At 52.1% G+C, this 68245-nt stretch overlaps 7 protein-coding genes across 7 annotated transcripts; 4 read left to right on the top strand and 3 right to left on the bottom strand.

Moving 5' to 3' along the window:
* Positions 1-11025: 11025 nt before the first annotated feature.
* Positions 11026-12888, bottom strand: MSRB1 (methionine sulfoxide reductase B1). Its single transcript, XM_080617952.1, has 4 exons — positions 12833-12888; positions 12286-12428; positions 11847-11961; positions 11026-11253 (listed from the first exon to the last, which is right to left on the bottom strand). Exons 1-4 carry the CDS (start codon positions 12885-12887, stop codon positions 11222-11224), a joined length of 345 nt encoding a protein of 114 aa, XP_080474078.1. The 5' UTR covers position 12888; the 3' UTR covers positions 11026-11221.
* LOC308222291 (testis-expressed protein 2-like) lies at positions 12886-20545 on the top strand (the record flags this gene model as incomplete). Its single annotated transcript, XM_080620163.1, has 13 exons — positions 12886-12982; positions 13059-13751; positions 15937-16808; positions 16911-17111; positions 17202-17511; positions 17773-17984; positions 18175-18321; positions 18426-18525; positions 18666-18798; positions 18900-19037; positions 19231-19443; positions 19746-19866; positions 20372-20545. 13 exons carry the CDS (start codon positions 12886-12888, stop codon positions 20543-20545), a joined length of 3411 nt encoding a protein of 1136 aa, XP_080476289.1.
* Positions 20546-20591: 46 nt separating this feature from the next.
* On the bottom strand, positions 20592-29908 carry RPL3L (ribosomal protein L3 like; the record flags this gene model as incomplete). Its single annotated transcript, XM_080620162.1, has 16 exons — positions 20592-20624; positions 20749-20872; positions 20939-21049; positions 21466-21518; positions 22674-22793; positions 23224-23319; positions 23958-24059; positions 24298-24458; positions 24969-25155; positions 26236-26371; positions 27188-27356; positions 27935-28127; positions 28476-28540; positions 28884-28966; positions 29082-29200; positions 29846-29908. The coding sequence occupies 16 exons, from the start codon at positions 29906-29908 to the stop codon at positions 20592-20594; spliced, it is 1815 nt and encodes a 604-aa protein (XP_080476288.1).
* On the top strand, positions 29892-31624 carry NDUFB10 (NADH:ubiquinone oxidoreductase subunit B10). Its single transcript, XM_080618410.1, has 4 exons — positions 29892-30077; positions 30720-30858; positions 31144-31283; positions 31407-31624. Exons 1-4 carry the CDS (start codon positions 29930-29932, stop codon positions 31505-31507), a joined length of 528 nt encoding a protein of 175 aa, XP_080474536.1. The 5' UTR covers positions 29892-29929; the 3' UTR covers positions 31508-31624.
* Positions 31625-32023: 399 nt separating this feature from the next.
* Positions 32024-35157, bottom strand: RPS2 (ribosomal protein S2). Its single transcript, XM_080618409.1, has 8 exons — positions 35015-35157; positions 34698-34856; positions 34468-34557; positions 33942-34049; positions 33198-33371; positions 32963-33122; positions 32420-32511; positions 32024-32147 (listed from the first exon to the last, which is right to left on the bottom strand). Exons 2-8 carry the CDS (start codon positions 34851-34853, stop codon positions 32067-32069), a joined length of 861 nt encoding a protein of 286 aa, XP_080474535.1. The 5' UTR covers positions 34854-34856; positions 35015-35157; the 3' UTR covers positions 32024-32066.
* Positions 35158-36158: 1001 nt separating this feature from the next.
* TBL3 (transducin beta like 3) lies at positions 36159-44797 on the top strand (the record flags this gene model as incomplete). The annotated part of the gene is made up of 22 exons (XM_080617949.1): positions 36159-36199; positions 36346-36397; positions 36481-36573; positions 36833-36880; positions 37156-37297; positions 37812-37896; positions 38345-38512; positions 38807-38882; positions 39321-39417; positions 39830-40026; positions 40168-40309; positions 40743-40801; positions 41285-41388; positions 41501-41651; positions 41790-42020; positions 42307-42377; positions 42758-42914; positions 43323-43381; positions 43863-43966; positions 44183-44254; positions 44400-44558; positions 44685-44797. 22 exons carry the CDS (start codon positions 36159-36161, stop codon positions 44795-44797), a joined length of 2421 nt encoding a protein of 806 aa, XP_080474075.1.
* A 14658-nt stretch (positions 44798-59455) lies between these two features.
* GFER (growth factor, augmenter of liver regeneration) lies at positions 59456-64134 on the top strand (the record flags this gene model as incomplete). The annotated part of the gene is made up of 3 exons (XM_080618887.1): positions 59456-59662; positions 59938-60149; positions 60911-64134. The coding sequence occupies 3 exons, from the start codon at positions 59456-59458 to the stop codon at positions 61071-61073; spliced, it is 582 nt and encodes a 193-aa protein (XP_080475013.1). The 3' UTR covers positions 61074-64134.
* Positions 64135-68245: the final 4111 nt, after the last annotated feature.

The raw sequence follows: 68245 nt of genomic DNA, 5'->3' as shown, positions 1-68245 counted from the left end.
CTTCTCCTCCTTCCCAGCCTGGCAATGGCTGTGCCACCATTGGCTTCATCTGGATGCTGCTTATCACAGCTTGGCTTACGGGAACATCTCAAAAAGACCATAGTAAATTATCCTACACAAGAGCAATTGCCCACAGCACCTTCAGAGGGGAAAAGAAGCATCATTTCCTGACTCTTTCTATGGAGCCAGGCTGAGAGAGCTGGACTGGGTCAGCCTGGAGAAGAGAAGGTTCCTGAAGGGGAGACCTTGGAGCAGCTCCAGTGCCTAAAGGGGCTGCAGGAAACCTGGAGAGGGGCTTTGGACAAGGGCCTGTAGGGACAGGCCAAGGGGAATGGCTTTAACCTGCCCGAGGGGAGACTGAGATGAGCTCTTAGGCAGAAGCTCTTCCCTGTGAGGGTGCTGAGGCGCTGGCACAGGGTGCCCAGAGAAGCTGTGGCTGCCCCATCCCTGGCAGTGTTCAAGGCCAGGTTGGACACAGGGGCTTGGAGCAAGCTGCTCCAGTGGAAGGTGTCCCTGCCCGTGGCAGGGGTTGGAGCTGGAGGAGCTTTAAGGTCCCTTCCAACCCAAACCCTTCCATGGTTCTATGATCCCAGGTGAAAGCAGCTGGGTGCAGCAGTGATTTTCTCCCAGGAGAAGGTCTGCTCTCGCAGCGCACACGGAGCAGAGCCCAGGTGGATCACACCACAACCTGTTTGCAGCTCCAGCTCTGCAGCCAAACGCTGCTATTTACCCACTGACTCTACACAAAGGAGCAATTATGCTCCATTTCTCCCCGTTAACACGTTGAGTTTGCTTCAGGAGGAGCAAACAAGCGGTTGCATCAGAAATACTTGAGGTGCTGAAGTCAGCACGCAGGTGTTGGGGCTGATGCAGCGCCAGGCAGAGCGCCAGCGCCAGCACAAGCGAAAGCTCCTAATCCCAGAGATGACAACCCATAAACATGGGGATGGGGCTCGCACCCCGGGAAGCACCAGCCACTGCTGCTGGTGGGTTTGGCTTTGCCCCAGAACCTCTCCTGGAGCTGGTAGTTAAGGGAGAGATTAATTCTTGCCACGCGTCTCGCTTTGTTCCTGGTGCTTCACCAGGGGCTATAGGATGGAAACAGGGATCTCCTCAGAGAAAGCCCCCAAGACCTCCTGGCTCATCACTGTGGGAGTGGTGATGGTCCTGGCTGCTGCAGGGGCATCGTCCCCACTTGGCATCATCCTCAGGGCAGAGGTGCTGGTGTCCCCATGGTGCAGGAAGATGCTCATCCAGCCCCATGCCCAGCACAGAGCTGCAGCAGGGATGAGGGGCTGCTGTGGAGGCAGACACCGAGCAGCAGAAAGAAACTGGGTTTCTTTCTTCCCTCTAACCCATCTGTCCTTAATTTCTTTGGGGGTTTCACTCCAAATTCCTCAGATTCTATGGCAAATGCTTTGCAGTCCTCGGCTCCGCTGCCTCAGCAGCTGCCCAGCCCAGGGCAAAGGGAAAACACCAACCCCAGAATTCACCAGCAAATGACCCGTGTCCAACCAGCATCACCAGCAGCAACACAGAAGCAGCATGAGCCCTTACTGGGGGCTGTACCAGCCCATCCCGCAGTGCAGCAGCAGCGGACAACAGGTCTTATGGCAGGGGATACCAGACTGCACATAGCCCCGGTTCCAGCCTGCATCCATCCATCACTATGTGCTGTGATCCACACACGGTGCAGGGTCCAGAGCTCCGGACCCTTTTTCCCAACACCCGGACCAAGTGGTGCCAATCACACAGCCACATTCTCACCGCACATCCTTTCCCCTCCTGCAGACCAGGAGGCAGATGTCCTCCCTGCCAGAGCTCTGCTGGGGGGTGTTTCCATTTGCTTTTATCATTTCTAGCAACAAATCGCTTGTTTTGTCTTAATTTTGCAATGACAAGATGGTAGCTGTGGGCTAAAAGCAATGCAAATGTCTCAGGAGCAAACCCATGTCACACACGCTCCCATCCCTGCAGGAGCAGCAGCGTGCCATGATGTACATCACAGCACTGCTAATTACCCACTAATTTTACAGGCTCCTTTATGGTTTGCAGTGATTTAACCTCTCTCGTGGGCTGGAGCCCTCCAGGCAGAGCTCTCCTGGTAGGCACCAGGATGGCTCTGCAGTGGTTCCCTGGGGAGAGCAGGATCCTGGCACCAGGATGCTGGGGACAGCACGGGAAGCATCAGGGAGCACTCACAGCCTGGCTGAGACCAAGCTTAGGGTGGTCACAGCTCCCCTTGGACACCAGGATCCAGAACATCCCCCCTGCTCTTATGCAAAGCAGAAAATCAGATCCTGCACAACACTGGGTAAAAGCCATCCTTGCCCATACATAGCTCCAATTTAGGCCCAGTTTTGAAGGCTTAAGCCGTGCCTTGGGTTGACACAAGCTGTCGACAAGAGCAACGTTTCCTCCCCAGAGCCTGCATCCAAAGCCAGGGGTCTGATAAGCATCAGGATCCTGCGCCAGCCTCCGATGGAGAAATTAAAGGGATGCCTTGCATATTTTGGCGACTCGTGCACATGAGCAGCTGTAATGGAAGGCACGATCCATCTCGCCCTTCCGCACGTATTGGCACACAACGCAGCCCGGCGTTAGCTCCCCCCAGTTTAAACCCGGCTCCCAGTGCATCCTTCAGAAACAAGAAGTGCTCCAGGCTTATCCTCACCAATCCTGCACACACCCATGTGGATAAAACCCAATGCACATCAGTGACTGCCCTGCTTCAGCCCGGTGCAGTGGAGGCTGCAGCAGACAGTGATGCTCACAGAGCCCAGGTACACAGGAATAAGAAGCCGCAGGGTTTTTCTTCCCCCCTTACAAGCACTGCACCCCCAGGCTAAATGGAACAAGGCAAACAGCAGAAAACACCCCAAAATCACTGCAAACAGCAGCTCCATCCTGGCCACGCAGCACAGGGACACCAGCAGCGATACAGCTTTGTAAGGAGCCTCCTTTAACTCCAAGAGCCCAAGGATGTGTCCCATGGGCAAGCTGGGCTGCAGCAGCCAGCCTCCTCTGAAGGGAGATCCACATCACTGGGAGCCTGAGGGACCACAGCAGCCTCCACCTCGTGGGAAGCCTGGCTAAGAACTGCATCCCGTGCTTCCAAACCCCCATCTCTCCATCACCATCCTTGTGGATCCCACCAGGGATGGACACAAGCTCCAGTAATGAACTCCCCAGCAAAGACCTGCTCGGGCTCACAGCTCTCTGGAGGAGCTGTGCACCCACAAAGCAGGGTGGTTATTGGGGCTGCAGGTGTATTCAGGGCAGGGGCTGCTGTAGGTGTGTTCAGGGCAGTGGGTGCAGGAGCCCCATTGAGGACCACCCCCATAATCCACCGCCCAAACTGGGGGCTCCCACCCCACAGCAACCCTTCACCCTCCTGTTTGCCAGCATTTATGTGACATCTATTGTTCAGTTTCTAAAACACACAGTTAAAGGCAACGAAATACAATGTCCATGGGGACAGGGACACAGCTCAGAGCTGGTCCGAGGGATTTGCTGTGTTCAGCCAAAGCATCCACTCACCAAACAAGGGTTTGCTCCTGCTGACTCCAGCACTCTCTATCTGGAGGGTTTTGGGGTCTCAGCATTGACAGAGGTCCCCAAGCAACCTCTACCCCAAACTGCTGCTGACCTCATCCTGACAGGGACCAGGACTGGCTGCTCCCTCCTTTAAATCCTGCTCTGGGTGATGCCTGACCAGGTGGAGCAACTCAGCCCCATCAGTATCCCCACTGCACCACCTGCTTTGCCTAGGCAGGATCAGGCCAGTGGTGGCCCACTTCTGCAAGGTTCCCAGCAGCAGAGACCCCTCAGGCTCCATGCACCAGTGATCTGGGTATGTCCTTGACTGACACATCCAGCTCTGTAAAGCAATAGGACAAGCAGGAACAAGCTCTTTGTGCCCGTCACCAGTGCTTCTGGGCTGGGAAAGGACATATTTGCCCATTGCTCAAGTTCATTTTTGGCAGGTCACTAATTACAATGAGCTCTAAAGAGCTGGGGAGGGGATGCAGCCGGTCCCACTGAGGGCCTCGTGAACCCTGAGAAGTGGATAAAGAGCTGCTTGGCAATACAGTAAAGGAGGGTGCTCCATACCTCAAAGGTGCACTGGGAAGCCTGGCCTGGCTGAACACCAGCAGAGCCTCCAACTCCCATCCCGCAGCACCATGGGGCAATGGGACAGCATGAACATCATCATCTACTGGTCTCTACCTCACTTCATGGATGAGCTGGGGCACAGGGAGTCCCAGATCCCCAGTACCAGACAACCCAGGGGCTCAAAACCTCTTTGGGTACCAAACGTGCGATCCCTCCGTGCCTGTTCCCATCCAAGCTCCAATCCAGAGCAGCACAGGCAGCCAGTCCTGCCGGTCTTCCCTGCATCCCACCAGAGTGGCCGTGCTCGGTTGTTGCCACCCTGCTGCAGTGCACGGGCTGGACAGGGAAATGAGACAATCTCCAGTACTGCATCTTAGACACCATCAGTGAAATGAGCTATTTCAATTCAGTGCAATCTAAGTTATGTGGCAATGTCAGGATTGATGATGGAACACACTCCCCTCAGCATCGCCAGTGCAGGAGGATGTATTTCATGAGCTTCATTTCATGATCCATCACTGACCTCACCACACGCACACACTTGCACCCACAAACTCTGCTCCCTTGAGCTGGACTTCCCAGGAAAAGAGCATCCCTCCCCATTCCTGTCTCACCATCTGGGATGGGTGGATAGAAAGCACTGCAGTTGGGGTTACAGATGGCAGGGAGCTGCGCTGTGCAGTGTGCCATGCCCCAACGCATGGATGGATGGATGGATATGGGATGTGGCTGGGAGAAGCAGCACCTCCTGCCTGCATTACATCCCTATCAGAGCCTCAATGCTTTACCCACCGGAGCCAGCAGTTTAAATTAGTCCTAGATTAACAGGTTTGATCTCTTACTTTGAGTTTTATGCCTTTGAGGCTGCTTTTAAAGCTCAGAGGAGTCAATTTCCAGCAGAGCTGCCGTGCTGCTGGCAGGCCCAGCCGTGGCCATGAAATACCAGCCCCGACTCAAGACGTCAGAGGGGAACAAAGATAGACTGTGATGCAGGGAAGATGCACGCGTTCCACATCATGTCCCAGGAATGCAGCACAGCCCTGAAGACACATGGCTCCAGCCTCTCTGCCAAGCTGATCTTGTCCTCTTTACATAGACTCTTTAAATAGTCACCCTTCTGGGGGCTTCCCAGTCTTTTCTATGGCACCTAATAACAGTTCACAACCATCGTATCCTCCTGGATGCTCCGGGAAGCTCCTCACTGGGTGCTGCTCACCAAGCACCCGGATCTCATGGTCTCAGGGTTTGCAGGACCTCTTGGCAGCGCTCCCACAGCTTCCCTGCTCCCGAAGTGAAAGGCTCGAGCCACAGCAACCTCTCCATCTAAATTAAAACGGGCTCTATTTACCGCTCTTGCTAATTGAGTTACATTAACTCCGAGCTGGATGAGAAGCAGAGCCGGCCCTTACAGTTCCTGGTCTTAATATGTTTAGTGTTCAGAGGAGCGCACGCCAGTGTGTCATCGTGTTCAAAGCGGAGGAATTTGGTCCTGGGCTATTTTCATCCTGCCCTGACAAGGCTGGCTGGGAACGTAATGGGATTTTTGAGACTGTGGTGCAGAAGTGCTGTGAGTTCAGTGCAAAAACACTGGGCTTCTTCCACTGGTGCTGAGGAGCAGAAACCCCACTGCGGTGGCATGAATGGTGCTGGATGGTGACAGCGCACCGAGATGGGCTCAGGGTGATGCCACTGCTGCATAGGCAATGAGCAGAGGGTGCTACCAGGGACAGGAGCAGCTTCTCACCCTGGTCCATGTCCTCTCATCTCCGCAGGAATACCAGGATCCAGCCACATCCCCTGGCAGGATCTGGTCCCCAAGGCACCATCCTCACTGTCCCCATCCAGATGAGTGCCCATCCACATGGCACAACCTGCAGTACCCGCTTAAAAGCTGGGGCACAGCACAGGGCAGAGGTATCAGTGCAGAAGGAAGGATGTGCCATCAGCCCTGACACCATCAAGATGAGCCTCATTCAGAAAGCTCAAGCAGGAGGCTTCAATAAGACCAGAGGATGCTGCCAAGAGTCACACTTCCTATACTGAAGTGCATAAAAGCTGGACATGTAAGACATGAAGAAAGCACTGTCAGGGTAGGCCAGTGCCAGCCAGCAAATATATAACAGTGAGAACATGAAATATTAATCACTGGTGCATAAAACAATAGGAAAAACCTGCCTTTTGAGGCAGCCATCAATCCTCACTCAGCAGGGAACATCAAGAGACGCTAATACCATACAGGTTCTGCTTAAATATTTGCCTTCCTTAATGCTCACGCAAGAAGCATTTACTTTGAAGTTGAAAATAGACTGTAAATGTCTTTTGTGTGAGATGAAACATGATAAGACATGAAACCAGGAGGCTAAACTGTAGTTAATCACGGTGGTTTTACAAGCAACAAATCATTACAGCAAACAGTGAAGTGCATCTCTTAAAAGCGCACACCATGAGGATCACAGGGAGGAGAGCCCTGGCTGGACATCACCCTCCACCAGTGGGGTTTGGGTTGTGAGCCAATGGGGTGGCCATGGGAGCAGCCGTGGTGCTGGACCAATGCTGGTGCAGGGCTGGATCCATGCTCACAGCATTGGACTGACTCTTGCAGGGCTGGATTGATGCTTGCAGGGCTGAACTGATGCTCCCAGGGCTGGACCGATGCTCTCAGGTGATGCTCTCAGGGCTGGACCAGTGCTCACGGGCCTGGACCAATACTTGCAGGGCTGGACTGATGCTCACAAGGCTGGACCAGTGCTCGCAGGGCTGGAATGATGCTGGTGTGGCCCAAAGCAGCTTTCCCTGGTGAGGCCTTTCCTGCAGGGCATGGGGTGATGTGTTTTGGGAATGGTTCATCCAGTCCCAACACCACAGCACGGAGAGGGCAGGAGTGCTGTGGGCACCCCTGTGTGGCATCACCATCCCAAGAAGGCGGCACCGGCTCTGCATGCACCCACTCATAGGCTAGGGGTGATTATCCCACCTTGGACAGACCCTGGGAGATCCATGCACCCCAAAAAGGTGGGATGTGCTTGGGCTGGGGATGGGGCACATGGTGGGTACAGCAGGGGAAGGGCAGCATCACCATCATCGCACATCACATTCTGATGCATCCAGGAGCCATTCCTGAATGCAGGCTTTTGCCTGCACCACGGCACGCACAGCCAGCCCAGGACAGGAATATCCCACATCAGAAGTGAAGCTCATGATTAGAAGCGATGTGCACTTGAGAGCATGAGATGAGACCCCAAAGCAAGCATCGAAGTGTGACTGATTAACAAATAACCCCTCACTAATTGCCTTAAGAAGTCGGATCTCAACAGCCAGGGAAGGAAAAAAACCCCAAGATTAACATTTTCCTGGGGCTAAACATTTTTCTGGCCTGCCCAGACCCGCTCCCGGTGATTCCAGCCATGATCTCCCAGATCAGCACACGCCACAAACGGAAAACTCATTTCTCCACCTTGTGGCTTTGGGAGGATTCATCAGACCTCAGGAGGAGCACCCGGCCAGCAAGAGGAAGCCCGGAATAGGGAGAGATGAAGTTACTGCTGGTGAATGAAGTGGAATGAGCCTCTAGTTTTCTCCAGCTATTGCTGGATGTGCTGAGGGACAGATGAGCAATCTGGGATGGAGTGAGCACCTCGCCTCCTGCAGCATCCCAGGGACACCACAGAGTAGTTCGGTGTTAGGAATTCCAATGATCCCTTTAAGCAAACTGATGCTCCAGAGCCCACCACGGGGATGGGACCCCAGCATGGCTCAGGGATGCGGCTGGGGTTGAAGCACCCATTTGCCAGGATGGGGCTGTACAAGAACACCCCAAATCAGGCTGCGCTGCCTGCCCTAAGGGATGCCCCAGTGAATAAAACCCCAAAAGTGCCCCAAAAGGGACAGGCCAAGGGGAATGGCTTTAACCTGCCAGAGGGGAGACTGAGATGAGCTCTTAGGCAGAAGCTCTTCCCTGTGAGGGTGCTGAGGCGCTGGCACAGGGTGCCCAGAGAAGCTGTGGCTGCCCCATCCCTGGCAGTGTTCAAGGCCAGGTTGGACACAGGGGCTTGGAGCAAGCTGCTCCAGTGGAAGGTGTCCCTGCCTGTGGCAGGGGTTGGAGCTGGATGAGCTTTAAGGTCCCTTCCAACACGAATCATTCCATGATCCCAGGTGGAAGCAGCCTCTGCAGCACTGCCGGCTCACTCCTGCTGCGCTGGCTCCAAGGAATCACAGCAATCAGAGCTTCCCGATGCCTCCAGGTCCTTTCCTCTTTCCTTGCATAACGTCATTTCTCTGGGGCTTGTCATCTTTATTAGGGGAATTAATCTCAGCCCCCCTGTGCTCTGCTGCCGCCGGAGCCATCCCGAGGAGGGTCAAAGAGGCAGCTCCTCTCCATGGCATGCGGATAAGAAAATTAAGGAATTAAAAGGGGAGGTCAGCTGGAGGCTATGGCGCAGGAAATGAATGATCTTCTGAACGAGCAGAGAAGTGTGTGTCGGCCTGGGGGCATAATCCAATCTCTGCCATTAAACCCACAGCGCTGCTATGCGGCTGCTGTTGCCCAACTAAGCAAAGTCCTCTGATTCAACCCAAATTAGGGTAATGATTAAATGAGGATGAATGGTGGAGGGGAAGGACCGGCCATAGACTGGTGGAGGTGATGGGGATGCCCAGTGCTGCAGTCGTCCAGAAAGGATGAAGGAGCAGATGATGCTGGAGATGGTGGAGTTGGGAAGGGATGGGATCTGCTCTGCAAGGCCACATCCTGCATCCTCAGCACCAGGCACGGCCCAGAACCTCCAGCCTGAAGTCTTTAACACGAAATCCTGGATGGATTTCCAGGTAAATGCCCCATCCCTATTTAAACCATCCTGAGTTTCCTCTCCTCGTTGTTCCAAGGATGCGGTACCCACACCAGCAGCATCCCTCCCTCCCTGTAGCGCCTGGGGAAGGGTTAGGAAAAGCACTTGCACCCTCCCGTGCCTGCGGCCACGAACTGCAAGGCAGCGTGGAAACCCGCTGTGTTCCCGTGGGACTCGGTGCTGGGAAGCCATGGGTAGCAGGAATCACCACTGCTCCTCCCAAGTGGTGATTCCCAACCTGTGGTTTCCTTCTACTGCAGCATCCCAAGGGAAACCACCCCAAAAATGCCTCCATTCCCAGCGATGCAGGCGAGGACAGGATTCAAAGGGATGGATGGATGGATCCACAGTGGTCCCCAGTGGGAAACCAAGGGGCAGCTCCTGCCCCAGGGGACTTGTGTGGAGGTCACCAGAGCAGGGACAAAGCAACACTTAACAGGATTAATGGGTTGAAAAGCAGCTTGAAGCAACCTTCAGACTGGACCTTGATTAGCAATTACAGCTAAATGTGGATGGGGAAGGTGTTGAGGGTGATGCCATGGGGCACAAGCCAGCGGTGGGACAGGAGGGAGACATGGAGCTGGCTCCTCTGCTCCAGAGCAGACTTTACCCCTTGGAACTGGGGCCCAGCAAAGCCCAGCTCAGGTCTCCAGCCTCCATAAACCCAGTACCCAGCTCTGATGGGGTGAAGGGATCTTTGCAGGAGGTTGCAGCTTCCAGTCTTTGTGTGAGGAAACCACCACGAGGCACTGCTGAAACTCAGAGCCCTTCTGCCCAGCAGGTACCACAACACACTGTGAAAAACAAGCTGAAAACAGCTTCAGGTGGGCAAAACCGAGAAGTGGAGCAGAAAGGAAACCTTCCCCAGTGAAGGTTTTGACCCTGGGATTGCCCTAAGGCCTCCAATGCATCCCCCTTTTATATGGTAAACCCTGGGGTTATGGTAACAGAGACAGGATTAAACCACACACACTGACTTCAAGCTAACCCTGCAGGCTGGAGACTCCAGATGAAACCTGCCCAGGGCTTTGTGCCTGCATCTGTGCCTGCCTCACACGCATCCCACCACTGGTGCAGCCTCCCCATCACTGCAACTAACACCAGCAAACCGAGCAGCGAAGGTAACCCCTGGCAGGTGCTCCACGGTGCCATCACTTGAACAGAAGAGGTTATTTCTCCAACACAGTGACTCAGTGCTTTATTTTCAGTATAGAAAGAGGTACCAGACCAGCAGTGAGCTCCAGGCAGTGAACTGGTGCATTGCACTTTGCAAGGGTGCCCTCCTAACGCCAGAATTGAGGGAAAACCCATACAGAGGAAAGCTGAGCACAGCAGCACCATAAGAGCAGTGAGGCCTCCCCAAAGCACCCATGTGTTGCACTGGAGCTGCACCACCAGACCCTGGGTGAGCAAAGGGGTTTGCCATCTTCAGAACTCCTTGTGTGTAATTATAGAGGAGGATTTGGTTTGGGGACAGGCAGGGAAGGGCACGATGCTGTTAAGGAGCCATCAGTGTCCCTCCTAAAGCCTGAGCTGTGCAAAGTGCAGCTCGCGAGCCCCATTCTGCCCTCCCTGGCACTGAGGAACCATTGGTGCCACTGGAGTTCATAGCACAGTGATAAATCTGGTGTAAGGCCAAGTGAGAACAGAGCCCAGAGGACGTGGGAGATCGAGACCTGTGTGCAAGATAAGGGGTAAAATACCTGGCTGCTGTCTAGTGGGATCATAAACCCATCCTCACCCTAGCACCCTGGCAGGGTTTACATAGGGCAGTTCATACCAAGATCCCAGCCTAGAATAGCACCAGAGATTAACCCAGGCTTTGATCTCAGCTAATCCAGAGTCATTCCCTGGAAACGCCAGAGGAGCAGCTCTGGGTTGCATCAGTGCCACGTCAGGCACATGAGCTGCTCCCATGGACTCTGCTACAGGCAGAGGGATGCTGGGGAGAACAGGGGGTAAGGGTGGGTACAATGAAGAGCCGGAGCCTTTGCGTCACCCCGAGTCGTGTGAAACACCCTTGGGTGCAGCTCACAACCCACGCAGCAAGCACAGAGCTCCAGCACCCCCATTTTCCCCTTACCCCCCATGCTCCTCCCAGCACCCCGAATCAGAGCAGCACAGAGAAGGAACCGGCCCGGGGACACCAGGAGCTTCTCTGGGGTTTCTCTTGCTGGAGGTGCCCCCCTGACTGGATGGAGCACCCCAAGGGGAACGCAGGATGAGCCCAAGAGCAGTGCACAGGTAGAGCAGGATTGTGCTTACTTCTCCTTCAGGTCCTTGTCTGCTTTGCCTGAAAGGAGGAGAGGAAAAATCCAGGCTCGTGTTTCTCACCCCAGAGCCACCAGCCCTTTTTACATGGTTATTAACCTACACCCGGCCAGCATCTCACATCCCACAAGTGGGAAGAAAGCCATGACCAAGGGGCTGCCCTGAATTTGCCTCCCAAAGCCTTTTCTGACCCAGGGGGAGCAAAGAGCAGGGTAACCACAGCAGCAAATACCCCTTCCCACCGAGCAATAGTCAGAGCTCCCACTCCACTTCCCCAAGGAATTCTCCCAGCCCCATTTAAGCCACCACAGGAGCTCCCTGCCCTTGCCCTGCATCACAATCAGAAACCCCCAGTGCTGAGCTGCCCCTTGGACACAGGCAGACCCACAGCCCCATCCAGGAGGTCCCACACACTCCCTATTTCACCATGGGGGCCCAGCTGAGCAGAGCAAAGCACGCGGGATTTACATAGGATGGAAGTGGCTGCTTGGCTTATCTGAACAAGCAGCTACACCCGGCCGCAAGCAGTGCAGTGCACACCGTGTGCGGCTATCAGCAGTGCCCCCGAACGAACCGCATGCGGTGGAAGAGCTCCCAAACCACAGCCAAAGGTACCTTTGGGGATGAACTTCAGCGAGCTGCTGAATATTCAGAAGCGGGACTGGCCCCTCTTCGGCCCGTCATTGAGGAACTCATGGCCCAGCCCGTTGCCACACTTGCCACAGGACACCTACAAATGATAGAATCATGGAATGGTTTGGGTTGAAGGGCCCTTAAAGCTCACCCAGCTCCAACCCCTGCCACGGGCAGGGACACCTTCCACTGGAGCAGCTTGCTCCAAGCCCCTGTGTCCAACCTGGCCTTGAACACTGCCAGGGATGGGGCAGCCACAGCTTCTCTGGGCACCCTGTGCCAGCGCCTCAGCACCCTCACAGGGAAGAGCTTCTTCCCCACCTCCAACCAGAACTTCCCCTATTTCAGTTTAAACCCATTTCCCCTTGTCCTGTCGCTACAGTCCCATGGGGTTGCTTTGCTACCCCCAAGGTGTTGGCACCTTTAAAGCCCCCGGCCGCTCCAGGCGCTTGGCCACGCTGTCCTCATGGATGGTCTCGGTGAACGCTGGCCACGGGGACGAGTGCTCGTACTTTGATCGGCTGGAGAACAGCTCATGGCCACACTTGGCACAGACGTAGATGCCTGGGGTGGGTGGTGGGAGAGGGGTCAGTGATGGCGGCAGCACCCGAATGGCTCCCAAGGGATTGGGATGGGGACATGGGATACCCACACTGGACTTTATGGCCACAACCCACATCCCCTATAAGGGCTCCTCTACAGCAGGACAGGACCCCCCCAAAGGGCCCCTATAGGAACTCCCCTCAACCCCACCTTTGCAGTCCGGGTCGTGTCCCCCCCTCCACGGGGGCATCCCCCAATAGACGGGACCCCCAGCCCGGTTCCCAGGGTGGAGGATGCCCACAGGAAGAACACCGCATCCCACCCCCCACCGCCGGGATTCCAGCCCTTACAGGAGGGTCCCCAAACCCCGCGGGGCCCCCAGAGCCCCCCGAGAGCCCCCGCCCGGTGCCGCCGGCCCCGCTCACCCGGTTGGAAGTGGTCCTTGAACACCTCTTCCCCCACGAAGGAGCAGAAGGACATGGCTGCGCCCGCCGCACCGGGACCCGTCCGCTCCGCCCCGGCTCCGCCCCGGCACTGCCGCGCCGCGCCCGCAAGAGGGCGCCGAAGGGGAGGCGGTACCGGAGGAAGGGGGGGTCCCGGTACCGGGTGCGGGGGTCCTGTTATCGGGACCGCTCCGCCGCGTTCCCCCAGTGGGAAACCGCGGTCCGGGCCCCGCTGCCCCGGTGAAGGGCTCCCGGGTGGGGGGAAGCCTCGGGGGGGGCGCGGGGACCCGGCACGATCCTGCGGATGCTCCGGCTCCGCCGGCTGGAGCGGGGCACCCGCACCCGAGCGGGACCGCGATCAGGGCGGATGCTCCGCCTCCAGCAGCGGCTCCTCGCACCGGCACCGGCATCAGTGCCTGGATCCCGGCATCATCAGGACGGGCCGGCCTCCTGCGGCTCCGGCACTGCTGCTTCTGCCCCGGCACAGGGTCCGGTCCCCCCCCCTGCACCGGGGCTGAGCCTCCCCCCCGGCACCAGCACCGGTTCTGCGCCTGCACCGGGACTGCTCGTCCTCCTCAGGCCCTTCCCCATCTGCCTCAGGTACCGGCACTGCGGGAGCGGGGCCCGGCAGGGAAGGAACCGGGACCGGGACTGGGGCCGGGTGGTGGTGGTTGGGCAGCTCTTGGGGTGACCTGGGGGCTCCCCCCATCCCGGCGGTCTCAGTGGATGAGATGCAGGCCCATGGTCAGTGGGGACCCCCATCCCATCACAGGGCTGGGGGTCACCCTTGGGAGCCCGCTGGAGACTACAGTGGGAGGTGATGTGGGGCTGAGCCATGGGGTGTGTGGGGCTCCCAAGGGAAGGAGGAGGCAGGAGCCTCGCATGGGCAAGGTAAGCCTTGGTAAGCCTTCAGACCTGGCTTTGAAGGTGAACCTTGGCAGGCTCCAGGAGAAGCATCCAGCTGGAGGGAAGCATCCTTCATGTCACCACGAGTCTCCTCTTCCCTGGTTTTATCTGAGGACCCTTGGATGAGTCCTCATCCAGTGGGCTCCCATGGAAATTCCACCTTCCTTGGGCTGAGAGCAAAAACGCTGATGCCCTTCGGACAGAAGCTGGGGACTGTCCCAGGGAACCAGCCCTGCTGCTGGATAGAGCCTGGCAGCAAAGCACTCGGATGGGCCCCTGCTCCCTAATGCTAATGGACATCTCCATCACCCCATAGAGACCTCGGTGTGGGGCCAGCTCTGGTGATGCTCCTGCCCGCTGGGTGCTGCCACCTTCAATTAGCTCAGGCTCTCCTCTGGGCAGGCTGAGCTCCCTGCTCCCGCCCTTGGGATTCCTGTGGTCCAGCCATGCACCCATCCGGGTCCATCCCATTGCTCCCACCCTCCCAGGCACCCAGGGGTGGCTGCGTTTCAGCAGCACATCTACAGCCTCCCCTGCACTTGCGGTCCCTGACAGATGAAGACTCCCATACAGTCCCAGGCTATTATTATCCCTGTCTCCCACTGTGCTAATGGTCTCTCAGGAAACAGTCTTTTTCTGTGTTTTTTAGCTTTTAAAACCCACGGATACCAGAGCGGTTGTAAGGAAAAGGCAGACACGGAGCAGAGCACAAGCACAGGGGAGCTGATGTCCCCCTAACCCAGTGGAGAAAGTGACCTGGCAGGACCAGCCCAGGATCAGCCCCAGGGCTTTCTGGTAGGCACAGCCAAGGGCTGGGAAGGGTGATGGGTGGTACTGGGGATGCTGGGGGTGAATGTGGCCTGGTGCTATTGAGAAACCTGCATGATGAGGGGTAAGTGGGGCCTTCAGGTCCCCCTCAATTGCTATGCTTGGGCGGGAGGTGTTGGAGAAGCGGTCCCTTCTAAAGCCCAGCTCTAGGGATCATTCTCCTCCCCTCACTCCCCATTTTGCTGTTTCAGTGCTTTGGCTGGTGCTGGTGGTGCCGACAGTGCCGGCGCCACAGGCAGGTTTCTGCTGGGTATCACCCATGGTTCATTTGGGATTCACAAGTAGCTCCTGTAAACCAGAAGCAAAGCAAAAGCCACAAAACGTGGTGTTATATAAACAGGGCTGGAGGCAGCCACAGCAGAGCCTGGCATTGACTCACGGCACTGAAGTGCTTTGAGGATCCAGGGCAAGGAGGATGCGGGTGTGAGGCAGCCCCAGGGCAGCACCCTGCTCAGTCCTGCTCAGCCCCAGCTCCCTGGGATGATGTCCTGGTTCCTGCTGCAGGGATGCTGTGAGGGGAACCCACTGGGTGCTGGGCTCAGCCCTGCAATGGTCGCTCTGAGCCAGTCCTCCAGCCCCCATCCCTCCCAAAATCAGGGGCACAGCTTTGGAGTGGGCTCAGCTCCATGGCTTTGGCAGGAATGGAGCTATAGAGGGATGACAGTGGCTGTTGGGAATGGGACAAAGCTTTGCCATGGCCAGGAGCACCCTCAGGGATACAGAAACTTTATATGTTAGGAAAAGTTTTGTGCCTCTTAAGTAAACACAGGGAGTGCCAACCCCCTGAATCCAGAGCATCCTCATGCTGAACCGGGGTCACGGCTCGGGCTTGCTTCATTTCAAGTCCTTGCAATGGATTAAGCAAGGGCCAAACCATTTGAGCATTAAGGAAGGAACATTTAGAGGAGTCAGAGTCCTGGTGGCTGGCATTGCATCCCTGCTCACAGCCCCTGCACTTTCACCAGCACCAGTGGAATGTGCTGGTGCAGGAAAATCCCACTTGTTCTACTGCAGACCTGGCTCATGGCTCCAGGCTTGCAGAGGCCCCGTTGCTAATTCCCTGCTGAGGTTTATCCTCCTTATACAAGTGGTTCCCCTTGTCATTGTCATCTTACCATGGTATCTTCTCCATCCCATCCCTGCTGCGATGCACAGGGAAAGCCACAAGCCTCCCATCCGCTGGCAGCTCCATGGCCCCAAGGGCACCCCGAAATAGGCTGGAAAGTGATGGGATCCCCTGGGACACTCTGCTCCTGTTCGATGGCTCATGGCAATGCTGATGGGGAGTGACAGGGATGTGCTGTGTCTCAAGGTGGCACAGACCTGAGCTGCTTCCCTCCATCCCCTGGCAGTACCAGCGATGCGAGCGATGTCAGACCAGGCTGCGGCAGCAGCGGCCGCCTCTCCGACCCTGGCACCATCCCCGGGCTCCCCTCGGCATGGGGACACCGATGGGATAACGCCGCATCCCACCGGCACGCGGGAGGACGGCGGAGGCCAGGATGGCTGCGGGCTTTTCCCATTGGAGGGGGACATGAAGCCTCCTCCTGCATCCCAGTCCAGCGGGATGCTCCTGGCTGACCTCCCGGGGGCCCCGCAGCCCCGGCTCAACCCGGCCAGGTCCCGCACGGCCCCGTCTTCCCCCAGCGTCTCCCCATCGGAGAGCCGCGCCGCGCTGCTCCGGCTGCGGGAGGCGCGGCTGGAGGACACCAGGAGGCGGCTGTCGGAGGCGGTGCAGGAGCCGCTCAGCCGGCTCAGCCGCCTCATGGCCGAGGAGAGCGGCCCCGTGCCCCGGCCGAAGCCGGCAGCCGGGGGGCAGGATGCCGGGGGCCGCAGGGGACAGCGGGTGCGGGACTGGAGCCCCTGGGAGCCCACCCTGAACTGCCGCTACGAGATCTGCTCCTACGGGGACGTGATCCAGGTGGTGGAGGTGGCGCAGCGGAACGCGGAGCCCCGGCTGCCGCCCCCCGAGGAGCCACCGCTGGCGAGGCCCGGGGGCTCGGTGCCGGGCAGAGCCCTCGCCTCCATCGCCCTCCTCGCCTACGGCTACTTCGTGCTGCCGCTGCCGCCCTACGCCGCCGGCCTCTGCCTGGGGCTCGTCTGCGGGCTGATGCTCGGCTTCCTCGCCGTCCTCCTCCTCGCACCGAGGGCTCCGCCGGTGACACGGGGCTGCCTGCGCCCCAAGCTGCTGCCGGGGGAGCCGCGGGAAGCACAGCGGCTGCAGGTAGGGATGGAGCACGGGGTGGGGGTGCTGGGTGCCACCAGCTTGTGCTGCTGCCCCATACGGCACAGTGGGAAGCAGCCGGCTCCATCTCCCATCACCCAGGGCTGGATGAACCAACTGCACGTCTACGACCCAGAGCTTTTCCACCCCTCGCTCACGCACTCGGTGCTCGCGGTGCTGGAAGGAGCCACCCTCAAGCTCTCCTACCCCAAGAGCAACATCCCTCGCAGAGCCGCCTTCGAGGAGGAGATCCTGGATGCTGTGTTCATCAGCCACCGCTCCTATGACCTGACCGACGCCAAGGTGAGACTGGTGGTGCCCAGGGCCCTCCAATGGAGACCTTCAATACCCCAATGCCCTGGCCTGGCCTCACCGCCCCTCTCGGTGTTGCAGGTCTTCCTCTGCCCCCCCAGCCTGGCACGAAAGAGGACGTGGAACAAGAAATACCCCATCTGTGTCCTCCTCCCCGAGCCGGCCGAGGGGGAGCGCAGGAGCAGCGAGGAGCACGACGAGGAGCTGCAGAGGGACGAGGGGACAAAGAAGGTGCCGGTGCCAGGGCAGGACATCCCAGGGGACACCAGGGAGAGGTGCCTGTACCTGTTCGGGCGGACAGGGAGAGAGAAGGAGGAGTGGTACCAGCACCTCGTGCGAGCCTCCCGCGGGACACCCAGCAGCAGCCATGGTGAAGGTGAGAAGCAGGCTCGTGTCCGATGCTGTGTGCTGGGGATGGTCCAGGGTGGGAGCTGCCTGAGTGCAAAAAGCCCTTGATAGGCAGCAGCGAGTATATGGGGACGGGAAGAAGCTCAAAGCACAGCCAGGAGTCTAGAGGACCCCCCTTAGAAGCATAGGGTGGGTGGCATGTCACCAGCATCATGGCCAGGCAGCACATCACCACACGGGCATCATGGCACATCCAATATGAATCATAGCCAGGATGTCACCTCTCGTGTCCCCATGTCCACAGGCATGGGCCCAGCTCCACAGAGCAGCGGTAGCAGCAGCGGGGGGAGCTCTGAGGACATCCCCTCCGCTCTCCCGCCCAAGGAGCTGGCTGGGAGCATCCAGCAGGAGATTTTCCTGGATTACAGCACCTACATGGCCCGATTCGTGCCAGCGCAGGCCGGGGGCAGCCCGGAGCAGAGCCCCTCTCATGGAGCACTGAGCAGCCCCACAAAGGTGAGTGGGATGAGTCCCGCACTGGGAGCGGGACACGGGCAGAGGCTGACGGATCCTGTGTGCAGCCACTTCCAGTCCTGTGGCTCATCTCCCAGCCGAGCCATGGTGCTGGGGAGCACCCAACCAGTGGGGTCCCCAGGCTCATGGGGCCACCCCGCTCCAAGAGCTGGTGACTCCTGTCCCCCCACAGCTCGGTGAGGACGCAGCGGGGCACAGTGAGCCCTGCATGGCCTGGATGAACGCGCTGGTGGGACGCATCTTCTGGGACTTCCTCCGGGAGCGGTACTGGGCTGAGCAAGTGTCCAACAAGATCCAGAAGAAGCTGAGCAAGATCAAGGTGAGAGGCAGGAGCATCGCAGCACCTGCGGAAGCTCCATCCTTGAGGCTCTGCAGCAGGTGCCAGGCTGTGGTGACCATCCCCGTGTGGTTTCCCTCCATCAGCTCCCCTATTTCATGAACGAGCTGACACTGACAGAGCTGGACATGGGCACATCCGTCCCCTCGGTCCTCAGCGCCTCCAGCCCCACCATGAATGACCGAGGTAAGAGCCCCGCAGGGACGCTGGCCTGGCTCCATGGCAGGGGTTATTGAGGTGCCAGCCTTATCCCTGAAGCAGGGAGGCTTCGGCAGGCTCAGCCCCTGCAGAGCTGACAGGGGCTCACCCCATCCCTCTCCTGGCAGGGCTCTGGGTGGACATGGAGGTCACCTACAGCGGCTCATTGCAGATGACACTGGAGACAAAGATGAACCTCTGCAAGCTGGGGAAGGAGAGCGCTGCAGAGGAGAGCGGCCCAGCAGAGGCAGGAGGAGAGGGGTAAGGAGCCCATGCATGGCTGGGGTTCACCCTCCGCTTGCCTGCTGAGGTGAGAGGGTGCTGGGCCCAGGGCACCCGGTGATGCTGCTCGGGGCTCGCAGGGCCAGGCCGCGGCTGATCCTGCTGGCAGACAGCGATGCGGAGTCATCCAGCGCCGGATCCTCCGATGAGGAAGACGTTGCTGCTGCAGAGCCCATGGGGGTCCTGGGGGAGCGGGTGCCACTGCCCGGCACTGAGGGGTAAGGGGTGAATGGGGTCTGTGCCATGGGAGGCATGGGGCTGCTCCAGCACAGGGGCTCGGGGCTGGGTTCCCTGCAAGGCACACACAGGCACATCGTGCCAGCCCTTCCCTGGGGACTCCTGTCCCTGTGGGTGCTGTGAGTGATGGCTGAGGGATGCTGGAAGCCGGCACGGGTCTGGGTCTCACTGCAGCCACGTCAGCGGCAACAGCACGAGCCGGAAGATCCTGCGCTTCGTGGATAAGATCGCCAAGTCCAAGTACTTCCAAAGGGCCACCGAAAACGAGTTCATCAAGAAGAAGATCGAGGAGGTTTCCAACACACCGCTGCTGCTGACGGTGGAGGTGCAGGAGCTGGCGGGAACCTTGGCTGTGAACATCCCACCGCCACCGACGGACCGTGTCTGGTACCTGCTCCCCTTACCTCCCATGCAGGGACATGCACGCGTCCTCCTCCCAGCTCCCCATGGCTCACCCAGGGACCCAGGGCTTTTGGGTTCATCCAGGGTGCCAGCAAGCACCCAAAGGGCCTCACAGACCTCACCCTCATTAACCCCAGTCTCCACCTAGGATGTGGGGACTCAGAGCTCCCACTGCAACCCAGCACCTCCTCCCAGGAGGCAGGTCCCTGAAGCCCAGCGGTGGGGCCCCATGGGCTGTACCACAGTCAGGTCGTGATGCTTTCTGCCTCTTCCCTTTCCCCGCGCAGGTACAGCTTCCGAGTGCCGCCGCAGCTGGAGCTGAAGGTGCGCCCGAAGCTGGGCGAGCGGGAGGTGACGTTCCTCCATGTCACCGAGTGGATCGAGAGGAAGCTGCAGCACGAGTTTCAGGTGCCTGGTCTGTCACAGGGCTCAGCAAAGCCAGCCGAAGCATCAGTGCTGCCATCAGGGACAAGGAGACCTCAGTGCGGGACAGGGTTATCTAAACAGAGCACCAGCATCTGATCTGGTCTGTCCAGCTTTGGGCAGTCAAGAAACACAACCTAAGGGCCCAGGTCCAAGAGCTGGTGCTCTGAGCATTGAAGTGCTTGAGGAAAAGTGGTTTCCTCCCAGCACATGCAGCCCTGCCCCAAGCAGGGGGATTTAGAAGTGTCAGCAACAGGCAGACACCCTCAGAAGAGCTGAATTCCCCCATCCACTCTGGGTTTAGGATGCTCCCCCACAAGATACCTGCACCTCTAAGAACAGAAATGTCCCCACGGGCATTTAGGTACCCAAATCCCCCCAGAGAGCTGCTCATTAGAATGGCTTCAAAGTGCTGGTCCCTGCCCTCTGCCCTGACCACTCTTGAAGTGTTCAAACCCACTGACTTGTTGTTCTGGCTTCCTCTTTGCAGAAAATCTTGGTGATGCCAAACATGGACGATCTCATCATTCCCATCATGAGCTCTGGCCTGGATCCTCAGCCACCCATGGGGGCACTGCTCAGGGACCCACGGGCAGGGCAGAGCCACTGCACAGAGCTCAGGGACCTCGCTGGGACACGGGGCCAACCAGGACCTGGCCACTGACTGCAGCCGGTGCCGTGGGGTCAGAGCTTCTCGGTTCATCTCATCCTCAGCACTTCTGTAGATGAGCCTCCTCCTTATACTGCAAGCACACATTCAGAGCAGAACCAGACACAGGGCAAGGGGTTTGCTGGAGACACAAGAACTTCATGCACTTCCTACCAGGTTCTCCCAGCTCTGGAGCAGAGGAGGGCTGAGCTTTCCACTGTCTGGTTCCCAAAGAGGGTGCAGGACGCCCAGAGCGGTTCTGCACTGAAGGAGTTGGGATCAGCGCTGATCCAAGCCATCACAGCTCCACAGCACATCCCACCCTCCCCGCAGGCAGCTGGACTGCAAGGAAAAGAGGGGTGAGAAATGAGTCCAAAGCTGAATAAATCCATCACTGCCCAGTCTTACCTAGCAGCATCTTGTTGTACACGAGTGCCCACAGCTGCTGAAGATGGATTTGGGATCGTGGGGCTTTCTGCAGGAGAGGAGTCCATGGGTGATGCTTCAGCAAAAGGAGTGCTGGGGGGGTGCATGTGAGAGGTGGAGAGGGGAGAGATGGTCAGTAAGAGGCAGGTCATGGCAAGGCCCTGTATTCCCAGTGCAAACCGGAGCAGGAGTGCCAGTACTTGTGCCCTGCTCTCCTCTGGAAGGGGAGTTCACTGTGGTTTGGATGAATTCAGGCAGGGGGGAAAGAATTCCCTGGGCGAAGGAAAGGGAGGATCCAGAGGACAGAGCAGACACTTGCCTGTCCCAGTTAGTCCCTGTCTATATGGGCCAGTCCCAAGTGCTACTTTGTCCCAGGAGCCTTGAGGACACGCTCAGCACTGAATACAGGCAAGACACCCCTCCAGAAGGAAGCCAGGGAGCAGACATGGCTTGAAGTTTCTTTATTGAAGTGCCCCAAGTTAGGCTGCCTTGTGCATCTCCATCCTTACACCTCTTCCTGCCCACTTGGCTTTGCCTTCACCAAGTGTTTCTTCTGAGGGCCCTGGAAGAGAGCAGAGAGGAGAGCTCTGGGTGTTAGTGGCAGACAAACCTGGCCTGTGAGGCTGCATCTGAGCTGTGGGGAGCAGAAATGCAGCTCTGGCCCCTTTCTGCTGCTCCTGGTCCTCTGCTCCCCACTGGAAGCTCTGTGCCTCCATTCCCCAGCCATCCCCAGGGCCTCCCTATCCCTGCAGGAATGGGGAGCATTCCTCTACTTCCAATCAAATGTAAAGCTTTACCACAGTATCCATGGGGGAAACTTGTCTCACAGTAGAAACCAGCAAAGAAACCATCTGCAACCGGGTAGAACCAGCTCCTGTCACTAAGATCTATGTCACAGCTACTCAGGACTTGCAGTGACAGCAAAAGCAGAACACGGAACAAGCTCCTAACACCGGGATAAAGGAAATCAGCTTAACCTCTAAAGAGCTCTGCAAAGGCACTGCGGAGCCAACCCCCTTCCCAGGGCTAAGCAGGCTTAGGCAGTTGCACATGGGATTTCTAGCTGGAAGGCCACATCCAGAAACTGTTCCTGGCTGTGTGGTACCCAGGCAGTTGTTTCTGCTTAGCTGAAGGCCTGGCTTACTTAACGCTTCCTCAATGTCACATACAGGCTTAGGCATCAGCCCGGGGTAGGTTGCAAAGCTGTTCAAGTAACTCTGCTTGGTTTGGAATTACTTAGATGGGGTTTTTGTTCTCTGGATTTAAGAAAAATACCCTGCTTGGCCTTCTTAAAAGCTTCCTGACAAAGAATCACTAATTGGTGTCTGAATCTGACCCTCTTAAGAGCATGAACATCATAAATCATCCCAAACAAATCAAAGACACGCACAATTGTGGGTGAAAGGGACCATATGTCCAGTGTGGTGCTGCCAAGTTAACTGCTTGTTTAAAACATCCCATGGTGAATGGGAACTGCGTGGCCATATGGTGTATTATTTGCTGGTTGGGTTATCTTGGACCACTCACACAAGCATCATGTTCTTCCTTAGCATCATATCTGCTGTGTGAATTGAATTCTTTCCCCGCTTTAATGCAAGATGATCCTGGTCACTCGTTTGGCTGTTGTTATATGGAGACAAAGCTGCCTGGTTGGGGTCCATCAGTTGCTTTAACCCAGCTGCAAGCAGGGCCTAGGAGCTGGAGCAGTGTTACTCACCATGAAAGCCCGTTTCTCCTGAGCTGTCTGGAAGCGCCCGTGGCCAAACTTGGAAGTGGTATCAATGAATTTGAGTTCAACGGCTTCCTGAGAGCGGCGGCTTGTGTGCACCAGAAGGGACTGGAAAAGAAGAGTCACAGCGCATCAGGATGACTGTCACAGACAATCTGGACATCTGCTCTGATGGAGGCAGGGTTGAGTCCTAGGTGCATCCATCAGACAGGTACCTCCATGAAAACCTGCCTTCTCAGAGACACCCCTGGTGCTCAGGTGATGCCTTGGATTGCAGAGCAGCTCTCAGTGTGCTTAACACCAAGGTTTCCATTGCTGGGCCCTGCATCCTGACCCTCAGATGCTTGCAGCTTCTGTCTCCAGAGAGAGTGCCTCCCTCTAGCTGCGAATGGTCTCACTGAGCACCACATCATGTGCCAAATGCCCTCAGCAGCACAGAGCCAAGGACCTCACCAGTCTTCTCTGGCATTCTCCACATGGTGAGTCAGTTCATGGAGAGCTATAGACTGTCCCCCCCCTAGCACAGCAGCACTCTCACCTTACGGAGGGTGAGCACACGCTTCTTCGTGCCCATGACGCAGCCCTTCAGCATGAGGAAGTCGTTGTTGACCTCTCCGTAGTGAGGAAAACCACCCTGTGGGGAGAGGCAGAGGGAAAGTTGGGAGGCAGGAGAGCTGGGTATGGGAGACATGCCCAAGGGTGGCATTTTCTAGGGAAGAAGGCAGTGACTGACAGTCCTTCCAGCTAATGACACTGTGCACCCATCAGCCTGCCTGCTTAGGACCACCAGAGCATGTCACACTGACTGCAGGATCCCAGCTAAGGGGCACCCCATAAGAGCTGGGGAGGCAGTAACCCTGCTTCCTTCCCTGGAGGATGGGGGTGAACAGAGAGCAGAGCTGGCTGGACTCCCAAGCTAACAGCTTTAATAAGCCAAAGTGAACTTGCAAACCAAGTTACAAACGTTTATCTGTTAAGTATCAGATTTTTAATGTCTTTTATGCTTCTTTTTGTATTTAAACAAAGTTCTCAGTTCCTGCCGAAGTTATCAGCTGGAAGTTTAATGTTTGGGTCTACCAATGGGCCTATAAAACACCTCATAGAGATGGTTTCCCATGTCCAAAACAGGAGGAAACGAATCACTGCATTTCTTTCAGTGAATTTCCTTCCAATCATTCCCTATGCAGCTGTCTCCAGGCATGGAATTACTTCCCTGGCTCGGATTCCTGCAGCCAGGATCAGTCACAGCCCTGGCACACCCTCAGCCCTCACCATAGGAGTAATGGTTTTCTCTGTGAGATCGTAGTGCGTCGAGGCGTTGTTCTTCACCACTTTGCCATCCTCCACATGGATCCCATGGCCAATGCGGTAAATCTAGAACAGAAAGGACATGGAGATGGTGACTTCTGTGTCCCATCACTGAGGGATGCCACAGGAATGACGCAGTTTTCACCAAGATGTGCCTTCAGTAGGGAAAAACACCGGGAAAGACATGGAGAATCTCCAAGGAAACGTCAGAGAAGCTTTGGGGAGCAGGGGCCACCCTGCAGAGGAGGATGGTGACTGCATGGGAGGCAGGAAGGCTCTCTGAGGGAGCCCATCGGGGCCATACCTTCTTGTTGAGCTCCGTGCGGTGGTGGTAGCCCTTCTGGCCAGCCCGAGCAATGGAGTAGCCAACCCGGGACGGGTGCCAGGCTCCGATGCAGGCGACCTTGCGCAAGCCCTTGTGCGTCTTCCTGGGGAGCTTCTTGGTGTGCCAGCGGCTCGTCACCCCTGCAAGTGCGACCAGACAGGGCGGTGAGAACCCCGCGGAGGTGCAGAGCTCGTGTTGGAGTGCTGGGGAGGGGACAGGCTCATCATCCCTCTGCAGTTCTCAGAAGACACCGTGTTGGAAGGAGCCCAAGAGCTGTCACCACGGTGAGAGGCCGGAGCACAGAACTGTTCTCACTTCGCATGGATCCCGTCAGGCTGGGATCTGTGCTTGCTGAGCACAGGCAGTGCAATCACAGGAACACCCACACCTCCACACACGTGGGGCTTGTGAGAAGTTCAATGGCTCTGCGTACTCGTGGGGCCTTTGGGCACAGCAGGCAACATGGGCTTCACTGAGATTATAGAAACCAGGCTCTGCTACAGTGCAACTGTGTGTCATGGGCTTTGCTATTCCTTAAGCAGTAAGTCAGTGGGTTCTCTAACACTCCCTTACCCCAGTGCTGCCCTATGGACAGTGTCAGAGGAGAAGGACAGCACCAAGCCTCTGGCAAAGGTCTCCTTGCTCTGTACCTTTCATCCCGTGCCCCTTGGTCACACCAATGACATCAATCATCTCGTTCTGGCTGAAGACGCTGTGCACAGAGACCTGCTTCTCCAGCCTCTCCCGAACCCAGTCGACCTTGTCAGCCACTGTCCCACCGTTCAGCTGGATCTCCATCACATGAGCCTTCTTCTGCCGCAGCGGGAGCAGCTTCATCTGCATTACACAGTGCATTAGGGCTAAATGCTGCTCCTTGCCCCATAGACATGAACACAGAAGCAGGGCTGTGTCACATCCCTCTTCAGAGCTCTTCAACACCCCTCTCTACTACACTCTCAACCCATTTCATGACAGTCAGCAGCCTGGGTCACCATGCCTGTATATCTGGGACCTCTTGGACGTAACTCCTTATCCTTGAGCCCAACCACCCCATCTCCCAGTGCTCCTACTCCAGGCAGGAGCTGATGCACACCCACTCTCCAGGGAACACAGGAGCAAGCCAGCCTCATCCTACCCCAAGAGTTAAGCACAGCAGTAACAGCCATGGTGGGTAAATGCCCCAGAGGAACCCATCACTAGAGCACCCTCTAAAACCGAACACCGCGACGAGCCAGGATGCAGCTCTCTGCTCTGAGACAGTCAGTGCCTCTCCTTTGGTCGTGCTCCACCTCTGCTTCTACACTGAGCAGTTATTCCTAGCTCCCACCAAGAGGTGCCTCCGCTCTCTCCCACTCCCAGCTCCCTGTTCATAGCCCCTGCCAAATTGCCATAGTGGGGCTTTGAGGTTCTGTGCCAGCTACAAGGGAAGCTTGGAGCCAGCTTAGCTCTGTCCCAGACTCCAAAGCAGACATTAACTCCAGGGATCAGCAGGAAAACCGGCCCTGTGTATCCAGCAATCAGCATCTGGCAAAACCGTGCCTGCCCCTGGGTTATTTTTGCCCAAAACACTTGACACCAGTTGCTAATTTGAGGTGATCATGGGGCCTGAGGTCCCTGTGCTGACACAGGCTCAGCACCTGCTGAGGCTCTGTGTGCTCTGCTCTCCTCTGTGGGGTGTGTGGGCTCCTGAACCACAGCCCCTGCAGCAATCCCAGGCTCAAAGGGACAGTGTTGGTGTCAGGGGGGAGCTTCCCATTGCCTTTAGACCCTGTCCCACACTCCCTGACCAGTGTCTGCTTGCTCAGCCTCTTGTGACCCCATCAAGACACCCCCATGATCCCACCTCCCAGGTCCACACTTCCCAAGCTAAGGAAGGCCCAGATCCCCCCTTGCCCACCCCAGGAATGAGGCTCTGACCTGTGTGTGCACAATGACACGAATGACCTTGCAGTACTTCTTCATAGCTGCAAAATCCTTCTCCAGCTGCCTTTTGCCATCCTCATCCTGCCACTTTTTGCAGTACTTGGTGAACGCCTTCTTCTTGCTCTTGTGCCTACAAACAAGGTGGTTTAACACCCAGGCAAGCTGGAGGGTGAAGTGCTTCTGCACATCCCTGTGCCCTGGCACAGCGTGGAGGGACACATCACCTTGCCAGGCACCTCTCTGGTGCCTTAACTGGCAGGGCCAGCACACAGGGGTGTGAAGTGGGAAGAGGAAAGTGAATAATGAGCTGTGACAAGGGCTGGTAATTCAAACCTTTCTGCATGAGGAATCCAATTGTCTCCCACTGATGGGCTCAGTGCCACCGACATACAAGTGCAAACTCACAGTGAAGCGGAGAACACAGACTCTAACAGGGATCAGAGGGATGTGGTGGGTGGGTCTCAACAGCACTTTATAGGAGACACGATTCCTACAGTCACGGAGTTCGTGTTTCCATTTTCCTCTCTGCTGGTGTAGGGTTTGGGGTGTTGATGTTTACAAGAGCCAAGGGGCACATTCTGCATCAGTTTTCCCCCTGACAAATCGTGTTTTCCTCCCTTCATTTGGTGCCTCAGCTCAAGTATTCCAGTTCAATGGAGAGCAGATGAGCCTACACTAAGGAAAATGAACCTGCAGCACATGCTGCCATGTGATATTGTGCAGAGCTCACCCAGTTCAGCTATTAGAATACATTTACATATGCATATGCCCCTTGCCAGCACCAAGCTGTTTGCAGCATCTCTGTGCATGACTAAAGCTGCAGTTCCTCTCCAGCCCAGAGCCAGCTGCCTGTGGCTGAGCTGTTTGCAATGGTTGGGTGTCTGTGGGGAAGACCAGAGGAGGACCCCTCACATGCAGCACCCCAGGGGCCCTCCCCAGCACGTACCAGTTCCTGTAGAAGCGCCGCCGGCACTCGTCACTGATGTGCTCAGCAAACACTGTCTTGAAATTCCTCAGCCCCTTCGGTGTTTCTATGTACCCCACAACCCCAACCACCACCAATGGCGGGGTCTCAATGATGGTCACGGCCTCCACCTCCTCCCTCTTAGAGATCTCTGCAAAGATAGGAACGGGAAGCGGTGCTCAGTGTTGTCTAGGATCAGATCATTCCCTAGAGCCGCTTGGTAACGGTTGGACTTGAGGACCTTAAAGGTCTTTTCCAACCTGGTTGATTCTATGATTCCATGATGTCACAGCCAGCAAGCAGCGTGCTGGCGGCAAGGTCACGCTATAGTTTCACAGCCAGCATCAGCTCTTCCATCTCCCACCAACTGGAGGACCACACAGGGTTTGATCTCTAGACTATAGACCCGGGAGGAAGCAGGACATTGGGTGGCTCTTACCTTGGATATCTCAGAGGGTAACTTAAATTCCCCAGCAAGATGCTTCAAGCCCAGTAGTTACACCCTGCATGATCCTTCTGCCAGCAGGGTCCAACAAACCACTGGTCACCATCCCAGTGTGGGGACTTCCCAGCAATCCCTAAGGCAGCCCTTGGCCATCAGAACAGGACACATCCTGGATGCTGTGTGCTTCACCACCCATTCCCAGGAGCAGCCTCTCCCACCAGCAAACCCTCATCCCTCGTTTCCCTCCTGGATGCGGCTCCTTCCTTTCTCCAGGCAGGACTTACTGAGCCCGGGCCTGTGCACCTCCCGCACGGTGTGCGTCATGCCCGCTTTGTAGCCCAGGAAAGCCGTCAGGTGCACTGGTTTGCTGGGATCATCCTTAGGCCAGGACTTCACCTTCCCTCGGTGGCGCCGGCTCCTCTTGTGGGGAAGGAAGCCCAAGTGGCCGTGCCTGGGAGCGGAGAACTTGCGGTGGGACTGCAGGGAGGAAGAGCAAAGGAGATCAGCTTCCCTTTGGGGTCCTAGAAGGCACCAGGACTGAAAGCACAATGGGAAATACCCCCTTTAACATCAGTGAATGCTGGAGGGGGCCTGGATTCTGCCTTGATTCCAACAGGAGAAAAAGATGGGGTTTTGTTCAAGCTTCCATCACATGCATGGAAGAATTTAGTGAGTTTCTGGACAAATGATGCCAATGAAATAAAAAGAAACTTGAACATGATCTCCCTCCTTCTGCTTGAGGACTTTGAATGAGAAATACATCCCTTGATGGGTCTGTCCTCCTGTGATGTTAATTATAACGGCTTATTTTGTATTCTGCAGCACCAAAAGGGCCTGCTCAGGATTGATGGGCTTCGTGACATCGAGACCAATGGCACCAAACGTCTCAGCTAACAATCAGGAATAACAGGCAGGGATGCCCAGAGGAATTTGCAATAAGAACTCGTGCAGGTTAAACACGCACCTGGAAACCAAATTAGAAGAGCTAAATACATAAACCCCAAGCACAAGGTCACACTGAGAGAAAGCAACAGCGCTTGAGAGGCACGGACAGGGTTGGCTTCAAGGCAGGGAGCTGGGGGGCAGCCCAAGCAGCACAGGGTTAGTTCTATACCCACTGCACTCCCTCCTTGCTAGGGTCATTGCCAGCACCAGGTTACCCTTCCCACCAAGCTCGTCTCCAACCATTCCTATGCACACAAAGGGGAGGCAGCAGCGCCGAGCGTTACAGACCATGGGATGTCTTCAGCCCGCTCAGCAGCAGCAGGAGGCTGTTGGTGAGGGCTGCCCAGGCAATACTTAAGATGTTTATGAGCCTGAAGACACAAATTTAGCCGCTAGCTTCACCCGCTGCTATATCCATCCCGAGCTGGCAGGTTGGACATAGCACTTGCGGTGTGATAAAGGTCAATGGCCCGGGTCTCAGTTTACACTTGTACGTCCTGAACAACCGGAACGGGAAGGGCTGCCGTTGGGATGATGAGGATAACGGGCACCCCGGGCTCGCTGCAGTGCTCTGGGTATGGGTACACTGAAATGCCTCCATCAGCCTAGGTGGGAATGGCTTTGTGGTTCTGGGTGAGGGGATTGGGGCAGCTGCAGTGAATTTGGAGCAATGGGATTTGTACCTCAAATCCTGCATTCAGTTCTGAGCTCCTCACTACAGGAGAGACATTGAGGTGCTGGAGCAGGACCAGAGAAGGGCAGCGGAGCTGGTGCAGGGCCTGGAACACAAGTGTGATGGGGAACGGCTGAGGGACCTGGGGGGTTCAGTGTGGAGGAGAGAAGGCTCAGGGGGGACCTGATGGCTCCCTACAAGTGCCTGAGAGGAGGATGGAGCCAGGAGGGGCTGGGCTCTGCTCCCAAGGAACAAGGGATGGGACAAGAGGAACCGGCCTCAAGCTGCACCAGGGCAGGTTTAGATGGAGCTGAGGAACAATTCTTGCCCCAGAGGGTGCTCAGGCATTGGAACGGGCTGCCCAGGGCAGGGCTGCAGTCACCGTCCCTGCAAGTGTTCACACACCGTGGAGACGAGGCCTCAGTGCCATGGGTTAGGGGTGGCCTTGGCAGTGCTGGGAGCGGTTGGACTGGATGGGCTGAAAGGGCTTCTCCAACCCCGTTGTTCCAATGGCTCTGACCGGGACCGGAGGCAGTGACAGCGGCGGAGCAGCCCCAAGCCAAGCCACGGACTACACCTCCCGGCATGCACCGGGCGCGGCGGAGCATGCGTAGAGCGCCCTCTCTGGCCCTGCCGCCATCTCGCCCGCGCCACCGCCGCCATGCCGGAGGACAGCAACCGGGAGGCGTACAAGGTGCCCCCGACCCGCACCCCCGTCTCCGAGAGAACCTCGTCGCTGCCGGACCCCGTCGCCTTCATACAGACCGCCTTCAGCTACATCATCGATGCGCCCGTCACCTTCGTGCGAGGTACCGGAGGATAGAAACACCACCACCGCTGCCGCCGGGCCTAGAGCCGCTCCGCGGTGCGGTGAGGGGAGCGGGAATAAGGGCAAGGGACGGGCACACAAGGACACGGCCGCTGGGACCGGCATAGGGAGTGGGATAGAGCGGGGCACAGCAGGGATAGAGGGACAGACACAGGGATGCAGGACACGGACAAGGAGACAGCAGGGACAGGCACAGACTTGGAATACGAAGACATAGCATGGACAGATAGATGTGGGACACAGAATACAGCACGGACACTGGGACGTGGGACACATCAAAGACGTAGGGATGTGGTACACCCATAACAGCATGCACACAGGGTTAGGTACGGGGATGTGGGACACAGCAGGGAGAGAGGAACAGAGGGATGTGGAACACTAGAACACAGCACGTACACAGGGTCAGACACAGGGATGTGGGACATAGACAAGGACACAGCAGGGGCAGGAGGACCGACACAGGGACATGGACAAGAACACACAGCAGGGACAGGGAGCACCAACCTGGGGCCTGGGAAGGCAGCAGCAGCACCAAGCAGTGAAGCTTTGGGAGGCACTGGGGCCCTGCTGCTCCTCTGTATCTGTGGGTCAGGGGTGTCTGACCATGGGGCTGGCATTGCAGAGTGGATCGAGCGCCAGCAGGCCAAGAACAAGTACTACTACTACCATCAGAAGTTCCGCCGTGTGCCCGACCTGAGCGAGTGTCTGGAGGGAGACTACCTCTGCTTCTATGAGGCCGAAGCACAGTGGAGGAGGGACAGGTACGGCTGTCACTGCTCTGGTTGTCACCTCTGGGGGCTGCAGCCCTTGGCTTGAACTCACAGCACTGTCATGGACTCTGGGGTGTTGACAGCACCTCCTGCCCACTCCCTTATAGAGCTCCCCTTTCATAGGGCTGTTGTCCCCTGCAGCACCCCCAAGGCCATGAGAACACATCCTCTCATGCTGTCTGGTTCCTACACCTGAGCTTCCACAAAGATTCACCCCCCATTGGCTGTTCTATCACCTCTTGGCTGGGTTAGGAGTCACCTCTGTCTTTCCCGCAGGATGGTTGATCAGGAAATCGTGGAGATAGTCCGGGAAAGGCTTGGTGCTTGCAAGCAGAGGGAGGGACCCAACCAGATCCAGAACTGTGCCAAGGAGGCAGAGCTGCTGGTGCAGGTTACCAAAGCCTACCAGGACAGATGTGAGTACAGCACCAGCATGTGGGGGCACACAGGCAACAGGGATCTTGAGCTGCATCCCGAACAGGGGCACATTTGTTTTTAGCTGCAGAGAGCCACTCTTCACACACTGACTTTCTTTTTAGATGGTGATCTTGGTGTCCATGGAAATGCAAGGACTTGTCTGATGAAGCAGAAGCACAGGATGATGGAAGAGAGGAAAGCACAAGCCAGTGCCTCTGAGTAGGTGTGAATGGTTCACAGGTCCTTCTGTGGTGCTTGTACCAGATTCTGCATGCTGCATCTTTCAGCTCTGATGCTGCTGACCTCTACAATAAATGTGCAGAACAGCACATCTGCTATACAGCTGAAATCTGGACTCATTCTTTGGAGGGATCTGAAAACCCTTAGGAGAAATCTTCCTGTATTCAGCTCTGCTGAAATAGCAGCATCTTTGCATTCCAGCTGATCATCACCATCCCCTAAACCATTGTCAGCCCCCCTGACTGCCTTACCTGGGATTTCCCACTGGACCTCTTCCCACCTCCCTAATTAAGGTGAAGAGCACATGCTGTAGGACAGCAAAGCTGGCTGCAGACCCCAGTTAGGGACTAATATAAGATGAACGCGGATCAGCAGAACCTGATACACTATTTAAATTCAACAGATATTCAGGCTCCGGCTTGCAGACATGAACCTGCCCAAATCCCGAGCAGATCCATCTACTCAGAGCATTCACCATCCCATTAAACCAGCTGCAATCTCTTGTTCACTGGTCACTTTATTGTGTCTTGCCCCAAACCCACTTAAGTGGTTGCCACAGCAGCTGCCTGGGTTCTCTGCACAGACACTCTGGTGTGGGTCTTCGCCAGGTGATCAGTGAACTCCTGCAAAGAAACAATTAAAACAGTGGTTTATTTCCTTAACCACACTCAGGGGTTTCTCAGCACCACATCCCAACAATTGTCTGTGTGAGGCCTGGGGTACTTCACATACAAGTTAGTATTTCAAAGCTTTCCTATTCCCTTCACCTATTAAATGACCTGGCAGTCAACTTTGACTGTGACACCACTCTCCTACTGTTTAAGTGAATCCTTTGGGAACAGCACCTGGACTTTAAAGGGCAGGATATGGGTGTGAATTGCAGAATTACTCTCACCTGGTAAGGAGACTTGGTGAACACAGTCTCTTTCCAGAGGTCAGGAGTCAGGTAACTGTAGGTCTTGGAGATGGCATCGAAGGTGGCTTTAGCTACAGACGGAAGTCAAACATTGCTCATTGCTGCCACAGAAACCAGCTCACTGTGCCCAGCCCCACTGCTCCAAAGGTGTAGAATTTAGCATGGAACAGGGAACCACAGCAGGATCTCCCTGATGCACACACACAACTCGAGTTTCTTTCTCTCACCATATACGACAATTACACTACTTCAGCCAAGTGCAATCGCGCAGATTGGGAGATGTTTTACCATCAATGCACATATAAGTAGACAATTTCTTACAATTAACTTTTACAGAACTTTAGGATTATCTACAACAGGATGAACCTGCATTGTAAGAGGTATCAGCAGAAGCTTTTCCTTCTGGTTCACTGCTAAAATTGAATCAACACTGAGCTCTAGAAATGGGTACACCATGTCCCCGTCAGTGACAGGGATGACAATATACACAGCTAAGATGCAGCACAAAGCCCTGAAGCTCACCAAAGTTGCCGAGGGTGGCCGTGCAGCCCCTGGCTGAGGTGTAGCAGTCATCAATCCCAGCCATCATCAGCAGCTTCTTGGGGACAGGCGCAGACACGATCCCTGTGCCACGCGGAGCCGGGATCAGACGCACCAGGACAGATCCACACCGGCCAGTGACCTACACAGACACACCAGGTCATGGCTCCCAAAACACACACTGATCACCAAGACCAGGCCCGAGAGCCCTGCTCACCTTGCAAGGCACAGTGTGGGGTTTGCCGATCTTGTTGCCCCAGTAGCCCCGTCGTACGGGCACGATGGATAGCTTAGCCAGGATGATCGCCCCACGAATAGCAGTGGCAACTTCCTTAGAGCACTTAACACCAAGACCAACATGGCCATTGTAGTCCCCAATAGCAACAAAAGCCTGGGATGGAAAGAGGAGTTTTCAGTTGTGGCTGAGCTGCTCAGACCAGTGGGGTCTGTCAGCGAGGATAACCCGAGCTGCACACTCAGCAACGAGCAGTCACAGCTCACCCAGACACAAATCAAACCCCACGTGCTAAAACCTGCACAACAGAGCTCACAGTTCAAGAAGCCCATCTCCCTGACCACCAAGAGCTAATCCTTCCGAAGTTGAAGCCAAAGAACTGGGATTCAATGCCATGCTATAGCCTCCTACTGGTCAAAAATCCCAGTAACTCTCAAGCATCATTCCCTCATGACATGACACCCAAGGCTTCTCTCTCTGCCACAGGCCCTGAAAAGCCAAGACTGCTGAGCAAGCACAACTTACTTTTGTGCTGTGACTGCTTTAAGTAACATCTGAACACACTGCTAAAGTTTACACAGCTACTTCTGAAGCCACTCAAACATCCTCACACCAAAACATTCAGTAGTTACTACAGAAAAGAAAAAAGGGATTTGAACTGATTTGTTAGTTCAATACCAAAAGAGCAACAGACAACATATATAACAAAGAAAAATGAAAGGCCACCTTAAACCTGGTGCGCTGACCAGCACGAGTCTGCTTCTGGACAGGCATGATCTTCAAAACCTCATCCTTCAGAGAGGACCCCAGGAAGAAATCGATGATCTCCGACTCCTGCAAGAGTCAGATATTGAACTACACAAGGCCCCACATCACAGCTTGTAAAGCTCCTACATTCACACTCAACAATAAACGTGTTTTTAAAGGAAGTTACTTAAATATGTTAAGTTTCACAGTCGTGAGCTGGCTCCAGCTGCTGCACGGTCCAATACACGTTTAGGCTTCGTTCTTCCATCCCTGAGCAGCACTATCACAGAAGCACTTGAACAACCTGCTGCTGCCTCACACAAGGCAGAACAAGACAAACCCCACCGCACTTCACTACAAGTGCCCACATCAGCCCTCAGCTACTGTCCCCTTATGTCACTATCCCAAACACATCACTTGAGCACCCCAAATCCAAGTGCTGCAGCTGCTGCCAGTTCAGGTTAAAGCTCTCCTGCACATCACTGCAGTGTCCAGGGCAGCTTACCTTGATTGGAAGTGAGAAGAGGTAGATCTCCTCAAGAGACTTGATCTTCATATCCTTGACCAGGCGACCAAGCTTGGTGACAGGAATCCACTAGCAAAGAAATCCATGGAAAGGGTCACCGGCAGCTGCCAGCAGCACCCCAGGGGAACCGGCTCCAGCTTCCAGGACAGACACGGCCTCCTCCCACCCCATTCCTGGGTCCCCACCACACACCGCCGGGAACCACTTACTTCCTTATCTTCGGCCTTGCCTCCGCGAGCCCCACGGCCTCTCCCTCGGCCCCGTCCACGGCCGCGCCCGCGGCCCCGCAGCCCAGTCCCGAAGCCGCCGCGGAAGCCCCCTCGGGCCGCTCCCGCACCCCCTGCAGCACCGGCGTCATCCGCCATTTGCTAGACAAAAGAAGGGCGCGTTAAGGCGGGACATCGCCGCCGCCGCTCCGGCAGGACCCGCCGGGTCCTCCCGCTCCTCCGGCCGCACAGATGGACCCGGATCCGGTGCAGGCCGCACCAGCGCCATCCCTCCCTGCCGCCATGGCTCCCTCACTCACGTGTTCTTAGAGTAGAAGGCCGGACGGCGGCGCAGCCCGGTATTTATAGCCTGAGAGGTCTCGCGGGAGCACCGCCCGGCAGTGCGGACCCCGCACGCTGAATGCGGAATACCCCGCGGGGCAGAGCGGCGCTTTGTGCTCACTTATACAGGGTCCGGGGCGGCGAGATCACGTTGTCGCTGCGCGGTGTGTATATATAAGGGAGCGCAGGCGCAGGCCCCTCAGTTTGGGGCGAGCTACGGGTAGGTGGTGGCTGCGTGTCGTGCTTGTGATTGATGTGGTGTATTGCCTTCTTCTGTGCTCTTTGAGCTTATAGAAGCACCTTTGAAGCTGTGTTTGTGGTGTTACTGAGCTGGTGTCGGATAGGAGCTCGCTGTGCGGCCTTGGAAGGCGCATTTGGGGGTTGTGGTAGCTCCAGGCGCGGTCTGAAAATCACTTGGGTTCTCCTGTGGTCCCTGGTGAGGTAACTGTGCCGACAGCAAAGGGAACATAAAGCTTACTGCCCGCAGGGACGTGCGGGGAGTGAAACCCATGTTCCCATAGCCCCTGTGCCGGGATATACCCGTTTATACACTGGGCGTTAATGGGGGCTAATGCGCGCTGAGGGAGCCGTTCTTCTCATTGCTGACTTTGCCTCCCTCGGCAGGGGCTGCGCTCTGCCTCCCTGGATGGACAGCGGTACCATGTGTTCCTTGCGCCTTCACAAGGGCTCTCCTCACTGCTTATGAAAGCCATGCAGAGCAGGCCGTGCTGCAGCGAACGATGATGGAGTATTCACAGCAGAAACACTCTGAAATGATCCTGTTCTGTATTTCTATGTGCAATAAACGGTGGATTACTTGAAAGCCCGCGTGTTGTGTCTCTGGTTGTTGTTTCTATTGTATAAACCGACCGTTTTTTGCGGTGATTGGGGTCGGGAAGTCGCTTCCTTGGGGACAGAGCAGGGATGCTCTGCTGGGCTGTTCTGGTCCCGCCGGTGTGGCGGTATGGGCTGTTCACGTCCGTTATCCTGGGGGCTGCCCGGTGCCACACCGACCATGGCGCTGGTGGTGTCCCCTCCGTTACATCACTCGCATGCGCCGGAAACGGTGCCCTTCTCGTAGCAACCGGGAGCGCCGGAAGCGGCCCGCATGCGGTGTTGGACATGGAGGAGGTGGCCGCCAGCACCCTGCGCTTCAAGAGCAAGTGAGGAGGGACCGGGGCCTGGCACGGGGGGCTGCGGGGCCGGGGACACTGGAGCTGCCGGGGCTGGACGTGTGTGCTGGGGCCAAATGGGCCGCCACGGTTTGGGTTTAACCACGTTCCTGCGCGGGTCTCTCTGTGCCTTGCAGCTACGCCGTGTCGAGGAAGATCGAGCCTTTCTACAAGGGAGGGAGAGTCCAGGTAATGCTCGACCCGAGGCGGGTTTGGGAACACCCCCTCGTCTGGCTCTGTGCCGTTCCCACTTCCCGTTCCCTTTCCTCCAGGTGAACCGAGATGGGAAGTTCATGTTCTGCCCCTGCGGGAACAAGCTCAATATCATCGAGGTGGAAAAGGGAGCTCTGCAGAGCCTCCAGCAGGTGAGGGGGGATCCAGGCTCTGTGGCTGGTGGTGAAACCCCTGAGGGCTCTCAGAGGCTCCAGGGTGTTTCACTGCTGTTGATCTAAAGCAGAGGATGGGAGGATGAAGAGGTTCTAAACACAGGCAGCTGCTACTTGTGATGTCCATAAGTGCAGCTGGGAGCTGCTGTACTCAGCACCAGCAGAAGCGCATAGAGAAGGGAACTCTGAGAGCCTCCATGTGTGCTTAACCATGGGGTTTTACCTTTTGTTTTCATAGGATGAGGAGGAGAACATCACTGCGTTTGTTGTTAGTCCTGATGATGAGGTATGTGTTTGCTTTGTGGGTTTCTTTGCTGTTCTGTCAGGTCTCCTGATAAAGCCAGTGAAAGCTGAAGGCTGCTCTGCATGTGCTTCCAGAGATCTCTATGGAGGTGCTTCCATCTGTCTCCCTTCTGGGTTTGAGTCAGAGGAACACCGAGAGACTGAGCTTTAAAGAGTATCGCATCAGCTGGCATTTCCATGCTTTGTACATAGGGACTGACAGAAATTGAACTCAAATTAGTGGTTCATTGTGCTTTCCTTCCCCTTGCTCTTGTGTAGATCCTTGTGACGGGGAGCCGGGCGCTGCTGCTCAAGCAGTGGAACTGGCGAGAGAACCAGTGTGTCCGCACGTGGAAGGCCGTGCACGTAGCGCCCGTGGCTGCCATGGCCTTTGACTCTTCCTCAACACTGCTGGCCACAGGTATGGGCCTACCTCCTGCTCACATGGTGGGAGGGACATCGAGTGGCCCTTCAGCTTCTGAATAATTCAGCTGAGCTGGACACAGCCCGAGGTAGCGGTCTCCTGAGGTCAGGCAGAGTCAGAGGAGGTTTTACTTGGATAGCAATGATGTCTTGGCAGACAGCAAGAAATCCTTTCAATCTGAAGTGTATAGAGTAAAATGCTGATAAATATCGGGAATCTCTGAGACAGTGCAGCATAGTTATCCTGGTGTAGAACAGGGACTCCTGGAGGTGGAGGAGATCAGGCATTACCTGTGACTTTGTTGTACTTCAGGTCTGACTCTGAACTGGCAGGTTTTGTCCACCTCTCTGAAGGTATAAGGTGCTCCCTGGGCTCCTCTTGCTGTGGGTGGTTGTTACTGGATTCATTTTTCCTGCTGCTGCCATTGCAATCCATGAAACTTTACAGTTGCTGGTATGTTGGACCTCCTCTCTCCTTCATAACTCCTTCTTACATGCCCTTCTTTTCCCAGGTGGCTGTGACAGCACTATTAAGATCTGGGATATGATCAAACAGTACTGCACACACAACCTAAAAGGATCTTCAGGAGTTGTACAGTAAGGACAAGTCATATTTGTCCATCACTGGCATTAGTGTAGTGCTTGGATGCTGGGATTGATGTGAAATGTCTTGAGTTAATGGAATATAAAGGCCCATTCCAAGCTGGTTCTGGGCACTTCTGCTTCCTGACTTGTAAGATGTGTAGGGAAGGAGCAGGGCTATGACTGACCTTAGCCCAGAGAGAAAAGGCTTTGGTCAAGGAATTTGTTGGGATGTAAATGGAATATCTGTGCTTGCTAATGGATGTACTTTAAGAACATGGAAAGACTGTCAAAGATCAGTTGTAAATGGGTGTCAGAGGAATGAAGTCCTACAAGAAAAGTCCTCTTACACATTGATGTCAATCAGTCTATCAAACCCTTTGTGTAGAACACATATTTACTTGGTAGGCTAATGCCAGATAGTTTATTCCTGTCCCGTTCAAGTGCATCTCCTTCTGTCCAGCGTTGTGAAGTTCCACCCTGATACGTCCCGTCTGCAACTCTTCTCCTCCTCAATTGACTACAAAATCCGCATCTGGGACCTGAATTCCAGCAAGTGTGTTGCTGTGTTGGATGGACACTTCAGTGCTGTCACCTCTCTGGCATTTGCAGATGGAAACACGCTCCTTAGGTAAAAGTTTGTAGGGTTTTAGCTTGTCTCTCCCCTTCACCTGCCAGAGACTGGGGGTTTCTTTAGGGTCTGGGAAGGTTTTGTGAGGAGAAGCAAATTACAAGTATTCAGTGTCTGCTGAAGGGGTGTTTCTGGCAGTATCCTGTGCTGCCATATGGAGGGCTGGTGCTTTCTTTCACATGGGCCTCTTCAGAGAGGTGCTGAACCCCCACTATTCCAAACTGGCACGCAGAGCTTGAGTTCTCAGTCTGAGTTGAATGGATTTAGCACTGAAACTGCTCTTTTACCTTCCAGTTCTGGCCGGGATAAAATCTGCATTGTGTGGGACCTGAAAACCAGAGAAAACAAACACACTATCCCTGTGTATGAGGTGAAGTTGCATTTCACTTATTCCTCTGAGATCCTTTGCAGTTTCTAGCTCAGCCCTACACTGCCTTTCCCTCTTTAGCTTCCTCTATATGGTGAAAGGAGGTTTCCCCCCCTTTTACTTCCCAAAGGCCTTAAAACTCTGTGTCTAAAGCTCTTTATTTTCTTCTTCTCTTTGCTTGGTGTGGTTGTGCCTGGGCAGTTGAGGAAATACATGCCACTGCTGCCTCCACTGCCCCAGTGCTAGAGGAGGGAAGGACACTCATGTCAAACCTTCCTTCTCTCACTGTATTCACTGCCTGCCCTCAGCAGCTGTGCAGTCTGGGGCAGTAGTGTGGATGTTGTGTGTTTGTCAGCACTAGCAGGCTGTTCACAGCTCTGGTTGCTGAATTGGGACCCCAGCCCCTTGTGCTCAGCTGGTGCTTGGCCAATTCTTTTGCAGAGCGTGGAAGCTGCTGTCTTGTTACCAGAAAAGGGAGATTTCTCTCAGCTGGGTGTGAAGAAACAAGGGTTGCACTTTGTCACAGCTGGCAGCAAAGGTGAGTGTCCTGGCGTGTCACTGCTGTATTTGAAGGCTGAGGAAGGATGGTACTTACGACACTGCATTGCCAGTGTTCCTGGAGTGGGTGTTCTTAGGGTGGCAGAATCCTTGGGCTGAATTCCTGAGGGCTGGAGAGCAGAGCCTTCTCCTGAATCCAACAGCAGCAAATGAGCAGGATTGATCAGGCGTGCTGTGGAGCTTTGTCTATGTGTGCTTTCAAACTGCAATGAAGTTTGGTTTGGACAGAAGAAAAACTTTGTGGCCCTTTGCGGCTGTGACTGGATCTCTTCATAGCCCTGCCTTAAAGTTGCTGAGCTCTTTCTAGTAAGCAAGGCCAGAGTTTGTTTTATATTCTTTGGACAATCACTGTCTAAAACAACAGGTAATTTATATCCTTATTTTTTTATCAGGTATCCTGAAAGTTTGGGAAGTGGCCACAGCTGCTTGTGTGTATTCCCAGCCTGTGCCCTTTGAGCTGAAGGAGGAGGCCAGCGAGCGCAGTGTCACCCAGTGCATGCTGGTGCCTGAGAGAAATGAGATTGTCACAGTGTCTGTGGAGCACAACATTGTTTTCTATGATGCTCAAACTCTTCAGCTCAGGAAGCAGGTAACAACCCTTAGCCTCCCTTTTCCTCTTCCTTTATCCATACTTTAGGATCAGCTCTGCTTCTGGGGAAAGCACGATGCCATTCAGTACTTCTCTAACCAGCTTTTCGCTGTTCAAATGTTTCTGTTCTGCCATCCTTAGCTTGCAGGTTACAATGATGAGGTTCTGGATGTGAAGTTCCTTGGGCCTGCTGATTCTCACATTGTTGTGGCTACCAATAGCCCTCAGCTGAAGGTGTTTGAACTGGCAACGTTGCACTGCCAGATCCTCTATGGCCACACAGGTCAGTGCTCAGCTCTGATGTGGATGGGTGGGAGATGTGCAAGTGTAGCTTGATCTCTCACAACCGATGCGTGGAGACTGGAGTCCTTGTGTTCTCTGTAACAGCATCTCCAGAGGTTTTGGAGTTGTGTGGAGAAATGATCTGTTTTGCTGTCCTGGGTTTGCAAACATAGGTTTTCTGGGTCGGTCTGTGTTCAGTCCCTTTCACTAGCAGTGGGACTACTTTAAATTGGAGCTCAAGATGCAGGTATGAGTGCAGTTTTGTGGCTACAAGTGATGGGCTTTGCACCAGCACCATAAGCAGCCAGTCACTGTGTAGTGCGTGTGGACACGTTGTGTCCCAAACCTGTTCCCGGTCACGAAGTGGTGGACTCGTCACTTCCCCATTCATTCAGTATTGCTTTGGATCTAACTGGTTTTTTTCCTCTGTTTAGAAACAATTCTTGCTTTGGATGTCTTCAGAAAAGGCTTGATGTTTGTCAGCTGTGCTAAGGTGTGTTCTTTTTCTTCATTAAGCCCTTCATTCCTAGTGATCTTTATGGGCAGAGTTGTATTCCTTCTTGGTGCTCCGGAAACGGCAGAATTCCTGTCTGCTGCATCCCTCCAAAATAAGGTTCTTCCATTATCCCTTTTTAACATCCCTAGGGAAACATGATTGTATTTTATCAGCCTGAAAGGAGATGTCTCATTCTCTGAGCATTTTGGCTTTGCGTTAGAGTTCAGAGATAGCATTAGTGTGAGACTGATGGGGAGCTGTGTGTAAAAACTCTTGGAAACAAAGGTGCCAAGTGCTCAGATACACCCAGAAGCAAACCTCCATGCTGGCATCCCAGACTGCAGCGCACTGTTTGGCTGTGTCTGCCCTCACCTGCTCTGATGGATGCAGGCAAAGGTTCAAGCTCATGGATGCGGTGACTGCATGGGGAACTGATCACTGTCCAAAAAGCACAGTGGGTTCTGTTCTCTCACATTCCAGGACAAAAGCATTCGAGTCTGGAGGATGAACAAAGATGGAAGAGTGATCTGTGTTGCCCAAGGACTGGGTCATGCTCATGGGGTTGGTGCTGTCGCTTGCTCAAGGTAATACAAATCAGACAAGGGTTTCCCTTTGCAAGCATGAGGCACAAGAGGAGAAGGCCTTTGTTCTGCGTAGGTGAAGTTTCTTTACACCTGACATGTTTATTCCTTTCAGACTGAAAGAAAGGTTCATAGTAACCAGCAGCCAGGACTGCACAATCAAGATCTGGAATATCCCAGAGTCTCTCACTTCCAAAGCAAAAGCAGCCTTGATCTCCTGCCCAGAAACCCTTCATGCAAAAGTGACTGAGAGGGGTCATAACAAGGTAATGCTCCACCTGATCTTAGAACATGCTTTTAGTGCTTACATCTCCTCCTCCTGTGTTGCACTCTGCATTTATTACCTTTCCAACAGCTGCAGCAAAGGCCTAAACTGCTTTGTACTCTCTGTGTGCCTTCCCTAGGACATAAACAGTGTGACAGTGTCTCCAAATGACAAGCTGATTGCCACAGGCTCACAGGACCGGCTGGCCAAGCTCTGGTCCTGCTCTGACTGCTCTTTGCTGGGTGTCTTCACTGGCCATAAGCGTGGGATCTGGTGTGTGCAGTTCTCCCCAGTGGATCAGGTCTTGGCCACCTCTTCAGCAGATGGGACCCTGAAGCTTTGGGGTATTCGGGACTTCAGTTGTCTGAAGGTAAAGAGACTCACACTGCCCTTGCTCTAGGTAACCCTCATGTACTACAGGGGTTGATTAAAGCTGCTTCAAGATAGAATGTGCTGGTTAATGCAGCTGAAATGTAGCAACATGCTAAAGGAAGAGAACTGTCCAGATCTGGCCTTTTTCTCCTGGGTCTGTGAGGATAGAGGCTACTTTCTGCAACTTATTTGGGCTTTAGGAGTAAATATTGCCCTCTTGGAAGAGGTCTGTCTCAAAGCCTGGCAACAGCTCCAGCACTTCTGAGCTTTCTCTCTGTTTTCAGACCTTTGAAGGTCACGATGCCTCTGTACTGAAGATCATCTTTGTCAGCCGAGGAACCCAACTACTCAGCAGGTAAGTGCCTGCACCAGGAGTCTGGAGAAGATGCTAAAACTAATCGGAAGAAAAAGCCTCTTTGCTGGTATCAGCAGCAGGAGGGAAGAGTCTTAGGTGTGTAATGGATTTAGTTTTAGAATGACTGATAGGAAGATGCCATGTTTATGCCAAGCTTTCTTCAGGGGCTACACAGTAGATTCTGGTGAGCTGCTGGCTTGGTGACACACACTATACTTAGTGCATGAGAGCTGAGGGTGCATCTCATCCTTGATATTTGTGGTTAATTCTGTTTGAAAGGCATTGGAATGGCACAGATTTATCTGGTATTTGAGGTGGGGCAGAGCCAGAATGGATCTATCCAATGACTCTTTTTGTTGTGTCTCTTTCTTTTCCAAAAGTGGTTCTGATGGTCTCCTAAAACTCTGGACAATTAAAACAAATGAGTGTGTGAAAACATTAGATGGTCACGAAAATAAAATCTGGGGTCTTCACTCCAACAAGCAAGATGATATGGTGGTGACAGGATCCACTGACTCGTGCATCACGCTGTGGAAGGTACAGTACAAAGTGTTGCTGTGTTTCCTCTGGGATTAGTGATCAGAATGCAGTTGGAGAGCTCAGGATTCCAGTGGCTCATTCCTCACTGTCCCAGCATGGCATGTGCTCTTTTCTGCACTTAGAAATGGGGTCAATGAGGCCCATCTGGTGGTTTTGGGGTGGTTTTTTTGCCATGGTATATTTCCTCAGTTGATGTTGTAAAAGGAGCAGCGGATGGGCCCCAGCAGCCTGCCCAGTGCTGCTGCTCTAAAGGTGCTTTGTGGGGGGGGGTGCTGGATTTAACACTGAAGTTACATGACTCGGAGATGTTGCTGCAGAAACTGTTCTCCCAATCCCTTGGTGGCTAAATCAAAATTCATCTGTGTTAAAGCAAGATTTGACAAAGTTATATCCTGGTTTTAATAGGATGTCACTGAAATTGAAGAGAAAGAAGCTCAAGCTAAAGAGGAGGAGCAGATTATTAAGTAAGTTGATCCTGTGCAGTGGTGAGGTGTGAAGGACAAACTGTCCAGTGAATCTGTCTACACCTAGAGCCATCCAGCTCCCTCTGATCCAAACATTACATCACGGAGCTATTCAGAGGCTGGCAAGGCACAGTAGTCTCTTCTACTTTGTAGTTCCTGCAAAGCCTTGCTGTGATACTGTCAGCTTGACAATTGATTAATCTCATGTATATGGACTTCTAAGACAAGCGAAGTCAAAACCTGCTTTCATTTTCTCCTGCTTCAGCCAGCACTGAATAGTTCAGGAAGCCCTTGATTGTGCCAGGGTGATGATGTGCAAGTGAGGCATTCACTCAGAGCACTGGGGCATTCACTGGCAGCACCATTGACTTCCTGGTGTTAAACCTCAGCACACTTACTGCCAAATCTGCTGGTTTCTGTACAAACAGTTTTGTTACCAACCAAATATTTACCTCCCTCTTGATCCTGATTTGCTTTCCAGAGAACAAGAGCTTTCTAACCTGCTTCATGAAAAGAGATACCTCAAAGCTTTAGGGTTGGCAATCTCTCTGGATCGGCCACACACGGTATTGATGGTCATCAAAGGTGAGTCCACGTTGTGCTCTGAAGGCCCTTCTCTGCCCTCTCTGCCTTCCAGAACATCTCTTCTAGTAGACAACTACTAATTGCCTGAAAGCCTCAGTTTTCCCTTTCTCCTATGACTCCTCTTTTCCTAAGTGGGATCACCACAGATAACAAAGGGTCTCCCTGCTCTCAGTCCATGGGTGCAGGGGCTGGACTCTTCATTTCCCTTTCCTACAGACATCCTCAAGGAAACTGATGGGAGAAAGCACTTGGAAGAGAACATTGTTCGGCTCCGAAAGGATCAGAAAGGTCTGTTGAAACTTGGTTTAAATGCTAAAACCTTTAGGTTGTCCTTGTTGACAGCTCAAGAAAGGGTTCTGGGTGTATTTGTTCTGCCCTGAGCTCATCAGTCACAGTGCAACCGGCAGCGTGTGCAGATTTCCTTCCTCCCTAGAGGCTGTGTTAGCATTCCTGGTGACATGGAATACCAACTCCCGCAACTGCCACGAGGCCCAGGCTGTTGTTGAAACCCTCCTGAAGCACGAAGCACCAGAGACCCTCCTGCAGTACTCAGGCATTAAACCTGCTGTGGAGTCCCTGCTGCCCTACACCGGTGAGTCATGCTGCAGGAGCTGTGAGCCTCGGGACTCCTCCTGGTGTGAACATTCCCTGTTTGCTTTGGTTTAAAGGGAGATTTTCCCTGTTCTGGTGAGCAAAGGTGGCTTTTCTCTCTCTGCAGAGCGCCATTTCCAGAGGCTGAGCCGATTGCTACAGGCCACCATGTTCATTGACTTCATGTGGCAAAACATGAGGCTGGGTGATGCAGCCCATCAGAAAGATGTGACTCTGTGAGCCCGATTCTACCAGTGGCCCTTCCCAGAGGGAAGAGCCTGACCTGATTCCTGCCAGGTATGGCAATTGGACTGCTCCTGTGTTTTATAATAAATTTATGAAGTTTTGATTTCTACCACATGTCCAACATTTCATTCTCCTTGGGCTTAATGAGAGAAAAGGGTCATTTCTTTGCTCAAGCTGTGGTTTCCCTTTGTATCTTCATGCCCTGAGTTTTCATGCCCAGACACTTAAAGAACACTTAGTTTGGAGGAAAGGCAGAACCTGGCTTTTTACTGGGGATTTAAAGACTTTATGGAGTTTGGAGATGCTACTGGCAACGATATATCCAAAGCCCAGTGGGGCTGTGTAAATATCAATCCCAAGCATCTTCATAATATCTTCATAGATATTTAACTGTTTTATTTTGGAGACAGTGTATAAAAGTTAGAACAGCAACCTCCTCACAAGTTGGTGAAACTGCTCGTTATAAAAGATATTTGGGAGAATAACTAAAATTAAAGGTAATAATATCTATAAAAGTCTTAAGTTTTCCTGTAATTATTCTTCTAACTCAAGTCTATCAGATGAGTTTAGGGCGAGGATTTCACTAACTCGCAGACCTCCTTGAAAGGGAAATGTTTTGCTCCTAAAAATGGGCTCTGGCCCCTGGCCCAGGTGGGAAGGAAGCTGTGTTACAACCACTTGTTTCTGTACCTGCACAGATAGCACTGTAGGGAACAGTCAGAGGTGAGGGTTCCAGCCAACAGGTACTTCTGTTCACAGCCATGCAGCAGCTCCAGCCAGTTCATGTATTTGAGGGTCAGTTCTGCACTGTCTGAGTTGATTTAAACTTTAAACAAACCAAAACTCCCAAACAAACACCAAAAATCAAAGAGTTTTATAAAAACGTATAAAATAGGGAGTTCATGTAAATGACATTCACATGGCAGCATCATCCCACCCATACCAATAATGGTAGCTCTGGATTTCATCAAGTCCCTCAGTGTCTGGTTTCACTCTTCAGCTCTCCTGGTGGCTGCAGCATGGGGAATAATGCAGGAATGAGTGTGAATACCTGCCTGAGGGAGAATTAACTGTGTTCAAAGTGACCTCTGACTTACACAGGAGCTGCCTTGACTCCCCTGTAAGTTAAATGACTAAATTCTCCTGTACAGCCACTCCCTGGAGTTCCTTGGGATCTAACAGTGTCCTTGGATAACGATGCTGCTGCTCCAGGGCTCCCATGGGGTGTTAGTGATGAGGGGATGCCTGGTCCAGGGCTGGATTCGTGCCTCCCAGAACACATGCTGGAGCTGGGGAGCAGAGCCTGGAGCGCTGCACTGCGCGCTTGGTCACCGTACTGCACCTCTGCAGGATCTCCTGGGCCGAGGGGCGTGCGGGCACCTTGGGGACACAAGTGGCCACGTCTGGGTCGGTGAGGGAGGAGCTGAGATCAGCTGCAGATGACTCCACAAAGCCAGAATCGTTCCTGTCCTTGGGGGTGAGGCGTGGAGACTTGGTGCTGTGCATGGCCAAGGCATGTCCCAGGGGAGGGCTCCGGGCCTGCTCCACTTCAGGCAGGGATCTTGACAGGTCGGGCTGCCAGCTCAGCCGTCCATCCTGCTCGCTGCTGCTCCCCGAGCTGAGGGATGTGCTGTCTGACTCCAAGTCTGGGGTGGAGCTGGCCCTGGGCAGAGACCTTGATCTGCCTCTTAGAGAGCTCAGGTCCTCTTCACAGGCAAGGGAAGAGCAAGCCTGGATCCTGTGCTCACCCGGAGGCTGTGGAGCCATCAGGGAGGAGCAGAGGTTTGGGGTGGAGATGTTGAGCCCACAGTTTATAATGGTCTGGAGCTTGTGGTGGGGGTTCTTGTAGGGTTGGAGGCACATGGAGGGCAGGTAGCCAGTACAGTTGTTGTATCTGAGGGGAATGGATGAAAAGCAACACTGGAAAGAGCCCTTCTCCCAGCTCAGACCGAGGGGAGGTGGGTGAGGACTCGGCTGAATACTGAGATGGAGTGTGAGGAAAGGGAAACCATTCCTAGCCAAGGGCAGTCAGCTCAGGGGAAGCTCCTTGGCACCCTACTTGAGGAGTGAGCGAGATGCTCCTGCAGCAGGCAACCAGTTCCCTTAAGGAATGAAAGCTTTGGAAAAGCTTCCTTACCGGATAAGCCACCAGCCATCCTCAGATTTCCTGACCACCTCCACCACGACTCCGTTGTTCAGCGAGAGCTCATCTGCCTTCTGAGACTTATAGGCTCTCACAACAAAGTACAGGCTGCCTGCAAAGAGAGGGAGAGGCTGGGTTTGCCTTGAGGGGAAAATGCCTCCATCCTTGTGTTTTGAAGGAAGAATGTGGGGTCCCAGGGAGCCAGCAGCAGACTTACCTTCCTTGTCTGAGCAGAAGGCATTCTGGATGTCCTTGTGGACATCAATCTCTTCCAGGTAGGAGGCTGGGAACCAGGCTATCTGCTTGTCTGCATTCTCTACTAGCCACCACCCTGCAGCAAACAGCAAAGAAATGGTTTTAACAGCCTGGAGATGACCATAATCCCTGCTCTGCCACAAGAGACAGGACATTGTGCAGTGCAGCTCAGTGTCTGGTTGGTGCTGCACTAACACTTGGTTCTTCCCTCCTGTGTAAATCCAGGAGAGCACACAATGTACAAACCCCCATGAAACCCTATGAATCCATCTCTACCATCCCTCCCTGCAACTGAAGATTCCCAATCAAACATACCAGTCATATCCTTGATTAACACTTCAACTATTTCCTTCTTAGTGACTTTGAAACTCTTGTTTTTTGTGTCTTTGGTTTCGAAGGTTTCGATGCAGCGGTAGCTCTGGGAGGTCTGAGGCCATGTAATGCAGGAGGGTTGCTGTTGCTGCCGCTGTGACTGGGCTTTCTTCTCCGCTCCGATGTCTGATGGCATGATCACAACACTGCAAAGTGAAGTTCAACATCTGCTTACTGAAAACTCACACAGGAGGCTGAGTTTAGTATTCATTTTGGTCAAATCACCTAGCAGCAGGCTCAGAAATGCTCAGGCATCAGAAACAACATAAGCATGCATTAGAGTAGTCAGTAGAGCTTCCCTGCTCTGCTGCCCTGGTTTGTAACTCTCCTAATGTATTCTCCTCCATCCCTATCCTGCAACATTTCTGTTTCATGAAGACACTACAAATATGATTCCATACCTATTCTCAGGAAAGGAGGGATCGAGGTCTTGGGTCTGTGCCTTGAAAAACTGAATCACATCTTCACCCTGGGAGATTTTGGCAGCCATTTTCAGCAGCTCCTGGGAATAAGTTTCCAGCAGTTTCAGGATCTCCAGGCACCTGTCTGGCTTCCCACTCCTCCTCTGCTTTGCATTTGCGTCTTTAAAATCAGAAGAGCAAAGTTGGTGTAAGGTAACAACAGCTCTGGTCTGTAATAGACCAAAGCAAGCTGCTGTAACCCTAGTTCTAGGTGCCATGAGCAGGAGCAAGCACTTAATTTGCTCCAGAGGAAGGTCAGAGACTGACATCTGTGTCATGTGTTACAACTGTCCCCAACAGCTCTGTTGTGTTTGTGGGTCCATCAGAGATTTGTCCTCACCTTTAAACCTGGGCAGTGTCCGGTCAGATCTCTTGAGTGAGCCACTCTCAATGGGGAATTTTCTCTTCAGCTCTTTCTAACAGCAAAGAGAAGGAGAGAACAGCGGTGCTTTGCAGCCCTCACACATTGCTGGGCTCCTTCCCCCTCCCCACCGTGGGAACCCTATTCTCTGGGAGACATTCACTTACATGGAATCTTTTAAAGTCCTCAAATGTCCGGTAGATGAGAATGTTGGTCTGATCTGACCAAGACACAAACATCATGTAGTTCTGGGAAGAGAAAAGGGAAAAGAAATGCATTTTTAATCACAGCTTCAATATCAGGTGCTTTCAAGCAACCACGATTTGCCAGGGGCTGTGGTTTGTGCTGGCTTCAGGCTGCAAGACTGTCACATCCAAAAATGAAATTAAACGTTAGACCTACAGCAATATTTCCTTAATTTTAGGGCCCCAAATGGATATTCAACAAATTGCTGTTGAAACCAGAGGAATTTTATGCCAGTGTGAGCAGAAAGAGAGCAGAATCCAAGATTGCAGTTTTCTTGTGATGCTAAGGTACTATGATTGAAAAACAAGTCCAAGAGCACCCTGTCCTATATCACAAAGCTCTAATCCCAACACTGCAGGGAAATGAGCAAATATACCCCTGTAAGAGCAGTTCAGAAAGGCCTCTGGTGTCCCAGCCTGTAAATAATGTTTAAGGAGTAAAATAAATAAAAGAAATCCCAATATTAAAGTACCTTCTGCTTTCTGCATTGCATCAAGCCGACAGCCTTCACATCCACTGGGTACCTGATGCAGCTCATCCTCAGTCTCTCCTCCCTCCCTAGGGCAACCAGAGGCCGAGCAGAGATGTAGCTCCAGACACCACTCCAGTGATTAAATACCCTGGTGCAGGAGGCTGGAACAGGAGGCAGGGCACAGGCGTTCCCGCTTCCTCCTCCACCCACTAACTTTGTAGAAATTCCGTAGTTTGGCAAACTACTGCGTGCCTTTTACCTGCTCTGAACATGCAGATACTCCCAGTGCAGATGCAGGGTCAGAGTTCAGAGGGCTGCGAGAGAAGCATCTTACCTTATCTTATTACATCACACCCTTACCAGAAACCTGCCAGGAAGCAAGCCTGGTCCTGTGCCTGCTCCCTTTATAATCCCTGGGTGGCAGGACGTCACTGGGGTAGCGATACCTGCTGTGCACTGAAGTGCATTTCCAGGGATGGATGTGTTGTGTTTATGCCTATATATGTCATGTTTGTTACATGTATGTTACATATGGCAATATCTACATATAACATGTATATTTATAACACATATAACGAGTTGTTATATGCAGCTGCACTCCCACCAACCTCAAAGCCCAATTCACACCACGGCTCATTGTAAAGCACAAATCAAGCACAACTTGATTACAGATCTCATCTCTTTACTGCTTTGTCCCATCTGCTAAAACACTCTAAGTGGATTTCTGCTAGCTTTGCATGCTCTTAGAACTTAGTGGGAGATGCTGATGCCAATGTTGCTGAGCAATGGATGAACAAACACATCCCCAGGGCACAACTGGAAAAGTCCCAAAGCTTCTTGGGTGTAAATACATGATGGAGACTCAACTCCAAGTGCTGTGCACCCCATCCTGCATCAAGGATCCCTGTACACACCCAGGGTGACCCCCAGCTCACCCCATGGACCAGCTCCCACTGCCCAGAGGCATTGCAGGCCCCATAATTGCAGTCCTGAAAGCCTGTCCTTTCACTGCACATGCCTTCAGCGTGCTTCAGGTTATGACTTGGCTGATGGGCAGTGTGTGATCAAACCGCCTTCTCCGTCCTCTCTCCTCCTCTTCTTTGATGAAGCCTGAATTGAACCACTATCGTTATTGGAGCCCAAACTGAGAGTTCAGCCCTGCCTTCCCTTTCATTTTCCAGTTATGCCTGGTGTCCCAAATCCCTCAGCAGCAGCTGCAGATGAGCTTTCATTTACCAACCACCCCCCTCAGAATCTGACTAGGAAGGGAAACAAGATTCCTTTTGGATAGCCAGAAAAAATGGTGAATAGGGCCTTGGTTTGTGTTTCGTGAGCATGGGAAGTTACTCCTGCACAGCAGCATGGCAGTTTCTAGGGCCAGAGGTAGTGTTTTCATTTCAGTTCAATCTATTGCTGCTGGATATCTGCCCTCTCTTGAGAAAGGAAAGTTATACAGTGAGCACTGCAGTTCTGTGGACACATGTGATGGGAAAACCCCTTTGATGCATCTCCAGGGCACTTCTGGCCCACGCACCAGACAGGAGCTGCCCTGCAGAGAGGTGATGCAGAGCAGGTTACTGCCCTCAGCTGCCCTGGAATGGGACCCTCCATCCCTCTGTTCACAAAGAGTTCAGCAAAAATACGTGCATCTACTAGAGCAGGTTGCTCCAAGCCCCTGTGTCCAACCTGGCCTTGAACACTGCCAGGGATGGGGCAGCCACAGCTTCTCTGGGCACCCTGTGCCAGCACCTCAGCACCCTCACAGGAAAGAACTTGTGCCTAAGAGCTCATCTCAGTCTCCCCTCTGGCAGGTTAAAGCCATTCCAAGACTGTAAAGGTTTAAATGTATCTACCCTGAATGGGAAAAGCCAAAGATAAGTAAGACCTTAGAGGAGCTGCAATCTCTATGCACCGGACAGCACATTGCTCCACATAGGCAGGTACTGCAGGTGTCAGCCAAAACAAAAAGGGAAGGAAACTGCCTTGGGTTTGGCAATTCCTGGTTCCAAAGGCTTTGCTGTATTTCACCATTCTCAGGGAATTCAAGGAGGGGGGTATCAAAACCATATAATTAAATGTTACATCAGGAAGGTGAAAGTACACGGGGTTTGTCAATCACAGAATCATGGAATGGTTTGGGTTGGAAGGGATCTTAAAGCTCATCCAGTTCCAAACCCCTGCCCCAGGCAGGGACACCTTCCACTATATCAGGTTGCTCAAATCACTTGAGGCTGAAGAGCTGGCGTGCAGGTGAGAGAGCTGATTTTCTGGGGGAGATTGGCTGGTGACAGGAACCTTGTATAAAGCAAAGTATGAGCAAAACTGCTCAAAACTCAATAATTAGTTACAAAGAGAGCACAATCCAGAAGTGGAGGTTGCTGCAATGCAGGACAGAAGTATGGAGGGAGAGTGGCCAGGCACTACTCAGACATAACAACACTTCTGGTATCAACCTGGAATGTTCGGTTCATGCTCTGCAGTTACAGCAGTATTGTTGCCTTGTTGTTGTCAAGTTTGATGTCATGAAACTGCTCAAGAGACTCATCTAAGAGTCACATCATCTCGATTTAGTGACGTTAACTGCAGAAGCATAGGAAGGGCTGTGCCAGGTTGCTTCTGCACCATCACAAGTGCTCCTCCACAGCACCACTGCAAAGCCCTGAGAGCTCAGCAGCATCGATACTGGGAGTGATGAAGAACTGATTAGAAGCCATTACATTTGAGCATACTTACCAAAACCCCCAAACCCCGACCCTTTTCCTGACATTGTCAAGTTTACTCAGTGTCTTCTACTACTTCCATGTCATCGTGTCATAAATGGGTACCTCGTGTGTAATTATTAACCATAGGAGAGGAGTGGTCTGCCTGGAAAAAGTAAGACTTAGCAAGTATTGCTGGGCGCTGCTGTTTCATTGCTAGCATTTATTTACACAGGTTTTGAGGAGAGCGGTTACTTCTTTTGTTAATCATTTCACAAGGTACAAAAGAGATCATAAATTAAGTCATATATAGGAGTGGACTGTCCATCTTTGACAAGTATCCCTCCATAATAAAACTGTTGTTTTGCAGCCTGCTGTAAAACCAGAGAAAAAAGAAATGGAGAAGAAAGCCACACATGCCTTGCAAAGGTGGAGCTCTGCCTCCGGCTATGCCAGGAGCATCACTACTGCCATAAAGAGCTGCTCTGGGTATATGAAATACTGGTTTTGTCACAGAAAGGGACTAAGGTGTAATCATGGGGAGTCCCACCAGAGTTTCTGCCCCAAACAGCCCACCCTGAAGGACAGGGCAGGACATCCAGTGGCTTTGGGGAGTCCCCAGCGACCCGGGCTGTCGTCTCTGCTGTCTCAAATACAAGACCAGCTTTCCTTCACTGAGTGTGAAACACTGAGGGTCTGGTTTTCATGTCATTTCAGTATGGATCAGGAATAACTTAATCCAGTGTGCTTACAGCAGCCTTGTAAGTAAAGACAAGTGCCTAGTAAGACAAGTGCCTGGACCAATCCTTTACAGCACCAAATGAGAGCCAGAAGTAGAGTTTGAGTGTGCAGACGCTTGGGGCAGCCAAAGGCAGCTCTTCACAGCTCCACCACAGCCATTTTCCAAGTTTGACAAGCCATGGCCTTGTTGCAAAGGCTCACACATGAAAAAGAGGAGAAGCCCTGTTATGAACATCCTTTACCACGTACGTAAGTCAGGTCTGGGCTGGTTAGTGTCCTGTAGATGGCTGAATATCTGTGGGGTTCTAAATAATTTCTCCTCCTATGCCCAGAACAAGAAGAACTGCTAGAGGTTAGACTCACCAGGGAAAGGGAAAGAGAGAAAAAGTCCTCAAACCACCCTTGAGAAACTACAGCTGCAAGAAGGAGATATGGAAAGGAGCCACAGGCACAGCCAGGGGGGCTTCGCCTGGAATGATGTTGGTAGGAAAGCTTCATCTTTTCCCACCATCACTTTCAGGATCAAAACCTGCCCTTTGCTGTTCTTGAAGGTCACCTGCGATAACACATGACCTATCAGCACCTTTAATGAAAAGCCCAGCTGCTAAAAGCTGGTTTGAAGAGTACAAAGAGGTTTTAGACTTCAAATAAATAGATAAAGAGCCTCTTCTTCAAAAAAATATCAGAATAAAAAATCAGAGACTGGAGTTGACAAACCCATCCTTCAGCTCCTGAACAAAGGAAGCAGTTGAACTTTCACACAGGCTGAGACGAGAGCTTTTGCAATATCTGATCCAGGAGAAGGTATTTCATTTCCTCCTGATTTCAGTAGCTGCTGCAGGCACGAAAGCATTTTTCAGTGGCAGAGGAATCCGATTCAGAAATCCCTTGAGCACACACAGCAACGCTTCACTGTTTCTGTTCTCCACCAGCTCAGGCTGGTAAGGCAGTGCTTGCTGGAAGGAAGACAAAGGAATTCTGCAGTGCTGCTACCTGAGCTGTGTTAGAAACAGTCCCAGCCAGCAAAGCCTCATTCTCACAAGTCCTTGTTCTGCCTTTTCCACAAGGAAAACCCTTGCCAGCATGTATCAGCACTAATGTGGGCAGCAGGGTCAGGCCTGTGATAGTCCCCCTGTACTGGGCACTGGTGAGGCTGCATCTCTAATCCTGTGTTCAGTTCTGGGCTCCTCATGACAAGAGAGACATTGAGGTGCTAGAGCAGGGCCAGAGAAGTGCAATGTGGCTGGTGTGCAGGGCCTGAAGCACAAGTGTGATGGGGAACGGCTGAGGGACCTGGGGGGTTTAGTCTGGAGAAGAGAAGGCTCAGGAGGGACCTTATTGCTCTCTACAACATCCAGGAAGATGGAGCCAGGAGGTGGCTGGTCTCTTGTCCTGAGGAACAAGTGATACAACAGAGAATGGTCTTGAGTTGCACCAGGGGAGGTTTAGAGTGGATATTAGGAGAACTTTCTTCCATGAAAAGGTTGTCAAGCATTGGAACAGACTGCCCAGGGCAGTATTGGAGTCACCATCCCTGGAGATACCTAAAAGACAAGTAGATGTGTCACCTGGGGACATGGGTTAGTGGTGGCCTTGGCAGTGCTGGGTTAACAGCTGGACTTGATGATCTTAAAGGTCTTTTCCAACCTAAACAATTCTATGAGTCCCACTCCTTTTAATCTGCAATCTCCTGTGATGGTCTCATGCTGGGACACCTCTGGTTATTGCCCCACACAGGAGACCAGGGCTCAGGACATGGGGGTCCTGCTCCCCCCCAGGGCACTGACAGTGAAATCACAGCATTGCATCAAACTCCCCCAAAGTTCACAGCAGCCATCAGAAAAAGCTGCCTTTCACAGGTTTCCTGGCTGCCTGGGGCACACTGGACAGGCTGTTTACCAAGCACTTGTTGCAATAACTCCCTAGCTTCATTGTAAAAGTGGCATGTTTTTCTAAGGTGATGCAAAGGACAAAAGCATGATTCAAGAAGAAAACTTCCACGAAGGATGAGGATGTAACTTAAGCTGCTGCAAGAGAAAGTTTCCTGCATCATTTCCTATAGAAAAGAAAAAGGTGGTTGATGAGTGTGTTGCGTGGTATGAGGCCACATGTGTATGTACATGCTGGGTCCCAGCTATGGGATGTGAAGGATACAGAAAGCAAGGTTGAGTTTCCAAGGCATTCCAAGCCCCTGACGTGCACACTCCAACATCCAGGAGGGGAAAATCCCAACATCCCAACAGCATAACCTGTACGGACAATGGCACATGAAGCAAGCACCAGAGAACATGTACAAACACTGTTTTCACTTGGGCCAAATCTATTCTTACTTCACACTGAATATGGGGAAGTCTGATCAGAGACAAGACCAGAAACAAGACCATTGTATTCCTCCCAGATTAGTCAGAGATTGCTCGTCCTATTCTTACCCCTTCCTCATTCCCCACTGCCATCAACAAGCATAATATGCAAAGTGTCTTATCTCTCCAGTTCACCTTTATTTTCAGAGCAAAGAAAGACCCTTGTGTTCCTTGCCCCCTTCAGAAAACAGGGAAAAGACAATATTTAATCTTTCCTCATAAGCTTCGCAGGGAGAAGAGTAATGTGGAAGAACTCTTGTTTCATTAATGTTTAATTCTTAATGATTTCACACATTCTCATAGCTGTTGTTAGCTGAGAATAACCTTTCTCCACCACCATGGAGATTCAGAACTTGCTTTGTCCCACTTGTAGAGAGGAATCACCCCATAATCAGGGAGAGCTGCACTGATGAGGATTTTGAGCTTTATTTTTCAAGAGCACAAAACGAACCCCCCAGTTTTGCTGTGTTTGTGCTCAGAATGCATTAACTGAGTCCGTGAATGCTTGGAGAGAGTCTGGGATGTTGGAGACCACCTGGAGCAAAACACATATGAGAGGACTGACTGTGCCAACCTGCAAGAAATAATCAGGTTTTCTCCCTATCCCTGCCATTGCAAATATATACCCCACTGCTTGTGTATCCTCATTTTAACCAGCAAGAGGATCCACACATAAAACCAGCATAAACAGCAAAATAACATACTGCAGCCTCTGATATACACCCCAGATGTGAGCAAGTCAGAGGCTTTGTAAACTCTGTGCCAAGTCTTAGACTATTTAGAGCATGTTTCAATAGCTCTGGATGGATCTGAACTGAGATCAATGTCTCCCCCATTCATTGGCAGTGAAATGTGTCAGTATGGCAGCATGCTCCTTCCTGGAAATTAGGAGATATATTTACACCTTGGGAAATTCTGCAGGTGATGCATTTCTTGTATACAAGCAAAACTGTTCAATATATGATTCACTCACCTGGAAATATACATTGTTTTTTCTGTTGTCATTTCCCAGTTGCCTGTAATTTCATAAACAGCTGCATGACTAATTGCTGGTGCTGGCTTTGTAACTGGCTGGACTTTAAGGTTTACGTCCTTACATGTAAATACAAGGCAGCTTCCTGTTGGGGTGTTCCCCTGGAGAGGGTAACAGTTATATTCAACTGGAACTACCTGCAAAACACAAAAAGTATGGTAAGAATGCCGAGAGGTGTAGGGTAACATTTTCCAAAGAACTTTAAATAATTTAATGAAAAATCAAGTGTTTAGGGTCCCAAATGAAGCAGGAGCCTCTGAGAATATTATTCATAGAATCCCAGACTGGTTTGGATTGAAGGGACCTTAAAGCTCACTCAGTTCCAACCCCTGCCGTGGGCAGAGACACCTTCCACTAGAGCAGCTTGCTCCAAGCCCTGTCCAACCTGGCCTTGAACACTGCCAGGGATGGGGCAGCCACAGCTTCTCTGAGCAGCCTGTGCCAGTTGGACACAGTATTTCACCACCCCTCCTTGGGGTCTCCATTCCCTGGGGCCACCCCTCCTTCATATAATCTGTTCTTAAGGTCACCCTGTTCAAGAGCTGCATTTAAGCTCAGGCATTTCTCCTTGCCCAAAGCCCACCCTGACATTGCCTGTGCCATGCATCTTGCACACCTTGACTCGATTTTCAGTCTCAGAGGGCGGGGGGTGTCCATCTCCAGCTGATGGATGCATATCTGGCCTCAAACAGGGGTCAGCTCCTGTTACCTGCCCCTTTCTTCTTCCTTCCCTGTGCACCCCCTGTCAGTTCCCAAGCTCGTGTTTAGCAAGTGCCAAAGTTAAGAGAACATCAAACAGCAGTCTCCGAGAAAGGCAAACACACCCTTTTCATGTTCTCAAGCACAGGTTTTACCAATGCTTCCTGGTAATACCCGTCACTGCCATTCTAGTCAGGGATTAAGCGGCTCTTAGAAAGAGGCACCTATTTGGTAGATTCAGTGAGCTCTGTGCTGTGTTCCTTCCTTTGCGTGGAATTAATTAGGCTCTCTGCTAGGATTCAATTAGACACAGTAAAGTGAATTTCCTTGCTCTGTTTTGAATCAGAGCATCTCTCTGTTTTTGTCCTTGCTTGCTTTGAAACAAGATGATGCTGGTGGTGAGGGTGCATGGGAAAAACTGGGAGCACCTTTTCCTAAAAAGCTGATCAACTCTGAGCACATATCCCTCTGTAAGCAACAGCTTATTTCCAGGTTATGAACTTCTTCTTTTAAAGAAATATAAATCAGGCTTGTATTTTAATTAACTCAACAAATGAAATCACTAACAAGAGAGCAAACAGACTGTTAACAGGCTGCTTTGACTTAGAAACATCTCTGCAACTATTAAATTGCTGAAGGCTAAGCAATAAAGCACAGCAGGAAATTCCCCGGGTCCCTCCTCCAAATACCAGCAAACCTTTTTTTTCCTGAATTCAAGGAAAAGAATGATGTAATCAACATCATTTAAACATTTATTGGTGGGGAAGGAAAGCAAACTTACAGAATATATTTTTCCCTACTTGATCTTTCCTTGATGTATGAAATGTAGATATATAGTTGTGTAGAACTTCAACAAAGCCATTTTCAGTAGTTCCTATTCATGTCTCTTCTCCCTCCCTCCCAAATATCAACAAAGGGATGTTCTCATGGAATAAGAAATGGAGCATGGATAAACAGGAGGCCCAAAGGTGGAGATTCCAATCACTAGCTCAGCGCTACACAGACCAGGGAACAGATCTGTAAAGCACAGAAGGTTTGAAATGTTTTTGATGGCAAATCTGTGAAGCATTTCCCTAAAATTATGCATTGCCCACTCAACGTTTCATACCACCTTGTGCTAAATGCATCAAATGAAAATGAAATGAAAACGAGCAGGATTTTTCCAGCAACTTCCATACAAATTGTGTCTTTGCGGAACTGGCAGCAGCACAGCACTTACTGTCAGGCAGAGACTCAAGAGCATTTCAGATAGGCCTGGAAGGGATAGGATGTGATGAAGTGTAGAGCTGGTTCTAGGGACAGGAGCTGCTAAGGAGCAATGTCCTAGACCACAACTGCTGAAAGCGAAGAGAAATAAGGACAGGAGGCAAAAGCCTCCAACACAAGATTTCTGAAGATGATATTTTGTTCTCCCTCCATCCTTTCCATATATTTGTTTGCATTAAACAAAATAGTCCTATTTTTCACTTGACCTGCAGGACATGAAGAGGTGAAAAGTGACAGTGGGTACAAACTTCCCATTCTAGAGTGCATTGGCCACAATGGGAGACTTACCCTGTGGCCTCAAACCCACCACCAGCATGATGACATCAAGGCAAAAAGAAGGGAACGAGCGAGCCTGTGCTGCTGCCCTCTGACTTTTCATCCTCTGACTCCTGTAAACAGCTTCTCAAGGCTGCTGTGTCCCAGAGATTGAATGCATGTGTGCCTCAGCAGGTCATACCCACCAGACTAGAGGATGAATTGGCCCAAAGCTTTATCTGCACTAATTCACCTTTCCAAGGGATGAGAGACTCAGTCCTGAAGCTGATGCCATGCTGGACCATTGCCCAGGAGCTGGGTCACCATCCTCATGTGCTTACAAGCCTGTAGCTCATCAGGAATCAAAGCAGAGCCGCTGAAGGTCCCCTCAGGACCAAAGAGCAGGGGCAAGGCCTGGGCTGATGTACCCACCCTGGTGCAAAGCGTGCAAAAACTCCTGGAAAGAGGTGGGTAAATCCTTCCTCAATATAGGTTTACAAGCATGTGACAGGGGTTAAAACATGTAAAATATGATACGGGCGTGTTCTGCTACAGTTGCAGGAGTTGGAATGGAGTTATCTGCTTGTTTGCTTTTAAATTACACTGGTGATCGTATCACTGTGCTGGAGATAACACTGAGGGGCCCTTAGTCCCCATGGGCAGGTAAGGGAGCTGCCGGAAACCTGGAGAGGGGCTTTGGACAAGGGCCTGGAGGGACAGGCCAAGGGGAATGGCTTTAACCTGCCAGAGGGGAGACTGAGATGAGCTCTTAGGCAGAAGCTCTTCCCTGTGAGGGTGCTGAGGCGCTGGCACAGGGTGCCCAGAGAAGCTGTGGCTGCCCCATCCCTGGCAGTGTTCAAGGCCAGGTTGGACACAGGGGCTTGGAGCAAGCTGCTCCAGTGGAAGGGGTCCCTGCCCGTGGCAGGGGTTGGAGCTCGATGAGCTTTAAGGTCCCTTCCCACCCAAACCATTCTGTGATTCTATTTTTTATATATACGTACACAGATGTGAGGTGGCCAAGCGCTGGCGGGAGGCTCGTGTCACTTCTCCTCAGAACTCAAGAACTCTCCTCAGAAGACTCAAACCCAGAACCTGCCCCTCTGTTGGCAAAAGCCACCAGAAACACACACTTTCTGTGTGTGGTGTTTTAACTGCGCAGCAACGAACTCGTTTAACAACGAATCTCGTCCCGCAGCCCCGGTCCCGCCCGCCCGCTGCCGCCTGAGGTAACCCGGGGCCAGTTCAAATGGCGGCCTCCCCCTTAGCCCGTGGTGCACCGCGGTGCCAAGATGGCGGCGCCCAGCGAGGGCCGGCCGGGCCGCGGGGCTTCGCCGTTCCCGGGCACTGAGGGCGGCCCCTTCACCTTCCCTTTCCCTGTCCCGCACGGCGCCGCGGGCTCCGGAGCGGAGGAGCCGTCCAAGAAGCCGTGCCGAGCCTGCACGGACTTCAAGAGCTGGCTCCGCGAGCAGAGGAAGCAGGCAGCGCCCGGCGGCGGGGTGAGGCGGCGGCTTTGCCCAGCCACCCTGAGGGCGGTCTGTCGCCCTTAGCCCCTGCCGAGCTGTGCAGTGGGTCTCTGTCCCCTAACTGTGATGGGGCTCTGTGTCCCCCTCCTCAGGCCGTGAAGGGGCCAGGGATTCCTCTCAGTGGGAGGGTGAAGGGGGCTTCCATGTTGTCCCACTGGGTGTGAGGGACTTGTTCGCCCATCTGAACGCAAAGGGGCTCTTTCCCTACCCAGTACCACATCCCCTCCCAACCCTCTCTCCTGCTGCAGGACCTGACGGCCACAGAGGAGAAGGAGCCACCACCGAACTGTCCTCTGGACAGCGAGCAGCTGGGCCGCAGCACATGGGGGTTCCTGCACACCATGGCGGCCTATTACCCCGACCAGCCCACCGGCGCCCAGCAGAAGGACATGAGAGACTTCATCAACCTCTTCTCCAAGTTCTACCCCTGCGAGCACTGCGCTGAGGATCTGAGGGAAAGGTGAGTTGGTTTATGGTGGTTTCTGCCTGCAGTGCTGGGCTGCAGCAGTGAGTTACGTATGGGCAGCTCTTCCTGCGCTGGGGTTTGTAGCTCCCTGAACTGCTTTGTTCCATTGTTGCATCCATCAGAGATGGGCTTAACTCAAAAACCAGTAGCTCTTCTTTTGCTGTTAGGTTGCGTGCTGCCTCTGAGGCCTCTCCGGGGCAATTGTGTGATTTTCTGGTTCAAAGGAGACCTGTGCTCAGTTGTGGAGATAGGCTGGGACTTGAAATAATTTGGCTTTCAGGAAGCGAGGGTTTTTGTACCCCAGAAAACCCCTTTGGTTGGCAGCCTCCGCACTGGAGGCAAAAAGTGTTTAACTCCTGTTTCTGTCAGCTTGTTTCTTGAGGGCTTCAACTCCTCTTTTCTGGATGATGAATGTGCAAAAAACCCATTTGAAACTTAATTATTGACTTAGCAGACGCCACATGGCAAAGCAGCTGCGTGGCATTTTGATGAACTCGAGTACTTCTTGCTTTTTATCATGGCTAAGCTGTTTGGTTCCTGCATCTTTTCCAGTTCACAAGAGTAGGCAGTGAATGAAATCAAGCCAGTTGCAGGCACCAGTATTTTATAGTGGAGGATTGGCTTCTGGGTTCTCTCTGGGACTCATCTTGCACTAGCAGAGAAGGTGATTTTGGCTGTGTGCTCTGTGCCTGCTTTGGGAATTGAGCTTGGTGGCTGTAAAGAAGTAACATTTGTTTCCTCTCCCCTGTTTGCAGATTACGTACAAATCAGCCTGATACTAGCAACAGAAATAACTTCTCCCAGTGGTTGTGTCTTCTTCATAATGAAGTGAACAGGAAACTGGGGAAAGCAGAATTTGACTGCTCTCGTGTGGATGAGCGCTGGCGAGATGGTTGGAAAGATGGGAGTTGTGATTAATCCATAGAGACTGCTTTGGAGATTTGTCAGATCAATCCAATCTGGTGTGGAGTCACTACAGGGAGATGTGTGAGTCAGTGACTGTGTGTTTGTGTGTATGACTGCTATGGCTTGTGGAAATAAAGGTAAACCAATTCTAAAAGTGGATTTGAAAAGCTTATCCTAATAATATTTTGATAACTGATGACAAAAATGTATTACTTGGGGGACTGGGACCTCGCATTTGACACAGCAATTGCCAGAAACCTGTGAAATGAAGGCACTGACAAACTCATGGAGACTTTTTCATTATGACATTTCCTTATTTTGGGGTATTTGCTTGTTTCTGACTGTTCATTTCCCCGAACACGGCTGTAGAGAGCTGCCCTGTGGCATTTCATGTTTTTCTGCAGGCATTATCCTGATGGTTTAGAAAATGCATCTGATTAATTCTGGTTTTCATTTGCTGTTCATGCTGTGGTTTGTGCCAAGTTTGTACCCCCAGATCTGTCTGTCTCTGACATCTCCAGTGCTTGTTGTTAACTTTGCATCCAGTTCCTTTTCTAAAGGGCCTGAAGGGAGGTACCTTGAATTTAAATACTGAAATCGTGAAGCCCAGATTTCTCATTTTATTCTTGTATTTGACTTACCATGTAAGAGGGTGTTGTAGGAAGGAAAACTAAACCAGGGCTAGGCAGCATTCGTCTAATGAATGACATACCTGGGTGAAATTCAGGTGTTTTAAACTGATTGCCAATTTTCTTTGGATCTAGAAGTGCTAAGTTCTACTGAACTATTTCCTTTTAAAGCAGATAACCTCTTAATCTCTGCTGTGAACTTCAGTCTGTGATGAAAATAGCTTGACACCTATACCTGTAATGAAGCATATTCAGCTTTATTTCACATATAGCATTCCTGAGATGTGTTTTGAAGTTCTTGGTTGGCACTTGCTGACCTGGCTGATATTCTGGTGTTATCCCCTAGCTAAAAACCTCTCTAGATCAAAAGGACTTTACAAGCCTCCTGTAGTATTTGAGTCTTCTTAAGGCTGCAATGTCAGCTTAATGTAGTGCTTATTGCACAGCGGACTCGGGAGCCCCTTGAGTAGCTTCCCTCTGTAGGTACTGGTCAGCATTCATGCTATGTGTACTTTCCCTAGATCAGCTATACTGCATCTGTGTATCGATACAGAAGTGTGAATTTCAGATTCAGGTGAAATAGCAGCATATAAATGATTAACACTCTATGCATATAAACATGTGTCTCATGATAAAAAGACTCAGCTAACAAACAAAAGTCAAAAGAATTTCAAGTTCTTAGAGTAGATATTGAGATAATGCCCTTTACTGCATTTCTGGCTGTGAAGAGTTTGCACAAACCGTGACAGTAGAAGGCCTTTTCCTCCTGTACTTCCTGCTCAGGCTTTCTTGTGCGTTTTAGAGCTTCCTTATTTCACGTGCTACTGTACCTCTGTAAACTTACTCTTGCTCATAGAGTGTTATCTGGAAATACCAATGGGGCTTTTATAATAATAGCAGTGTGATGACTGCTCCTGTTTCAGAACTTTGATCTTCAAACCTGTGTGCATGGGTCTCCTCTGATTAAAAAAGCAATTAGAACTGCAGAAATGCATTTCAATGTTTTATGGTACATTCAAGTTCTTTCAAGTCAGACCTGTTAATACGAGGCAAATTTTATGGACTAGTTGTTCTTGGAAGTTTTTTATGTAGTAACGTTTCTAAACATGAACCCAAAGCCAATGATAAGGTACTTCATGAAGCATCCAGTCTAACTTATGACTTGAAGGTGTTATTTGGGTTATTAGAAATGCTTGGCTCATTTCCCTATCAGTATGTTGAGCTCAGAACAAATAAATTCCAGCCCTTGTTTTTTTTGTCTTTTGGGTGGTAAACTTGGTCCCCAAAATGAAGTACATTGGTATCCAGTAATGGGGAGAGACCCAACAGAAAGGTTGTAACCCTCTGCTTTTGTCAGCATGACCTAAACTACCCAGTTCTATCCAGATAGTGTTAGCAGCAAGGTGTGTGGACAGGCATTTGCTTGTGGATTTGGTTGTGTTTGAGGAGGAATCTACTCATTTTACTTTCCAATCTGCCCTTGACTGTTCTCTGTGACAGTCTCATCACCCATGGAGCAGATGATGAGATTCTTCTTTGTTTGCTTCAATGTAGATGAGCAGGTTGGGAAAACCCCTGTCTCTTCCCTTTCCATCTGAACACTGAAAATGGGCTAGGGTGGCGAGTGGCACTTTCTTGTGTGCAGGTGCACTTGATTGCTGAGTCCTGGGAGTGCTGCTGCCTTCTGCTGGCAAGCGGTTGGTGCTGGGCAGGTGTGGAGTAACCTTCCACCATTCACATATCAGGAGTGTAGAGAGGAAACCAAAGATGTATCCTGCTCAAAATCAAGGGAGCAGCTGTGGCAACACAATGGTTTTGTCACCTAATGTTGCTCAAGGAGGTGGTAGAAGTGTGCAGAAGGAAAAGCCCCTTTGCCAGCACGTCCTGGCAGTGGTGCAGGGGTAGGGGAAAAGCCTTAAAGCTGAAGTTGGTGTCTTTAGTGAATGCTTCCTAATAATGAGGCCACCCCTGTGGCTGCTGGGATGTTAGTGGGGCAATTTGTAGCTTCACTAAGTTGCCATTTGGTAAAATAGATGCTTGCACTCTCCTCTCTCATTTTTACTGCTTTGCAGAAGAGCTTTGGCTTACATGATCCTCAGGGATATCATCATCTCTGTGGACTTGACTGTATGGGGAGGAGGGGATTTTTTTTGCTGCTCATTTGTACCACATCTCAAGTTTTAATCTTATGTAAGGAATTCCTATTGAAGATTACTTGTATTTGTGTACAGAAAATTGTGAATTCTCTTCTAAATGCACTTGACTAAATCTAGTTTTAAAAATACCTGTAATTCAAATGATATTTCCTGTTGATGTGAAAATAATAAAGCAACAGAGTTTATTCCTGGCTTCCCCTACTGTATGAGACCTTAGGAAAAGCCATCATATTGTGCTGGGGTGTCTAACCTTCTGCATGCTGATATATTAAGGTCTGAGCTTGCTTGCTCAGCTGAGGTTGTGTGATTCTGTGGGTATTGATCAGCCAAGGTGGGATTGCAGCTGGACTTTCTCTATTGTGCTGCTCAATTGATGCAGTTCTCAATGTGCCAAGAAGCTACAACAATGCAGATGTTTTGTCCAGTGGGTCCTTGCCCATTAGGTGAGAGATGGGTTTCATGTGGGGACCGGTGGGGTTATTTATGGGGTTCAAAGTGTTGCATGTTTCTAACAGCATTAAGGGTAGTGCTACAGTTGGGAGTAGCTCAAATCCTGAATTAGAGCAGGGTGGCAGAGGAAGGTGTTCTCCACTGAAGGGCAGCATTTGTTAACTGGATGTTCACCACACAACCATGCACATCCCATGCCATCTGCCAGACAGAGGAAGCTGTTTCTTACCAATATGAGAAGCCCTTGCAAGACAAAGTGCAGTCAGGAGCTGGTGCTGCTTAAGGAGCTTGTGGGACCTTGCTCAAGAGCTGCTTGTGTGCAGTAGGCACCTGGCTAACCTTCAGCTTCACAGACTCACTGGTTTTGTGCACTGGTTTGCATTCATAGCTGAACTTCTTTATTTCTCCTTCTTTTTCCCCCCTCAAGAAAGTAAAGAGCAGGGAGCCATGAGGGAAGTGTCCACTTCATGAATGGGAAGTGGAGTTGCTGAAGCAAGTACCAAGTGTGGATGTTGGCAGAAGCACCACTACGCCTTTAACATTTTCCCAGGGATTAGCTGTTCCTTTGCAGTGTGTTGGGTGAATACAGTCTCCTGTTTACAGTAAGATTCTCAGGAGTTGCTTTGCTTGCATGTGTCTCTTGCTCCTGCCTGTTCCAGGCAATGTGTGATATTTCTTCCCATTGGATTTTTGCAGGCTTGGAGAGGGAAGGTTTAGATTTCAGTTTGGGTTTTTTGCTCCTTCGTATCAGCATTGATTTTCTTTTTCCCCATTCCTGGAATAGCTGTTCAGGTATTTTGTCTGAATGATGGAGAGGAGCTGTTGAGGATTTTATGGAGTCAAGAATAAACTTCAGTGGAAACTGGCAAAAAGGTTGTGTGAAGTCAACTGTTGACTTTGTAGGCTAATAAGAAATGGAATAAAGCAAAACCACGGCTGATAGCATGTAGGCAAATCAGCATTTAGAACATAGAGGATTCTCAAAGGGGATGGGGATCCACACTGTGCTAGCTGGAGCCCTGACCTGGACTGGTAAGTCCCACAAGGACAGGTACACCAACATCATATGCTGACTCCAAGCTGGCTGACACAGCTCAGGTGTATCTGCACCAATGCACAATTAGCTCCCCGTGAAGGGAGCTGAGATGCTGGTTGCTGACAAGCAGGAGCATCTACTGTGCATCAGCAAACCTGCCACCACTCACAGAACCCTGGAACAAAGGGTGGCTCCTACCAGCTGAGGATAAACAGGGCTCAGTGCCCTGGTCTGTGCTGATCCCAGGGTATCTGTTGTTGCTGCCAGTTCCTAATCTTTGTCATTACTTTTAACGCTTCCAGAGGTAAAGTCTTAACTAGCAGCACTAGCGTTTGCCAAGCACTGAAACTGCTCTGTTCTCCTTGGTGTGTGACAGCCCCATCTGCATGTACTGGGCTAGTGAAGAGTAGCTGGTACAGCTCAGAAAGGCTGGCATTAGGGCTTAGAGCATCTGGCCTGGTCTAGCACTTAGATGGAGCTCCTGGTACTGAGGCCTGCTGAGTTCGGCCCTTGCCTCCCATGACCTTGCTGCATTGTGCAGCAGAAAGGTGCCCTCTGCTTCTGCATGTTGTGCTGTCCCAGGCTGTTGGTTTTCCTTGTGAGCACTCCCCATGCTGAGCCTCTTCCCAGTCCCGCGGTTTCCCTCCCATGTATCACATACCATCATGCTGCTGGCTTGTGCTGTCACTGCGATGTGCTTCACAGGGGTGATGCTACAGGGAGAATTTGCTTTGCATCTTAAGAGAGCGAACAGTAGAGGGCAACAGACCATGTGCTGGGCTGGTTTTCTTGTCTCATACGATTCTCTGGAACAGACTGCTCCAGGTACTGAATGTTTCACCTCTTGCTAGTCCCTTTCCTGGGGTTTTGGGAGGAGATTTTGGTGACTTAAGTTACTTTTCAAACTTGTATAGCTACCTAAATGAGGGATGTATTAGTTCTCTGCCTGCAGCTAAATTCTGCACTTGGAAGTATAATAAAACACTTTCTGGATGCTGTTTCCAGCATGTTTCCTACCTGATCTTCAGCCCATAGCTGGTCATACATGGAGAAGTTCTGGCTATTTTTATCAGGTCATTAGCAGATTGGAAAGGGTTTTAGTCAGGGAAGGGATCAGACCTACTTGGCGTGGTTGTCATCTGCTCTGGATACTGTATGGAGGAAAGAGAGGGTTTGGAAGGAAGATCACAAGACAGTCATGACCTCAACAAAGCTGTTCCTTTTGAGATACAGGAATGCAGCCTAGCCTTTTCACATGGGAAGAGCTAAGAAGAAACCCCATCGAGTTTCATGGAAGCGTTGCTTTGAATTAGCAGATCTGTGAGAGGAAAACACAGCAGACACCAGGCAGCTATTTTGTGCAGTCCCTTCAAGCTCCCATTTTTCCCAAGTCACCAAGCTTTAGGTCTAAACTTAAATTCCAGTAGTCAATGGTGTTGAATGGGGACTTTCCTTTCAAATGCTGAGAACAGTGAGGCAAAGCTGGGCTTTCCCTGATTCTTCCATCCTTGACATCTGGCCCAAGCTACCAGGAATGTGGAAAAGTGGATTCTGTGACTGTGCCTCATGTCACACTTCTTGGATGGGGTCAGAGATATGCAAGGCATCCAAGACAAGGCCTATACAGCTGGAGTCTTGAGAGATCAACATTCAGTTTGTTCTTAGTCATAAGCTTCTTGCTGGGCTCCAGGTAAGTCACTTCATCTTCTGTAGCCACACTTCCACTTCTGCAAAATGGGGATAAAAATAGCACTTTCAACAGCCTTTGTGTGTATCTCCTATGTAGATGAAAAACTCTCTCAGAGAGGCTATTTTAATGTGCTTGTACTGCACGCTATTGGGACTGAGATTGTTTCCTATAATAAAATCACTCATCTCAATCCATCCCACAAATCTCCTTTATGTCAGGTTACATCTTTCTTTTGAACCTGAGGAGCCGTTTGGTATTTACTGTGTTGAGAAGTTAAGTGTCTCTTATATTTAGTGTATATTCACCACAAATACCACATTATTACACAAACATCATGGCCCTTATTTCCCCAAGAAGTTGCACTGTGGATCTGGCTCTGTGCTGTAACACAAGCAGAAATGAGAGTAACAAAAGGTATGAAATGGGAAAGCACCTCTGGCAGCCAAGCTTGATGTAGCTCAGATGAGAGCTGCAGAAGCTCTACATGTCAGAGCATGGCTCGAGCTGCTCAGAGGCTGCCTCGTGTCAGCTCCGCTCACATTACCACCCCTGCTCAGTGCAGGTAGCAAATAACAAGTACTGAGCTCCACTTGTTGGTCAGGCCCTGCATGATGTGACTTGCTGTTGTGGTCTGAAGGAGGTCCCTTTGGAAAACAGCCAGGGATCTGCCTTCACATCCTTCTAGCTCCTCCCAAGGCGTTGTGCACCTTTGTGCAGCCTCAGTGCCTGATAGGGTTAGCTTACTGGCTTGCTAGAAACCCCCAAACTTTTCATGCTATGAAATATGTCAAGAAGCAAAGAATAAGTTTGCCAGATGAGACTTCAAGCTCACAGTTGCACCACTGGGAAGCATTTTGAAACCCTTTGGGGTTTTGTTCAGTTTGGGCCTTATGCAAGCGCTGGAATACTGACTCTTCAGTTCAAAACAGCTGCTATCTCAATGAAGTGAATTCTGTCACCCAAATCTTTCCCCGGTGATTCCAGTTAGTAAAGTTTTCTTCATTCTTTTCCTTGCATTCTTATCATGCATTTATACTTGTGCCAAATCCCACTTGAGAAATGGCTGCATTTCAGAAGTGGATGAGTAACCAGCTAATAAATGATCTTCCAGATATTTTGAGATCTCTTAGGGTAGCATTAAGTAGCTTTCTAGTGGTAGCATGCGCAGGTTGCTGATCAGGAAGTCCCTTCTCTTTGCTGCTGGGCACTGTGCATTTCTAATC

Source organism: Psittacula echo (genome assembly GCF_963264785.1).
Source record: "Psittacula echo genome assembly, chromosome: 5".
NCBI lineage: Eukaryota > Metazoa > Chordata > Aves > Psittaciformes > Psittacidae > Psittacula > Psittacula echo.
This window is presented reverse-complemented; position numbering and strand designations above follow the sequence as displayed.

What these genes read in the sequence shown, in the direction of transcription:
- NDUFB10 (XM_080618410.1), top strand. Translation starts at nt 29,930, where the DNA reads ATGCCGGAGGACAGCAACCGGGAGGCGTACAAGGTGCCCCCGACCCGC. An exon ending in GCCCGTCACCTTCGTGCGAG is followed by an intron (nt 30,078 to 30,719) that starts GTACCGGAGGAT and finishes CTGGCATTGCAG; the next exon opens with AGTGGATCGAGCGCCAGCAG. An exon ending in CAAAGCCTACCAGGACAGAT is followed by an intron (nt 31,284 to 31,406) that starts GTGAGTACAGCA and finishes CTTTCTTTTTAG; the next exon opens with ATGGTGATCTTGGTGTCCAT.
- RPS2 (XM_080618409.1), bottom strand. Translation starts at nt 34,853, where the DNA reads ATGGCGGATGACGCCGGTGCTGCAGGGGGTGCGGGAGCGGCCCGAGGG. An exon ending in GCAAGGCCGAAGATAAGGAA is followed by an intron (nt 34,558 to 34,697) that starts GTAAGTGGTTCC and finishes TTTCTTTGCTAG; the next exon opens with TGGATTCCTGTCACCAAGCT. An exon ending in TCACCAAGTCTCCTTACCAG is followed by an intron (nt 32,148 to 32,419) that starts GTGAGAGTAATT and finishes GTTTCTTTGCAG; the next exon opens with GAGTTCACTGATCACCTGGC.